The sequence below is a fragment of the Cupressus sempervirens genome, chromosome 10, assembly GCF_028749045.1.
Source record: "Cupressus sempervirens isolate cs-2001-9-10 chromosome 10, ASM2874904v1, whole genome shotgun sequence".
Classification (NCBI taxonomy): domain Eukaryota; kingdom Viridiplantae; phylum Streptophyta; class Pinopsida; order Cupressales; family Cupressaceae; genus Cupressus; species Cupressus sempervirens.
In genome coordinates, this window is record NC_143127.1 from 694,773,937 (window position 1) to 694,846,025 (window position 72,089).

General features: G+C 34.4%; 1 pseudogene; it reads left to right on the forward strand.

Moving 5' to 3' along the window:
- Window positions 1-3,493: 3,493 nt before the first annotated feature.
- On the forward strand, window positions 3,494-45,590 carry LOC149535738 (potassium channel AKT2-like; annotated as a pseudogene).
- The last annotated feature ends 26,499 nt before the right edge of the window (window positions 45,591-72,089 follow it).

The following is a 72,089-nucleotide window of genomic DNA, read 5'->3' on the forward strand; positions in this document are numbered from 1 at the left end:
TAATTTTTAGTACTTAGATTTAACTACTGAATATTTGCGGTTTACATTCTTTGTTAAGACAACAATGATGATGGTGATTTATGCTTTGAAACTTGTGATATGTGCAGGTAGGTGTGGAAGATGGGTATGATAAGTCAGTTGGAAATCTTCTCTACATGGTTCATCACATCACTCAATTTTCACAGAAATTTTTTTCTATTTCATGCCCTAATTCATTGTTATGGATAAAAGACTTGTATGCTTATTTTTGCTTCCATGGCGCAGACTGAAATGGTATCCACAAACAAAATCTACACCCTTCCTGTATGGATCGTACAGGATATTGAAGAAAAATGGCGTTGAAGGGCAAAGCAAGTTCTTTATGTGCTTATTTATGCTTATTTCTGCTTCCATGGCTCAGACTGAAAGGGTATTCACGAATAAAATCTACACCCTCCCTATATGGATCATATAGGATATTGAAGAAAAATGATGTTGAAGGGAAAAGAAAGTTCTTTATGTGCTGCTCCAGAGCATTGATGTCCTTCCTAGACAGATCTTTAGCAACCTATAGCACAAAGGGGATTGAAACAACATCATCGAATCGAGAATAAATAAAAATGCAAGGGAATGGCATAAATAACAAAGTGAATGCTCCTGTACTTTTTCATCATCTTAAGTCCTCCATTTTGGAAGTTCTATGTCTCTTACATATTTTGTTCTATGTAACTTTTAACCTTTGTGCCTTCTACATCTGCTATATAAGCTTTCATTGTCAATCTTTTATTAGATACAATGATCTTTATGTTTATTATTGTGAACTTCATTCAGTCATGTTGCACTCTTACCTTCGAGTAACCCATTGTTCTTTTCATTTCAGGAACTCTATCTAGTCATGGTTCACATTTTTTATTGCACATGGATAGCAAACTATCATTGATTTTCTATTTCATCATTATTAGGAAGACTAGGTTGTGCAGTCAATAATGATTGGGTTTTTTTTTTTTGTAGGGTGCAATTCAGTCTAATGATTCTAATGTTCAAGAGAAGCTTCTCGGATACCCATTGGATGATTCTAAAATATTGGAGCTTGTTACTCGATAAATTCATGGAGTAGGTACAAACATTTTTCTTTTTCTTTTTTGGCATTTCTTAGCTCATGCTTTTGACTACTTGTTATGTAACTTTAGTTAATGCAACACAAATCCTAATACATGCTATAACTATCAGAAGAATTATATATCTAGTGGATTATTACTATGCATCTTATATACTATTTAGTATTACATTAAAAAAATTCATATTCTTTTAGGTTGTTCAAGATTTTTTCATTTAGTTATATTTTAAAATGGAAATTTTGAGTTTTTTTAATATATTTTTTAAATATGAAATAGTCATTTCCTATATCTTGTACTAAACTTTTACCTTATCCCAAATTGTATCCCAATCTCCAAAATTGAGAGAACTTTTCATACCCAATCCCCTAGGTTCTCTACTAATTGAATGAAAGATACTTCTACCCTTCAAACAATCGAATTAAACCCTTCGATTTCTCAATAAGAGTGGCTCCCTGTTGAGGCCTATCTATTTCAAAGAGAAGTTGGGATTGCTAAGTAGCTGTAAGCTATTACTGAATGGTGTGTTGGATACCACTAAATCTTCTTTTGTCTGTACAAATTTTTTTGTGTTTCACAAGTTTTCTAACTGTTATCCATTAGGATAGTGATTAACCATAGCCACCATTCCATCATTTTAACTAAGTAAATTGATTAACTTGGCCCTAGCATATTGTTTTGTGCCTATCATCCATAGTGCAACAACAAGAAACTTGCTAAAAGATCTTATTTTGGCACAAAAGGAAACTTGGTTTGAAACTTTGATGTATACCTGTGCACTATTCCAAAGATCTTATTTTAGTACAAGAACAAGGAATGTTAGCATAAGTTGTAGAATCTATGTCTACACATTTCAGTTTCATTTTACTGAATGTTTATAGATCCCTTCAACTAATCCATTTCCTACATATCTTGTAATCATTGCATTCCATGAGAAGACATCATGTAAGTTCTTATATTGAAAATTGTAACTCTTCCCGCTATTAAGTCCATAGTGTTCAAAATACAATCTCTATTGAAAAAATAGATTCCTCTAGACTACATGGTTTTGTTAGATCTAGATACACTCATCTACTTAATCAAGTTAAATGAAATCCTCCTGGAGATAACAAGACAGTGACCGACCTTTTACTTCAGTTTCAAATAATTCCCATTGTGTATGATTTTAAGATGGCTCAGAGTTGCCAAAAGTGTTTAACTACACTACTACATTTGATCTCATTTTTCTACCAAAATTTTTGACCATCAATTAAAAAGGTTTAGGTTGGTCGGATTGTAGAAGGAAATTTTTCTCTTTTTTTAAAATCTAACCCGTGTTGGTCGAAATTTCAACCAACACTAACATGTTGGTTGAAATTTTGACCAACACGAGCTTTAACTTTAAAATAAAAAATCATTTGACTGAGCGCGCGAAGGAGCTGGAGGATGGTTAAGGGTTTAAGTTTTAATTTGTGAATGGATTCCCTAAAATTTGCCAGTTAAAGTTTTGGTGAAGAGGTAGCATTTATTCATAGCCACATTGCAGAGGGGCAGAAATTGATGCAAATGTTGCAGAGGCAAGCACAACAACAACAACAACGCATAGAAGGTTTGTTAAATGGCTCTGCTAATGGGTTGGTCGGTAATGATCTTCTCCTCCGGCAAAACCCAGGGATAGAAAATGCCATTGCAACAAAAATGTACGAGGAATGACTAAAGCTACCTCATCCGAGAGATTCCATGGATGATGGATCCCTTAAGGTGTTTGATTAGTTTATACACCCATTTGAATACTTATCAAACTAGTGCATAGTATGAACAATGGTACTAATTTAAACACATAAAATGTGTGACTTCATTTTGTAAATCATCATTAAAAGACAGTTGTATGGTTGCTGGTACATTGATTTCACAGAGATTTGGAGATAATGTTGGTCAGTTATTGTATGCAAACCAAACAACAATGCTAAAGGTAGAAAACACGCCTAGGCAGCCTTTAGGGTATATAAATTCTCAGCACAAATTCCTATGTCAAACTTACACTAATTCATGTATTTACAACTAGAAAGTGTGAATTGAATTTTAGTATTTGGTTCTAGTATAATGGTTTTTCATTTGAGCTGAAACTTTTGCTTGATGATTATACATTTGGATTAGAGTTTTCTTTCCAAATTGTATTTCTCACCATGTATATATGGCCTTAGTTCCTTGTTATTTTGCATGTTGCATGTATAGACAAGTTTTACATAGCACTGGAGGTAAAATGTCGTTGCTCTCTAGCAGGTCCAAGTGCATAATCAACAGCTGCCCGTAGCCCCATAGGTGTGTAAATGCTTTTCTTGTTCAATTCTGTTAACTTTTATATATAATTATATAATTAGGCCCTTTTGTAAGGATACTGATGTATTGGAGGATATACAATGGCACAGGACATCAAAACTGAGATGAATGCAGTACTTGGTCAGAGATCTAGTGCCTCAGAAGCTTCATTGTTTGGGGTACTAGGAGCAGGTCACTCAAAAACAAGCTTGCTAAGCCCAGGTTTGATGTCTTTCAAATTTAGATCCAAAAAAAAAGTTTAGCAATCTTTTAAAATGACTATCTAAGAAAGGTTTGGTTTGAGAGTGTTGAGGGTAGCCTCGCTTTGAGGCTGCCCCTACATATTTTCACTACTACATTTAACCTCATTTTTTGACTAAAATTTGCGACCATCAACTAAATAAATTTAGGGTGGTCAAAATGTAAAGGTAAAAATTTCTTTTTTTTACATATAAGACCCATGTTGGTCAAAATTTCAACCAACACAAGGCTTATACATCCACAAAGGAAAAAAAACATTTGTCGTTTTAGGTCTTTCTTGCACCCGGTTTCATTTCAGGTTTTCTCTAAATTTTTGCATGGTTTTTGCAGAGGGTAGGGCTGGTCTTCAAAGCGAATGTGCCCCCTGCTACGGCTACAAGAAAATGTGGGCCGATCTTGAAAGTGAATCTGCACCCTACACCCTGGTCGAGCTTCTTCTGGAAAATGTGAGCTCTCTTTCCTATCTACTCAATCCTCATCATGAAGTTTATGGAATTCAAGGAGGGTCAGTGCACTATTTGCCAGGTATTTCATTATCTTCATACCCATAGTTAGAATATAGAATAAACGGTTTCACATTCTTTCCCTTTCTATAGAATTGCATTTAATTGGAGATTTAACTGCAGTGTTTTTCTGAGATCAAGTTTTTAAGTCGATTGTATCTTAAAAATATGAGAGCTTTTTTAAATAGTTCGTAATAATTTGTTCATATTATTTCTATAATAGATCATAGAATATAATAGATCTTACACAATTGAATTCAAAAGTGTATGATTATTACAATTAGATCTCTCTAGTGAACCGTCATCAGAAAAAGGATGTGTAGGATATTTATTTTTTTAACCATGGATTAAGTAACTACATGCCCAAACGTAATCAATCTGCCTAATTGTTTTCAAAAGAATCTTGCAATTAGTTCCATCTTTTCTTGTTAAGCTAAAAAACTTGCTGCAGTAATCTCCTAAATCAGAAACAGAATTCAAGTCTATTAAGGCATTAGCTATTAATTGGAAAGGTTTTGAATAACTAAAAGTTCACCTGAAGATCACTACAAAAAACCTAGGAAAATTCTTTGCTGAGATGTAGGTTAGAGAAAGACATGCGCTTGAATTACTTCTGGACAAGATGCATAAAGCTTATTTGTGTAAGGAGTCAATACATCTTTGTGATTGATATTTGATTTCTTGATTCTGTTGCATCTTAAACAAGGATGATTATAATGGATTGTGATGGTCCAGGTGACTCTTTTTGCTATCCATTGAGGTGGGTGTTTCTATTACCTACTGGCACGGCGGTATCCTGACCCCAAAAGCTCCTGGATTGGTAATACATATCCAAACTTCAAGAAGGAAAGCCTCTGGATTGCATATGTCTCCTCCAAGTATTGGTCTATAACAACCTTAAGCATTGTTGGGTATGGAGATCTCCATGCTAAGAACATTGGAGAAATGGTTTTCACTATAGCATACATGCTCTTCAATCTTGGGTTACAAGCCTACTTGATAGGCAATATGACCAATCTTGGTGTCCATGGCACTTGAAGAACATTTAACTTTGTAAGTATATGCAGTAATAGTATTAATTAGGATGCATATTAATAACCTAGTATATTGCTTTTCTATGTAATTGCTGATGGAGTGCTATGTTAGATGGGGTATAGAGAGATGCAGCGAATGCTACCTCAGATTTCTATGATAGAAACAGACTGCCACATACACTAAAAGAAAAAATTCTTGGACATATGAGGCTCAAGTTCAAAATGAAAGCTTTGTAGCAGCAAACTATAGCAGGCCTTCCCAGGGCAATTCAGTCTGCCATAGCGCAACATTTTTTTTACTCAACAACGCAGAAAGTCTATCTCTTTCATGGAGTTTCAGATGATTTCATTACTCAGATGGTAAATTAATCACGTTTTGCTAAAAATTTGTTAGTGTGGGTTTAGAGATTTTCACAATCTATGTTTATATCATTCAATTGTTTTAGAATTTAGTTTGTGTAATTTTTTATATCAACATTTCAGATTACATTCTATGATCTATTAATCAGAATGCTAAGAGAATGAAAGAATATGTAAGATTATAAGATTGTAAGGTTTACAAATAAAAATCATTTGCTTTGCCTCATAAATGGATTAATGATTACCTCTTATACCAATTGAATTTGAACTATTCTCTATAAGGGAAGAGATCTAATAGCCATCTAGGTTAATTTTGAGCACTTAGATCTCCTAAGCTGTAAGTTGAATTGTGCTGATTTTTCCAATGTAGCTTTGTAGGTGACTCAAGAGTTTAAAGCTAAGGTTTTATGTTTGGGATCTCTTAGAAGCAATGGAGTGCGAAGTCATTGAAAAGTGTCATTTTAAAACACTCATCCATATTCCAATAGCCCCTCACCAAAAAAATAGTACTTTTGGCACAATTGGACTGATCAGCAACCAAGAAAGATAAAAAATGATCAACTATTAGTACGTGTGTGATCGACTATTAGTACATGTATTATCAGCTATTAATATATATGTTATCAATTTTTGGAACTTTTTAAAAGTGACAATTAGGAAGTATCTATCACAAAACCCTCCTCATGATAAATGACCCCGTGGTGGCTACTAGATCTCTTCCCCTATTTTGTTTCTGAGATTTGAAATGAATTTTATATCGTTACTATTCTCAATTTCTTGTATCTTTTTCGCTTGTGGGTATTTACGTACTAGTCATATTGAAGTTATGTAAAGTTGTAAGCATTTATCTCTATGTGCATTCCTTTTTACAGGTGATGGAGATGGTGGCAGAGTACATTCCTCCTAGAGAAGATGTAATTCTCCAGAATGACATCCCATCTGAGCTATATATAGTTGTTTCTAGAGCAGCTGTAAGTTACATTCTCGCAATCTTGCATTCCTTTTCCATATCTATCATGATTCCTACTTTGACACTATTTGGTATGATTCCTGCTCTAACACTATTTAGTTTATTCAATGAAAACATTTTTTTAAACCATGAAGCTGCATTCTTTAGGCATATTGAGGGAAGCAATAACAAACCCTCTCTTACAAGATGGTGAAGATAATTTTTACATTCTCTCATTTTCAACAACATCTGAAGCAGCTTAAAGGAACAAATTTAGAGCATTTGCCATCCAAAATACAGGTTGCTTATACAGAAAGTGATGCAAAGTCTCCATTCCCAATAGGCCTTAACTATACAGCTTCAAAAGGGAATGCTCAATTCATGGAAGAACTTCTGAAAAGAGGATCCAAATCTAAAGGTGTAGATTATAATGGCTTCGCTTCTCTGGTTAGTTAAATTATTTATTGCTCTTATTATCAATGGGCCAATTTTTTTGATCTTATGAACTGATATTTTGGAAAAAATCATATTAACAGGTTGAATCCCCTCGTAAAAGCTTTCTTCCTATAAAATTCTTATTAACGAAGAGAGTAGCCTTAGAGTACAAACCTAAACTAAATTCCATAAAGTATAACAATCCCCCTGATCAGTAGCCATACTAATCATTTGCATTGTAACTAATTCGTTCTAGAATAAGCATATTGAAAAACTGGATGATTTTCACCATTCATTGTTTGGCATGTTTGAATGGGAGATGAGCATGAATTCTACAATAGGGGATCTGAAAACTAACTCAATCTCCAACTCTTTTTATCGTCAATCAGTTGCAAGTCCACCCAAAAGAGTAACAATACACTTATCTCATCCAAGCACTCAAAAATCAGATATATTACGTGGAAAATTGATTGTTTTGCCTTCATCACTGGAGGAACTATTGCAAATAGCAGGTAGATTCTAGCAATTTGGCATTATATTTTGATTTCTTAGATGTGTTCATTTACAATGCTTAAACACAAGAGCCATTTGGCCATTTGGTTTCTCTGTCATTCTTCCATTCAAAACACAAGAGTTGACCCTACTATGCGCCTCATACATATTACAACATAATGCACCTTCCACCTCTACAAAATACATACTTATTGCCTGCACATTATACATACTCATCAGCACTACAACACAAATTAGAACTCCCATTGCCTTTGACATCTTTTCTTTCAAGAATATACTACAAATTGCAATTGATGATTCAATCCATTTGATTCTCTCCCTTTTATAGTTTTAGAAGCCCATGAGTTGGCACTTGATGATGTCAACATGGACAGTGGTGACTGTTACAGTGGACATTAATGATTTTATCTTCTATAAGAAAGTGACAATAAATCTTGCTAAAGGAAAACATGGAAATTGTGATTGGTATTTAAAAATTGCATAAATTGGTTAATAGAGGGCACAGACTATTTACCGTAGAATTCAGCATTAAAGAATTTTGATCCTCTTTGGAGAATAGAAATCTATTCTTAGAAAATTCAAATAGTCTTGATCCTCATTGGAGAACAGAAATCTATTCTCAGAAAATTCATTTGGCTGAATGTGTTTAATGAGTGCTTGTTATAACAACCATATAACTTAATAGAATTTGTTTTTTTTGAGAGATTATAGGATCAGAGCTTATTGTTTTTCCTCTTGGCAGGTAGACTCTAAATTCATGAATCTTTATCCATAAAACTGGTTAGTTTAGTGGCTCTCCTGATTGAAACAAATCTTAGGTTTGGAGGTAGTCCTAAACTAACTCCATTTTAATAATATTAATATGTTGTCAAAAATAGAAATTAACAATTGACGTGGGATGCACTGCTTATATGACCTCTAAAGCCACTATGGAGATAATGACCAAGATTTTGGTGAAGAAATTGAGAGGCACCAAAAATTACAGCCAACTATGTCCAGAGTCAACCAATATTCTCCTTCTAGTCGGCTTAATCATTTTTGTATAATAAAGTTTCTTGTCTGTTCATTTACTCTTTTATTTTTGATTAATAACTTACTCATTAAAAATTATGCAGATCTTTCACCTCCACATTTAGCCCTCTTGTGATCTGTGTCTTGCAAAAGTGCCTTCGAGTTGTCAAGTCAAGTTCCAAAAATCAGAAGCTTGCCCACCGAACAATGATTTCATTCTATGTAGCCAGTGTGATGAACTTTCTTTTGCAGGCTTAGGTGTGTATCTGTTCTTCCTCATATAGTTCATTCTGAGTTTGAAGTCAGATCCTTATGTTGATAAGTGGATATTTCCTATCACAGGCTAATTCAAGGTCATTATCTTTCACAATTGTGACTACTTTGCTTCCAAAAATCAATCAAGTATATCAATCTGATCATGGTTCAGAAGATTTTCTTTGTGAATGGAGTCCATTGAGAAGTTTGCTTCATTTTTCCCAAGGCATATTATCCAAAGAGCAAGTGAGATCCAATTTGGAATCAATAGATAATCACTTTTTGGGAAAAGGAAATCCTACTGTTCAACGATCTCTTTCCCAAGTGCTGTCACTTGTAGAGAATATAGATTGTGAGAGGAAATCTGGTGCAGCAACTGCATTTGCATCCTCCATAGTATCTGCAATGCCAAAGGAAATAGTGGAAACTTTCCTTCCCTTGTTATATTATGCCATAAAGTGTTTGGAAAGAACTTTTCTGTCTTGTTGGCTTTGTTGTGTGCGCACAGAGATCTTTTTGGTAGAATTGTTGAGGCCTAGGATGATTATTTCTTATTGGGTCTGAAGCTTGCCAGATATTTTTATCAGACAAGTAGAGATAATGGTAATCTCCAAGTACATCATGTTGATAAGAAAGACTCTTCTTTGTATGATGGGTTCAAATTTTATCAAATGAGACATAAAAGTACAGAGAAGCAGTCACTGTCTGTTTCCATGGGTGGTGGATGTTCTAATGATTCAGCTACTGTAGCTTTTGTTTCTTTTATCCAATCCATACCATTCTCTATTTTGTTTATGTTAAGTGCAAATTGTTATCAATCAAAGCTTTTGAGCTGCGTGTACATGAAAGCCATTCTGGAGGCAAAATTATGTCAAGTTTCTTTTTATTACATTAACATGCTACAGTTGATTTTGCATTGGATTTTACAAATAGAATCATCATCAAGCGAAGAGGCAGACTCAAAAGAGCAACTAGAAACTTGCTTTTCTCTCTTAAGGCATCTTTTGATTCATGCTATAGAGGGATTCTGGAGTGATTATTCTACGGATAGACTTGATGCTAGTTTGGATATGATGTCTATTGAAGAAATCATTCGCATAGTTCTAGGTCATCATGTAATAAACATGTTTATGCATAAACGGATGTGTTGTTCAGTTTCAAAGAATACCAAAGGCTTAGAGAATTGTGATACAGAGCATGAGGACTTGCATTGTGATCAATGGCAGACAAAAACTGATCAGCCAAATTGGAAGATATTTTTGGGTCTATGCAAGGATAAGCTTCATGTATTTGATAATGGCATACTCAATTTATTGATGACCCTAATGGAGTTTGTGTCTTCCCAGTGTAAAATCAATCAAGGTCGCACCTTAAATTAGTGGGAGCCATATTGCAAAGCCATTATAGCATCTTCCAAACCTCTCATTATGCAGTATTTAAAATCAAAATTTCTAAAAGAATGAAAGGAAATTGTTACGAAATATCTCCTTTACCTTCATTTTATGTGATTTTTGTGTTAAGTCCATTTGTATCCCCTTTCAGTTTACTTGAATTAGTGCATTGGTTATTTTTCAATGACATCTATGAGCATAAGGAAAATGCAACCTCTGTTCCACACCCAAATATCTCTTATTTGGATATTGGACTATATTTTGGGACTGTAGCTTTTGATATGTTCCATGCTTATTTGAATCAGGCTAATGGAGATGCCTGCATTCAGAAGTACTTTTGGGATTTGGAAGGTCAAAATATTGATCAAAATTTAGTTAAGGAAGTTTATGTAATTTTAATTCTATATGCCAAAATGATTTTTTTCGTTAATTGTAATTTTAATTCAATGAACCTCCTCTTCTTTTCCCTTCAAGATCTCATGTCTTACTGTCTGATGTTTCTAAATAGTGGGCATATTCTTATGTATCTTTCCTATGTTTGTGGCAGCAGTAACACTATAAACAAAAAAATTGTCATTGATTTTGGAGCTGTAGTTTTATTTTAGACTTGCAGAACCTCTTCATCTAGAAGTAGAACATCCCTGATCCAAACTTGGCAGGAAGTGTACATTTCATTTTACACATGTTCTGGAAGGTTACTTTTCAAACAATTTTATCTCAAGATGCACTTTGCTTAATGGATAGAATGCACTATGAACCTTTTAAATTGGTAGTTTCATGAATCTTGATTTTTTTTTTAAATAGGATAACAATTTAGTGGATGTCTTGTTTGAGATTAAAATGGTGGGTATATGTTTAATCTAGTTCTGTACCGTATTGCCTACCAGCTTTCTTTAGCACACTGAAAAAGTTCTTTAAATGGCATTCTCTACTTTTTATTTTCTACATGTTTTGAGTTTTTTTCTTTTGGTGAATTGCTATGAAAGGAGATTCCTCCCATTATATTGAAAGAAAGTAATTTGATTACAATGACTTCCTGTAATTTGGCTAAGATCATGATGCAAATGCCTTGAGTGATGTCTTGCAGTCTTTTGATCTGATCAGGAGAAAATAGATTTCATTGAAGTTTATAAAATAAGCATTTGTTTGCATGTTATTTGTTGCCAGTCTTTTCATCAGATTGATGCATGCATCATGTCTTCACTCTTGCTTGCTATTGAAATGCATCCTCAACTAGGCCTCCTTTTGAATCTCTTCTCAAACTAGCAAGTGTCGTCAATGCCACAAACCTATAGACTCGATTCACTGTGTTTTTGATCACTCTTCTACCATATTCAAATTTGTTGAGTGATTTGTATTTTGTTTAGTAGATGTATTCCTGTTTTAAGCTGTAGACAACAAATCAAAAATAGACTTGGTGAGCGTACTTCAATTGTCAGCTTGGTGAGCTGACTTGGGGAGCCGGCCTGGCGATCTAACATGGTGAGTGGGCTTAAAGTGGCAACTTGGTGGGGCAAGTTGGCGAGCTCACTTAGTGAGGCCACTTAGAGACGCGACATGGTGAGCTGACTTGGTGAGCAAGCTCGATGAGAAGACCTAAAGACTGACCTTGATGAGGCACTTTGGTGGGGTGACTTGATGATCGAACTCAAAGAATCAACTTGGCAAGCATACTTGAATAGTCAACTTGGTGGGGCAAGTTGGTGAGCCGACTTAGCGAGTCTACTTGGTGAGGCGAGAGGTGATTCAACTTGGTGCGGTGACTTGGTTAGCGGACTTAAAGACTGACCTTGATGAGGTGCTTTGGTGGGGTGACTTGATGAGCAAACTTAAAGAGTCAACTTTGTGAGCGTACTCGAACAATCGACTTGGTGACATGACTTGGTGGGCTGCTTTGGCAAGCCGACCTGGCGTGCGTACTTGAACAATAGACTTGGTGAGCTGACTGAAAGAGTTAACTCATTGAGGTGACTGGGTGGGAATGACTTGGTGAGCTGACTTAGAGAGTTGACCTAGGGGATGGGCTTGGTGAGAAAACTTCAAGACTTGGCTTGGTGAGCACACTTGAATTGTCAGCTTGGTGAGTAGACTTGGGGACTTGGTGGGACATGTGGGTGAGCCGACTTGGTGAGGCGACTTGGTGACATGAATTGGTGGGCTAGCTTAGCGAGCCGACCTTAAAGAGTCAACTTTGTGAGTGTACTCGAACAATCAACTTGGTGACATGACTTGGTGGGCTTGGCGAGCTGACCTGGCGTACGTACTTGAATAGTAAACTTGGTGAGCTGACTTAAAGAGTCAACTCATTAAGGTGACTCGGTGGGGGTGACTTGGTGGGCTAACCCAAAGAGTTGACCTAAGGGGCAAACTTGGTGAGCGAACTTAAAGAGTTGACTTGGTGAGTGTACTTGAATTGTCAACTTGGCGAGCTGACTATGGGAGTCGGCCTGGCAAGCTGATATGGCGAGTCGACTTAAAGTGGTAACTTGGTGGTGCAAGTTGGTGAGCTGACTTATCGAGGCCACTTGGTGAGGCAACTTCACGAAGTGACTTGGTGAGCTAACCTACTAAGTGTACTTAAAGACTAACCTTGATGAGGTGCTTTGGTTGGGTGACTTGATGAGAAAACTTAAAGTGTCAACTTGGTGTGCCGACCAAGTGAGTTTACATGGTGAGCAAGCTTAGAGAAGCAACTCTATGGGACAACTTCGTAAGCACACTGAGTGAGCCCACTTGCTGGGGCAAGGTGGTAAAACCACTAGGTGAGTTGACTTCGTGAGTTGACTTAATGAGTCAACTTGTTGAGGTGATTGGGTGGGGGTGACTTGGTGAGCTGACCTGGAGAGTTGGCCTAGGGGGCAGACTTGGTGAGCGAACTTAGAGAGTCGACTTGGTGAGCATATTTCAATTATTAGCTTGGCAAGCTGACTTGGGGAGTCAGCCTGGCGATCTAACATGGTGAGTGGGCTTAAAGTGGCAACTTGGTGGGGCAAGTTGGCGAGCCGACTTAGTGAGGCCACTTAGACACATGACATGGCGAGCTGACTTGGTGAGAAAGCTCGATGAGTGGACCTAAAGACTAACCTTGATGAGGCACTTTGGTGGGGTGACTTGATGATTGAACTCAAAGAGTCAACTTGGCGAGCATACTTGCACTAGTGCATTTGGGTTCATTTTTCGACCTTCATTGATCAAATTTTTGACCCAATTTTTGACCAAATTTGACCAACCCATTGGTCAAAATTTATCTGGTCAAAATTTTGACCAACTCACTGGTACATGATTTGTCTCAATCATATAACTAATTATATATTTTTTATATTACTTACTGTCAGTGTTTTTTAGGCATTCTATAAAATAGTTCACATGCCTTGCGTATGATATGACATTTTGCATGCATCTTGCACTCTCTCTCATCCGGCTAATGACGGATTACGTAGAGTGATCTGAAACCATGATGCTAAAAAACACACAATCAAATCCAAAATGAACTTGCACTACAAATGGATTGTGGAAATCTAATATTGGTAAAATTGCATGCATGTCTACCAGGACAATCACAACTTAAACATATATTTGTCCTAGTAGACATGCATGCAAAATTAACAATATCAGATTTCCACAATCCATTTGTAATGCAAGTTCATTTTGGATTTGATTGTGTGTGTTTTTTAGCATCATGGTTTCAGATCACTCTCCGTAATCCATCATCAGCCAGATGAGAGAGTGTAGGATGCATGCAAAATGTCATATCATATGCAAGGCATGTGACTGTTTTATAGAATGCCTGAAAAAAATTTTACACCTACCTGTTGGTAGAAATTTCTACCTTCATTGGTCAAAATTTCTACCTTCATTGGTCAAAAATTTTGACCTTCATTGGTCAAAATTTCTACCTTTATTGGTCAAAATTTTTGACCTTTATTGGTTGAAATTTCTACCTTTATTGGTCAAATTTTTTTCCTTCATTGGTCAAAATTTCTACCTTTATTGGTCAAAATTTTCTACCTTCATTGGTCGAAATTTTGACCAATTCCTGGTATAAGTTGCACCATGGCTATGGAGGTTTTTCGACCAACGTATTGGTCAAAATTTTGACCAACCAGAAGGTTGGTCAAAATTTTGACCGAAAATTTTTTTGGGTCAAATTTTTGACCAATTATGGTCGAAAAATGGTCTCAAATGTACTAGTGTGTTTGATCATACTCATTAATTATTATGCAATCCACTTGGCTTAGTACCTCTAACCATTGTTTAATTACTTCATTATCAACCTTCACCCTTAATCAATATTAATAGATACGACATTAACTGATTGTGCATAGTTGCAGTCTTAACCATTAATATTGGTCTTTAACATTGATTGATGCTCACACCTTTTTCATGGTATTTAGAATTGATTTTAAAATATATTCAGACAGCTATTTTCTGATGTGTAAGTCATGTCAAAGTCTTTTCCCATGGCCTATTTATTATTATAACCGATGTTCCTTTATTAATGACAAGTCGATGTTCATGGTAGCAATACTTAATATTCATAAATGATATATTAGTATTATATTTTTCATTATATTATTGCATAGTATATTTACTCTATATATTATTTATAATAATATTTATTTCTCATGTTTTTAAGTAATATATTATTCATATTTATATTGCAAGTATAATATTATTCTTGAATATGTTCATTTCATAATATAACCCATGTAGGTACATTATAAAATTATTATTGGTATTTGATATCATTTATAATCAAAGTATTTATTTTTTATTAATTTTATTTAACTCATTAATATTATAATTATAATATAATATTTTACATTACAATTATGCTATAATCTTATATATTGTTTTATTTTTATATTGTCAAATATATCACTATATATAATAAATTACAATATTATTATTCTTAATTATTATCATTGTATAATATGCTATTTGAATATTCATATATCCTTTTAATTTGGGCTCATGATAGAGAACATCAGTGTTGATAGAGCCAACACAGCCAATCAACCTAGGCATAGAAGAACATCCTCACATGATACATCTAGCTAAGTCACTGTCTCCAGAAGAAAAAGAGGAATTCATTGCCTTCTTCTGAGAGAAGAAGATAAACTTTGCATGGACATATTCTGAAATGCCAAGACTAGATCCTAATCCCATTATGCATCATTTTTCCATTGCACCAGGCATTATACCAGTTAAACAAAAACTTCAAAAAATGCATCCTCATGTTGCATTGTTCATCAAAGCTAAACTGGAGAAGCTTTTGAAAGTTGCTTTCATCTATGATATTGATTCCACTAAATGGATATCCAACATTGTTCTAGTCTCCAAGCACAAAAAATTTATCAAAGTTTGTACTAACTTCCGTGATCTCAACTTAGCATGTCCTAAGGATGATTTTCCACTTCCCAACATTGATGTGATAGTGGATATGATAGTAGGATATGAGATGTACTCACTCATGGATGGGTTTTTTGGTTATAATCAAATCAAAATTGCACAAGAAGATCAGGAAAAGACTACTTTTACATGTGCATGGGGAACCTTCTGTTGGAATGAAATTTCATTTGTCTTGAAAAATGTTGGTGCTACCTATCAGAGAGTAGTCACTACAATTTTCCATGATATGATGCATAAGACCATGGAGGACTACATGGATGATACCTTGGTCAAGAGCACAAAATACAGTACTCATTTGCATGATTTGGGACCTATCCTAGATCGCATGGAAAATTTTAGTCTCAAGCTCAATCCTAAGAAATGTGCATTTGGCATCACATCAGGGAAACTACTAGGATATATTGTGTCTGCGAAAGGAATCAAGGTGGATCTGAAGAAATATTAAGCAATTATGGATATGCCTCCACCCAATAATATCAGCTAGATGAGAGGTCTACAAGGAAGACTCCAATCTATTCACAAGTTCATCTCATAGTTGGTGGATAGATCACAACCTCTTACAACATGAAACTTACAGATAAGACCAACTAGACACCATCATTGAATAGAACATTCCTGACATCATGAAGACTCAACTACTCAATGGAGTGTTTGGAAACATATGCAAAGACTTTCTTCCACACACCCTTGGAAAAATGATTTAAAATATGAGCAACCAACCAACTATGAACTCCAAAATAGTCATTGAGACAAGAAGAACCAGGAAACAAACTAAGCTAGAAAACTACTAACTCTAAGACACTATGTAAGAACACTTATTGAATGAGAAACCTAACCTAACCTATCCTATCCTACACTAACCAGATTACATGAACCATTCAAACAAAACCATTCATTGGTTCTTTGAAGTATCTTCCTCTTCTCAAAGTCTTCCAATGCTTTACATGCTTATGCACAATGAGAAAGAGTTGCAGTAGCAGTTGAAACTTAATATGAAACAAAAATTTTGAAAAGACATTAATAGACTCACTTATTACTTCATGTTGATAATATATATTGCTATACTGAAGTATATAAGTAAGCTGAAATGTGTCTCCCTTAGGTGCAGCTGCATGTGTATTTTTGTCTTCAACTGCAAGTTCTTCTTTTGCTGCAACCATAGCTTTTGATAACATCTTTTCCTCCATATGAATGAGATGTCTAATAGGACACCCTCGTGAAAGAACAAATTTTGAACTCTCCTTGATGGCTTGGCATAGATGAGTTGCTTCTCCATCCTCTTCTTGACTAAGTATAAAAATCGATTTCTGTGGCTGATTTGATAAAAGTAAAGGAATTTCTGCACCATCTTCATAGGGCTCATAGTTTTTCTCTACAAAAGATGTTGGTTTAACATCTAATGTTAAGAAAAACTCCTCTAAATCATCCCAAAATTGATCTTCTTCAATATCTTCTTTACTTTTATGCATGAGAGGACTAATTTTCACTTTATTGCAACTTTCTTCTTGAAGTAGGAGTTTTGATTTGACATCACATTCATCTTTAACAACAACCTTGTGCATGGTGATTTCTTCATTTTCCAAAATAAGGTTGCATTCATTTTCCTCCTCACAAATCAACACTTTTTCATCAATATGTGAACGAAATTCCTCTATTATGCTAGAGAACATGTCTTCATTGATTTCAAAACTTTCTAAAAATGATATTGGATCTTCATTCTCATCCTCCATGGATCCAAAAACCATATTGTGTTACATGCAAACTTCTATGATCCTAAGTGCTTTGAAAAGAAACTAAGATTCTAGAAAATGACAAAGAGCTGCTAAAAACTCAGAGACTCTCACAGCTTGACTTGTCCCCGGCTACGGTGCTAAAAATGACTGGCCAATATAATACCTTTTTAGCTGCAAGATTGGACATCCTTCACTACCAAAGTACTATGTTGACTGCCTCACAATAGGTGTATCATAGTCATGCACTTGGCCTTGCTTAGGAATAATATATTCAAACTAAGGACTATTTCTCCCATTATGAGGTTCATTTAAATTATCAACCTGAGGACGTATACTGGAAACAAGTTTGCAAAGTATGCACTATGAAACTCTCTAAGTTATTCTATCATTGCAAAATAACAATGCTGGAAATAAATCTAAATACACAGTAATGGCTGCAAGAAACTGCATAGTAGTTGCTGCAGGAATTGTATATTATCTAAACTATTTACATCTCTATGTATGTATGCATCTCTCTACTTCTCTACCTCTACTTCTACCTCTAAAAATCCTCTAACTACTTAACAAGCTTCCCCCATCACCCTTTTAAATAAGGAAGAATCTTATTACAAAAGTAATGACAAAGTGCTGAATTTTAGTTCCACATTTTCAACAGTCCACTCAAATGCATGGCTCTCCTTCATTGTTGTGAATTATATCAAACTACTTTACCATGTTATTCTCCTCCTTTTCAACTTTCCAAATAATTTTGAAAATCTGAATTTCATTAAGTAATGTGGAAGTTATGGCCGTTTTGCTAAAAGTGGTTTTATGTTGCTTGAAAACATGCCACTTTTTCCTCAACCAACTTCTGATTTGAGTTGCTCATTAACTGCTTTGAACCAACTCAGGTGCTCAAAATGGTTTATGCTCCTTCTTCTTAAATTTTCAAAACTGTAAGCCATTCTTAATTTCATTAAGAATTGAGCAAGATATGCCTATTTTTCTGGAACTGGCTTTTAACTTTTTCTTTATTTCCTGCACTTGCTGAATATTGACAAGTGTCAACTTTGTTTTCCTTCTTTTCAGCTGCATGAATGACCCAAATAACTCACATACAACATGTTAAACACCTCAAGAATATTATTCAATGTTAACCATTTTTCACAATAAATCATCATTTCTAGCATCAACTAGCTATACATGCAATTGTTAATCAATACATCATTTATCATAGTTAATGCTTGATAAACCAAGTTAATATGTGGAAATGACTTAGAAATATATTAAAACCATGGGGTAAAGTGTTATAACAAATGGATATAGATATGACATTTTATAGGCTCATCAACAGCTGCAGACTACTTCATGAAGTGGGTAGAGGCAGTACCTCTCACAATTAAAAATTGTAAAATTGTAGCTCTTTTTATCACAAACTACATCATATGCAAGTATGGTGTAACGTCCTCCATCTTTACTGATAATGGAGGATAGTTTAAAAATAAAGACCTCAAGGAGCTATGCAAAAGATTCAAAATCACACAATATTGGTCTTCTATCTACTACCCTCAAGGTAATGGTCAAACAAAGGCATCCAACAAGGTGATCCTCAAGATCCTCCATCGCACAATCAACAAATCTGGGAGGGACTGACACTTCCAGATTAATCAAACTCTATGGGCATACAGAACTAGTATTAGAACTCCAATGGGTACAATTCCCTTTGCTTTGGTTTATGGGGTAGATGGTGTGCTTCCAATAGAGATTGAGATTGCTACTCTAAGAATCTCTATGAAAGGCCTCTTGAAGATTACATAATATCTCAGCTTCAAGAGCTAGTACTATTAGATGAACATCACCAAGTGGCATGCGATCATCTACAAGCCTATCAGCAACAAATGTCCAAAAGCTATAATAAGAAGGTTAAGCCACGTGACTTCCAACTGGGTGATCTCATCCAGAGAGAAAATCTTAAGAATTAGCATCAACGGGTCAAAAAAGGGAAGTTTGAACCAAACTAGCTTTTCCTTAGATAATCACTGTAGTGTATGGATCTAGTGCTTACTAGCTTTCTATAGCTGAGGGAGAAGTGCTCAAGGAGCCTATCAACACTCTCCACCTAAAGTGGTTCTATAGTTGATCTAATCTCAGAAGCTCTCTATACATATCTAAATGTCATGAAAAAAAATTTTAAAATTGCAAAAAGTCATTAAAAAAATCATTACCCTAGTGAAAACCTAGCAATAGGCACCTTAATAATACCAAAAAAAAAAATTCAAAAATTCAAAAAAGACAAAAAAAGAGAAAAAAGAGAAAATACAAAAAATTGAAAAACAAGAAAATGTCATTGATGAAATCTTGGAAACAGGCATCATGGCAGCAAAAAAATATAAGCTCTGCCAAGAAGGTGAAAACCTAGAAAACGGGCACCTCTTGTTCCTAATGCTCCATCTTGTAGTGCATCTTTTGGCTTCCTATACAATTTCTTTCTTGCTTTAGTTTCCTACTTTTACGCTCATGTATCCTCGGATTGAATCGTGTCACAACTCGGGGGCACTGCCCTTTAGTGTCATAGAATCTCTTTCATGACAGTCACTAGTTGTTCTAACTGCGTCTGCCTATTGTTGCTAGTGTCACTAATTTTTGAGATTCTCCTCATAGAATCTCTTTCATGACAGTCACCAGTTGTTCTAACTGTGTCTGCCTACTATTGCTAGTGTCACTAATTTTCAAGATTCTCCTCAGAGAATCTCTTTCACAATAGTCACTAGTTGTTCTAACTACATCTTCCTACTGTCGCTAGTGTCAGTAATTTTTGAGATTCTCCTCATAGAATCTCTTTCATGATAGTCACCAATTGTTCTAGCCATGTCTGCCTATTGTAGCTAGTGTCACCACTTTTTGAGATTCTCCTCATAGAATCTCTTTCACAACAGTCACCAATTGTTCTAACTATGTCTACCTAATATCGTTAGTGTCACTAATTTTTGAGATTCTCCTCATAGAATCTCTTTTGCAATAGTCACCAATTGTTCTAACAGTGTCTACCTACTATCACTAGTGTCACTACTTTTCAAGATTCTCCTCATAGAATCTCTTTTGCGAAAATCACCAGTTGTTCTAACTATGTCTGCCTATTGTCGCTAGTGTCACTACTTTTTGAGATTCTCCTCATAAAATCTCTTTCATGATAGTCACTAATTGTTTCAGCTACATCTGCCTACTATCACTTGTGTTACTTTTCAAACTTCCTTTTATGAAAGATCTCTCTTGCATCAAGCATTATTCATTCTAGCTATGTTTGTCTACTATCGCTCAGTTCTATTCAAATTCTTCACAATGAAGATTCCTCTTTGAATTCAATCACCAGTCATTCTGACTGTGTTTATCTATTATCATCACCCTACTAAAGAGATTCCTTTAATCCATGTTCTGGACATTGACACTTGACATCAATCCTAGAACACAAAAACTCAAAATGATATATTTGTTTGGATATGATGAGCATTTTATTTGTTTGTTTAGCTTTCGTTTCATCATGTCTCCTCAAGCAACTTGATGATGTCATTTTTTACTAGAGAAGCAATGACTAGGGGCATGATCTTTTCTTTTCTTTCTATTTGTGGTTTAGTCCCAATAATTTGAAACATCCATATCAGAGGGGTGTCCACTATAAGAGCCTCCATTTCATATTGGATGGCCACGTGTACCTTGACTCCTTTTATATGGATGCATCAATAACGTTGGTTCTTCTCCTTGCTTATTGGAGTGAACTCTTCATGCTATAGTAAATATTGATACTCGTCCTGTTAAGTGAATGTATGGATCAGTGCAAGTATATCTAGCACACTTCGAATGCAAGGGTCATTGCAGATAGAATACTTATGGAATACTTAGCATAAGATGGATCTCTTGTGTGTCTGGTGTGTCTATACGCAAGCTACATTTTGGTCATCCTAGCATTTATGCTTTGATGCTTATGTTAACCTGCTACATTAAAAGAGATAAATGTTCTGGTCATTCTGGCATCTTATACCTCGAATGCTTAAATTTCATCCTGAAAAAACTAGAACAGATGTCCTATTCATATTCTCATGATTACAATGTTAGTGGGAATTGTATGACATCTAAGGCTTTTTCTATATGCTCAGTGATGATAATTATCGAAGCTTGGTAACCAGACCTAGGGTTGCATCTAGTTTTAGGTTGCATCTAACATAGGATGGCATTGCATATTTTACTTGGTTCAACACATAATTTGATTGAAAATCTACTTTTGTCTTCCATGATGAGGGATTGCTAGTCTCTTCAAAGTATCATGATTCTTCACAGCTGCACAAGCATTTAGTTCTTTGGTTCATCCTCTTGCTCCTCGATGGAATACCTATCACTGTCAATTTAAAAAATGAAACACTACATGAGGTGTCAGTCCATTTACCTATGCATTTCATCCATAAGTTCATAATCCATTTCATCTATACTACATTTACAAATCAAATCAACTATGCATCCATACATCATATCATGTTTTGTATCTCATAATCATAGCATAAACATCTCATGTTTATCAAATTAAATGACAATGACAATGACAATGATACTCAACTCCAAATCTTTTATATATATATCAGTATCAAAAGAATACATGGGTACAAAAAATGGGTGCTACTTGAGTACTATCAATCAAAAATGGTACAAAATGGTGTTGGGACACTAATCGATACATAGCCAGATCAAAATTCAATGGAAAAATAACATCAAGTCTAGCTTTGTCTAGTACCCTCACCTTCTAGAGGAGGAGGAGGTGGCAGTAGCATGTCTGGCCTAGCTAGTGGGCATGCACCTCCTGAATTTTGAGCATATTGGGAGAATCTAGGCACCTATTGAGCCTCATCAAGCACCACTGTAGAGTAAGCTACAAAAGAATAGGCTACTTGGGCTGCCTGTAGTCAAACCTTGTCCTACAATAGCTCTACTCTCCACTCAATTTCTTGTACCTACTTTCATAGTCTAAGGATCTCACGATCTCGCTCTGCTATCTGTGTGTATCATACAACCACCTATATCTATAGCTCCCCTAGCTATCAAGAAGCCTACCAAATTTTCTCTTTGGCCCTCCTCAATGCATCCTAGGGCCTAGTAGCAAGCTAGTCCTACATCTCCTCATTTAACATCTCCACCTGGTGCTCAACCGATGCCTGCTCCATTGTGTGTGGTCTCTGTTGTTGGGCTTCCTCCGCCCCACTGCCACCAACACCTAGATCTGACCCCATTTATCAAGGGGGGTCTACACCTACCTTACATAGTGTCTCACCTAATTTTTTGGTCCCTATGGTGGCTATTGTGCTATCTTTTGTACTGGTACTTGTTGCGGTCTATGTGGCCTGAAAGCTGTCATCCCTAAGGGGTCTATAAACCATGGGAAGGGATGGCTAACAAAATATGCCTGATAGGAAGACATTATCCCAGCATCTGCTATGACTGGTAGATAGTCCCACTATGTCTTAACTAGGTTCAACACATCGATCATCGACCTCCCTGGGTCCAATCTAGCCAACCATCCCTGCTCCAGATCTCTAGCTACTTGGGCATATGAGCAATACTCTTGGCTGATGTCTTGAGGCTACCCATAGTATTGCCATACCTGAGTGATGAGCAATCTCTCTATAATATAGGTAGTTTAGCCTAGCAGTGGTTGCAATGCAAACATTTGGCTCAGCTCCTAAGGAGAATCATCCTAGTCCACGGTCTCTCTCTAGGGCTGCCATATGATGGAGACTAGGTCATCGAGACATGCTCTCTAGTTCTCAGTCTTTTCGAGACCTACTTGGGCAAGTTGGCCCCTATATCTAGAAATATACTGCTCCATGGGCTCCCGTACATCGTAAAAATGGGTTGCATCACTAGCAAGTTCTCCCATGGCCATGCTCATTCGCTCATGATATATAATCCCATGCATCTCATGAAACATGTGGGTGAGCATGCACTGTCCCCACCCAAATCTCTCCAAAGCATACACCATCCACTGCAGCATCACACCCCAACTGCACTCTAACATGTGCTACCCTCTATAAGGCACCAAAAAATAGCTGAGAAAAATTGCCAAAACTGAGGCCAACCTATGACTAGGGCCATATGTATGGATGAGTTCATCCCAGGTGATGGCTTGCCCTATAGTCAAGTCTCTCTAAAAGATGGTCTATAGTGCCTCTATACCCACTCTTGGAACTGTATCATACACAACCCTCAGCCCATGGAAGGGTATGCACAAAATCTTGTAGATGTCCTCAGGGGTGATGGTCATCTCTCCCTGTGGTAGGTGGAAGGTGGTTGTTTCCAAATGGAAACACTCCACCAATGTAGTCAATAGGTCATGATTTGCCAGCACTATTGGGATCTGGCATAGATATGCTAACCCCAATCGATCAATATGCACCATATCAACATCATCAAGACTCTGCAATAGAGCTTCGTAAGGTAGATAGTGGGACCTAAATGCAATGTCATTGAAGAAAACCTACACACATGACCAACGAAAACAGACAAATAGTCAGTCATTGCTTGAAAATCTTACAAAACAAAAAAATTTGAAGTTAATATGCTCAAAAGGACAACAGTTTCTCATCCGAGACAGTGCATTCTCATGCAATATTTCATGTCTTCATGCAAGAAAACACCTTCTTACTTGAGAAATGGTGAGACAATAGGTGAGATGCACCCAAAAATCCTATGCATCTCACACAAGAGGTGGGTATCTCCCTGGCAAGATTCCCCACCGGCATGTGCAAAGAAACATCAGGCTGGTGTATCTTCGTGCGAAGATATATCAAGTCTACATGAGGAACAAAACCCTCACACAAGAACCAATCGACCTAATTTAAAAACATGCAAAAAAAAATTCAAAAATACATCGAAATACGTGAAAAATTTAAAACAAAGAGGGATTGTCAATTACTCATCAGAGATCCATAGTCCACCAGCTAACTGTGTCGACAAAAGTACTCAAAACGATGTGTACGTATAGGAACTACCATCTTCCTCTCAAAGCTCTCTTCTTCACTAAAGACAAGAGACATAAATGATTTGAAAATGACCCTTTGGGCCCTTATATAGGTTTTGACCTAATTTTTCAAAGTGTTTTGATTTGCGCAAAAATCATCCCTTGGCTAAATTGACTACTCTAAATTCATTTTCGGGATCAAATTTTAAATCTGACACAATTAGGTAGCTAAAAAATGCATTTTAAAATTTTGAGATAGACGCGATCAAACACTTGTGCAGTCCAAATTGTTTTGATACTTGGTCACTCTTAGAACCTTTTCAACTCAAAATCCTTCAAAGTCTCAAAGTTTATTCTGGGAAAGTCAACTCAAGTCAACTATGATCAACTTTTGGTCAAACTTGGTCTTTTAGACCTCGAAATCATGCTAAATTGACTCCAAATTTTCTTCTGATCATTCTGGTATCTTCTATATTCTGTTGACTTTTGAATTTCTTCTGTATCTCTCAATATGTTGCTTCACATCATATTTCTAGTGTGTCATCTTTTGATTTCACTCCCGAGGGGGCAAGATGATTACATCATTGAATCTGAATTTCAAAATGATTTGAATCTTTATTGCTTGAGGCATCTTGTTCCCATCTTATGTCCTCATTACTAGGGGCATTTCATCACTTGGGGCATCTTCTTCCCCCCTATCTGGCATCTTTATCACCTATCCTATCTTTTGATCCATTAATCAACCTTGCAACATTTTTGGTTAGAGTTCGATGGACAAGTATTGGACAATCTAAACCCTAACTCTTGAGGATCAAGCCTCATTTTGGGGATGATTCTACAGCTCATGATTGGATTTTGTTATCTTTTCAACTGAATTATTTAGGTGTTCTATCTGGATTCCTTAGGATTAAGCTCCATTCTGGAGATAATCTTTAAAAGCTTGTCAATTTAGGTATCTAGGTGTTCTATCTAGATTCCTTAGGATTAAGCTCCATTCTAGAGATAATCTTTAAAAGCTTGTCAATCTAGGTATCTAGGTGTTCTATCTAGATTCCTTAAGATTAAGGTCTATTCTGGAGATAGTCTTTAAAAGCTTATTCAATTTAGGTATCTAGGTGCTCTATCTGGATGCCTTAAGATTAAGCTCCATTTTGGAGATAATATTTAAAAGCTTATCAATTGGTCTCTGTGTCATTAATTTTGGAACCAATCTTATCAACTCTAGGTATCTAGGTGTTTTATCTGGATTCCTTAAGATTATGCTCCATTCTGGAGATAATCTTTAAAAGCTTATTAATTGGTTTATGCATCATCAAAGTATAGAATCAATCTCATTTCTTGATTTGTGCATCATACTTTCTGATTTTCTTTGAATTGAATGTGCTACTCGCACATTCATTCAAAGAGAGGCAAAATGTAATACCACAAAATTGGCTCATTGCCATGTTAACCAATTCTGATCTATTTTGATCAACCCTAAAGTCCTATTTTAATAGGCAATTCTCATTTTGATTTTTGCTACTTGACTTAATTGTCAAATGCAGAAAACCCTAATCTGCATTAATCATGCTATTTATTTAATTCTTAAAAGCATTGACTCAAATTAGCCACATTAAACTTATTGATTAAGATTTCATTTAATTTGAAGTATTTATACTTTAATTAAATTAAATTATCTCCTAAAGCTAATGTACTAAGGAATTAAAGATATTTAATTTAATAATTATGCTTACTTTAGTTAATTAAATGTGATTATTCAATTAATTGAAATGTGCATTTAATGAGGTCATATCTAACTTTATTAAATTAAATAATCTCTTCAAAATCTTCTCTCTAGTTCCAAAATGGAAACTCTGAGTAAACCATCTCTCGAATTGGAATTAATTTAGTTAACTTGTTCTCACACTCATGAAAAGCTTAGTGAACTACTAATCGCACTCAAATCTGAAATAGTTAACTTAAACTTGCACAAGGAAATTTCCATTTCAACTAAATCTTCTCTTTGATCTTAACCATTCATCCCAATTAATCTTGACTATTGATGGATTTTGGGATTTCTATATCCAAGGCTCCTAATTCCTCATTACAGAGGTTAGAATTTGAATTGCATTGAATTTTTGTCTAACTAAGTATTCATTTGCTTTTTAGCTTTCATATTGCTTAGCATAGTAAATTATCATTTAGATTAAAATGCAATCATTTAGTTTAATTTTCTCTAAATGTTATTAGATTAATCGTATTCTCACTTAGATTAAATGCATTTTCATATACCTACATAAAATCATTCATTCTAGAAAGGTCTAGTTGCCTGCTCCTCAATCTGAGAGCATATTGGCAAAATCCTTCTAGTTAGAAGGCAACAGGTCGCATTGACAGGCCTCTTGGATAAATGACTTCATGTTTATTCTAGGATGACTCCTCATCTAATGACCATGTTGAAGTGTGTGTGAGGTTCAAAGGCCCATAATCTACACATACAATAAGAATCTTGTGAAGATTGGATTTGAAAGGACTGATGATAACAAAAATCTATACATAAAGACAGAAAATGGAAAAGGTATTTTGTTATCTAAAATATTTGTTGATGATATCATATTTGGAGGTCAAGATGCTATATGTAAAGATTTTGTAAATCAGATGAAGTTAGAAGTTGAAATGTCTATGTTTGGATAAATCAAGTTCTTTGTGGGTTTGCAAGTATATGAGATGAAATATGGTATATACATCACTCAGTCAAAATATATCAAGAAAATATTGAAAACTTTTGGATTCGAGGATTCCAACCCAGTAAGTACACCTATGGTGATAGGACTTAAGTTGTCAAAGAATGATGATTCAGCTGTGGTGAATCAAACATTGTATAGGTCTATGATTGACAAGTTGTAATATGTAGTACATAGTAGACCAGATATTGCATTATTTGTAGGGATAGTTGCAAGATTCTCTGCAAATCCTAGAGAGAATCATTTAATGGTTGTAAAGAGAATAATGAGATATCTGAAAGGAACATAAGAGTTTAGTCTCTACTACAAGAAGAATGAGAAATTTGAATTGAGAGCCTACACTGATACTAATTGGGTTGGAAACATTGATGACAAAAAAAAGCACCAATGGAGGAACATTTTTCTTAGGCAAAAGACTAGTTACATAGACTAGCAAGAAACAGAATTGTACCTTACAATCTACTACTGAAGCTGAATATGTTGCTGCTACTATAAATTGCACAAACATTGTATGGATCAAATAACTACTCAAAGGAATGAAGGAAGAGATCACAGAACCAGTGATACTTTATTATGATAATACAAGTGCTATCAATATATCAAAGAATCTAGTGATGCACACAAAGACTAAGCACATTGCAATCAAGCATCATTACTTGAGAAAATTAGTTCAAGAGAAAGAGGTGAAAATGGAATATGTTAACACAAAAGAAAAAATTGCTGATATTTTCACAAAAGCATTACCCAAGGATGCTCATGAGTATCTAAGAGGTAAACTAGGGGCGATACCCTTATCAAAGGCTAACTAAGTAATAGAAGGAGTGCCCTGCATCAAACAAGTTGATTTTCATATGCTACAAATTAATGCAGAGGATCTTACTTTAGGCACTGCCTAAAGTAATCAAAGAGTTGAAATTTCAAAATAGTCACAAGCAAGGTGATAGAGGGAGAAATTGAAGAAACTGAAAAAGCTTATATCTGAATGTTTAAGATGATGAGTTTTTGACATATGTCTTTGGCATTGTTGTCAAAGAGGGAGAAAGAGTATTAAACTGATCATCATCAGAGGGAGATATCAAGAGATTGTTGTCAAAGAGATGGAGAGTGTTAGAAGGAACTAATTGATGATATTATTGATCAGAGGAGAACATAAGTATGATGAAAGAGTTAGATCAGAATATAAGAAAGAGGGAGAAATCCTGACATCTACCTAGTAAGAGGGAGATACATCATAATCAGAGGGAATTATAAGAAAGAACTTTTGTAACCTATTCAAAAGATGGAAGCTATTGATAGAGGGAGATATTACAATACAAGGAATTCTGTTCTTTTTGGTATTATCTTACTGTTTTAAACTCGTCAGTTTGGTTAGACAAGGTGTTTACTATTTAGATGACTTAGTTGATTAGTTTAGTTTGTCATCAATGCTAAAGAGGGAGATTGTTGAAAATAGATTGAAGAAGCCAATCAAAGAGGGAGATTGTTGAGATCAGCTTGAAAAGATCATTGTGAGGGAGATTGTTAAAAGAAGGAGATTATTGAATAAAACTATGTGTTTTAATCATTGTTTTGTCATTGATGTCAAACCTACTATTTACTCGTAAGACAATTGCTTATATGATTTAAGTACTATCACTTATTTGATTGATGAAGAGGATTTGATCAAAAGATGTAACAATAGCACCTAGAGGAAAGGTTGAGTTATGATTATGTAATGAATTACAAGGATCAATTAAGACAATGATGACATGATGCATTGATAGTATACTTAAGGTTACAAAGGTTAGTTACACTAAAAAATTTAGAAGAACAAGCTACACAAACATTAGCTACCAAGCTTGACCAAGTGGATAGTAGGTACCGAGAAAAGTTAGTGCAAGTCAAGAAAAAAGTTAGTTGAAGCCAAGTAAAAGTTAATTCTAGTGTATACCAACAAGAACAGTGGATGCCAAGTAAATTTTAGTTGATGCCGAGCACCAGCAAACATTAGTTAGTGTCGAGTAATTTCACAGTGGATGTCAAGCAACATAATATGTGCCAAGTATCAGAAGGTTGATAATGTTGAGTTGCTACATAATTTAAAAGATTGTGGATTTGATGTATCTAAGTCGACAAATTTTTTTCTTGGATTATGTGAACCATGTGGAAGATAAGGATGATGAGATGGTGACACAGAATTCAAGGTAAACCATTTTTAGGCAAATTCAAAGAGGATTCTAGGAGAAGTTTCTAGAAGATAGATGGAATGTGGGATAGATACATTATATCCTACCTAATCCATTCTAACCTTAAATTGGATGATGGAAAATGAGCAAAAAAATATATTAATTTCCTATTTATAGGAATGGTTGGTCATGAAGCAAAAAGAGTCATATGCGAGAACCTAAGGAAGACAAGAGTCAAGGGCTTTGCTTCATCAAGTGACCTAAGATGAGACTGCATTGGCATGCTAAGAAAAAAGGCTTAAGGATATGAATGCTTGAAGGTTGAACAAGTTATCAGAGCTACAAAGTACAAAGGCCAAGTACAATAGAGGACTGGACATTGCTCTGTAATCTTCAAATGAAGTTGTAAGTTGTATCAGATCAAGCCTTACATTAAATATAGTTATTTTATAATTCATTAAACGTGCATGGAAAAGACAAAAAAAAGATAATAAGAGTTAAAGTCTGGTGAGTAGAGAGTTCTCTTAGGTGATCACACAATTGGTGCCCTGATTTTAGGAGAGAACTCCTTATCACCAAATGAGGGTTCATTTTCGAAGGACCACGAATTTGGAAGGGAAAAGAATTTTGGAAGAGAGAAAGTTTTGAGAGGAGAAATTTCTCTTACAATCTTTCTAGACATAGCGATTAGCATTAGAGTCTAGGTAGATTCTTGTGATTATTCTCATAGATTATTTACGCTATTTCTTTTCCTGTCTTCTTCATGACTATGGATTGTAAATCTGAATTTCTCTGTGATGAACTCATGAATATTTCAATATTGTAAATTATTGAATGCATGTTAATATCTCTATGTGTTCTTGGAGATTTAAAATATAGTAAAGGAAACCTTGTTCTATAGATTTGGAGTCTCAATTTTATTCGGCAAGGGTTTTAAATAATATGGAAATTTTATATTGAAAATTTGATTGCTTCGTTGGATTCTTCCTATCAGAGTACAAGTGGGAATTACGTTTTAAAAAAATTATTATTTATATATATATATATATATATATATATATATATATATGTTTTATAAGAAAAAGGAAATTGTTTTATATAAATTTTATATTTATAAAATAAACTTAATTGCGATGTTCTTTTAAAACAACTTTTCAATTAATAATAATAATTATATATATATATATATATATATATATATTATGGTGGGGAGGCGGGGACACCACACTCCCACCTCCCATCACCCATGGCCGGCAGTAGCTGTACCTGCTACTGCAGGTACTGCGATAGCTGTCGCAAGCCCTGTGACAATAGGGAGGGGCCGCACGACCTTCCTTTAAAGCTGATAGGCTTTTAAATGAAACACAAGATGTTATTTTTTTAATTTTTTTTTAAATTTATAAATTTCATTATTAAGTTTATTTATTAATCAGTTTTAATATTATTTTTATTATTAATTAATAATATTTATTATTAAGTGTTTTAATAATATTTGTATTATTATTTAATAATGATTATTAATAAAGTTTTAATTATTCATTGTTATTAATTTTAATTATTATTTAAATAAATTTTATGAACTATTTTAATATTGAATTATTATTTAAAATATATAATTATTTTATATATATTTATAATAAATAATTAATCTAATCTATTTTTATTTTATTTTTTTATTTAATAATGGAAGTTATTTAAATAGAAATAGAGATTTATTTAATTATTAATAATCCTGATTTTTAATAAAATTGTGAATTGTCTTATTCTAAATCAATGAAATTATTTTAATAATTTGAATAAATAAATAATTATCCTTTAATTATTTTTTAAAATTGGCTCAAAATATAACGGGGGTAATTATATTTGCTTCGAAAATGAGAATGGGTTTAATTGCAAGGGTAGGACTGTACTTCTTATCTACTTGAAAACTTATACCGAAACAAGGATTGAAACTTTACTATAAATTGGAACTATGTGTTTTCCAAAATTAAACCAAACTATGAGACTATTCTATTTTCTATGTTTTGTTTATGCTTTCGAGTTTCAGGGTTTGACCTAGCTTTGACCAGTCTTGAGATGTTACCAGAGGCTTGGGGGTTATGTGATTGGGATGTTATGATGTATAATTTCGATCTTTTAAACCCAACCATGGTAATGTGTCTGGTATGCTCTATGATGTGTGTTGATCTATTTATTGTTATTGCTTTCCACTGTTCTTGTGGAACAGTGAGGTGAATGTATGACCTACTTGACTTAACCATTTTTGAGTCTCGGTCAATTATATTTGGGTTGCTTTCTAGTCATTTTTATAGGACTGAGGTGTTTGGTATGATTTGTTCTTGGTGATGTCATGTTATGATATATTTGACTCAACCATTTTGAGTCTTCAATCAGTATTATTTTTGGGATGCTTTCCAGTTGCTCGTAGAGAACTGATGTGTTATTGTGAATTATCTTTTGATGCTTTCTAGTCACTTGTACAAGACTAAGGTGATTTTATATGATTCTTTTATTTATACTTTTATGAGCCTAGGTTAGGTTATCTATATGTAATGTTGGGAAGTGGCTTCCAATGGAGGCCGGGGCCCTAAGTAGCTGCCAGGGTAACCCATTGCAAGTTGTTTAATAAGTGAAAACACTACACTAAATAGGAATAAAATGAACCTAATAAGATTCTTTGTATGTTCTCACCCATGCCTCGAGTGCTAGTATAGACTAGGATGGGAGTAGAGAGAATGTTTGGTTGTGACTATGCATTGTTAGTATGCCTTGTTAGTACGAGAGGATACTAGTGTTGCATAGGGGTCACTAAGGGGCTAGGGTCCTAAGAGACTACCAGGGTAACTCTAGCATGATTCATGTGATGACACTTGCCCACTTACATAGTAGGTTTCCTACGTGTCTTTGTGTGCCTTTGGGTTTAGATGTCAATTTATCTTGGAACCTTTGAGTTAGATTGCTTTTAGGGTTTCCTGGACTTAGAGTGTACTTTTGATATTTGGATTGATATCCTTCTTGGGACTTGATACTATCTCCTCAGCATAGTGGGAGTGGGCCATTTAGGTTCCACGCAGTTGGGTGGTAGTGCTTTTTACTCTTACCATTGAGATCTGTCCATTGATACCATGGTTGGAGTTTCCTTGTTTGCATTTCCATTCATTCTATCTTTGTATCATTATGATAGATGGTTATATCTTATGATGGATTTTTATATTTTTATGATGGATGGTTTCATTTATTGCATTGTACTTTGTATCATGGATTTGAGTAGGAGAATGTAATTCTATTTTTATAAATGTATATTCTTTTAGCATTTCATACCCTATGACATGTACAGTGGATGATTGAGCATTCTGAATTTTATTGCCAAGTGGCAATCAAAACAAATGTATATTATTTAAATGGACATTGGACTTTCAATTATTCTTGCATAGGGATGTGGTACTTATTAGACTATTATTAATTATATTTAAATGCGATTCAATGTCTTGGGATCCTTAAGGAATGTAACATGTTATGTATGCGTATAGATGATTGTATGTTGTCGCTTCTGCTACTTTATGTTTGACGTATATGTTATTCTTTCTTCAAAAAAAAAAAGGTTTGGCAAACTTAGTTAAAACTTTAGGTCAATTCTTTTGGATCCCTTAGCGGGGTGTTACAACTATGCCCCTACTCCTTGACCCTCACCAAGCCAAACCCCAGTTAAGGGTAGGAAAAACAAAACCATGGCCTTAGAGTTGGCTGCCACTAAATAGATTATAATTGATAAGAGGGTGGAGATGGAAATTGGGAATTTGGATGATGAAATATGTGGAAACATAAGAAGGTCAAGAAGAATAGCTAAAACCCAAGGTAAATACAAAGAAAAGGCCAGTCACTCTTGTTAGAAACATTAATCTTCCCTTGGATATATTTAATTGGGATATTCCAAGGATCCCTAAATGTAGTTTGTCCTATTGTACACATGTGGAGGACATGTCATTATTTGTCCTTTATTCCACATGTGAGGACAACTCATTTTTATAATTCCTTGATTAAGGAATTTAGTTTATCCTTTTTAAGAGGATTGTGACACTTTGCACACACCTATTATGAATATGGCATTCATAAAAATGGGAGTTACACATGCAAACACATGCAACTCCTTTCTCATCTCTTTAAAAGAGATTCTCCTCTCTCTTCTTCTCTACACATCACTTTGATGTTATTGTATTGAGCTATTTTGCTCCACCACTCTCTCTCTCTCTCTTCTCTATGCATTTTCCTTCATTCATAATACTCACAAAGGGTTTTCTTTACTTTCCCCTTATAAATCCTTGTCTGCATTATTGAACTATCTTGCTCTTGGATTTTTCTTATCTCATGGTAACATTGTTTCACACTTAACTTACTTGAATTTTTTTCGTTTCTTGCTCTATCTTATCGTTTCTTACATGGTATCAAAGCTTGGTTACTAATCCTTGTTTTAAGTTTTGTGTTGAAGGTTGCCATTCATTGGAGCACACCTTATTTGGAGACGTTATTAAGAGAAGAAGTTTGTGTTGTGGTTGTTTGCTCATTCTAACATCTTTTGTGTGTAGGTTTTATTTTATCATCTTTTATCCTTTGTTACTAACCCTTTTTGGAAGGCTTGCCACCGAAGGGTTTTCCTATCAAAATTTCTTTTTTTTTTTGCTCTTGTTTTTGAAGGCATGCTGCCAAAACAAGAAGCATTTCTTATATAGCACTAATTTATTATAATTTATGCATTTTTTAATTTTATATATTTTAATTATTTATCTTCACTTATTTGAATAGCATTTAATGTGTGCAATCTTGTAGATTAATTATCATCATTTAATTTAAAAATTAACAAAAAAAATTCCCTAATATTATTATTGTAGAGAATACTTAAGATTTCTTTTTCTTTTTTATCCTTCATTCAATAGACCTATTTATATTTCAAAATTTAATACATATATTTTAATCTTCATCTCTTTTGAAATTTAAAATATATCTTTTTTTGAAATTTAAAAATTTATTTTAATCTATGAGATTTTAAATTTTTTAATATCTCATTCTTTCCAAATCTACGTTCAGATTTTTTTTAGAATCTTACTTTCCTTGGTTACTCTTTCTTTGTGCCTTTCCCACTTAGGTTTCTAAATCCCATTCATGATTTTAAATATTTCTAACATTTTACGCCTTCCATTTTACTGTATTTTCTTTAATCTTTCTCTTTGCGTGATCTTCATATGTATGTTTTCTAAGTTTTTCTGAGCGTTGCTTGAAAACATTTGATATTTTGCTGGTTTTAATCTAAGTAACATAAGCCTTTTTTTCTACCTGCGACCTTGGTGAGATTTGAACGCTATTGTTCTCGTCTAAGAAATCTAATTGCCATTTTCATTGTGGCTATCTTGTTATTTCCTACAGATTAGGGGTTCATATCTCCCAGCTTAGGGTTTTAATTTTATTCTGTATCTATTGTGCGGCTATATATATTTCACATTTCTCTGCTATTTTCTCAAGCTTTGCTTTAATTTTTTGTTTCTTTGCATCTTTGCTTCTTCTTTTTTCCCATCATACAAGGATCCCTTAGTGGTTTATTTCACTAAATTTGCTGCATGCAACTGCTATGTGCCCTCAAGTACAGAATTGAACAAACGATAGCACTAGACCAGATCGTCCTAAAGACGGCAAACATCCAACGAAGGAGATTTGTTGAGTTCTCATAAGCAATGGAAAAGGGTTTGAGTGTTTTTTTTCTTCCAATTTGCCCCTACTCGGTGCAGATTTATTTGCCACTTCTTGCCACCCTCTGCCGACACCTTGTTACTTATATCCACTCTCTATCATCTCCTTGCATGTGATTTTCTTTGGTTAGTTTTCATAATGCCTTCATTTTTTTTAACCTTTTTTTTCACTTCGATTCGAAGGGTTGCTCATACTCCTTCGCATTTATAGAATTGACCTTGGTTTTTTTTAAGTTTTGTTTAATCAAACTTTTTATGTATTATTGATTTCATTCAAACTTTTTACATATTATTGATTACTTTTAAGAATATTTTGTTTCAACATTAACTTAAATATTATAAGTATTCAACCTTTCATTCTAATTCCTTTATTAAGGAATTAATTGGTTTATCCTTTATTATTTATTATTTATTATTTTGGTCATAATAGAGAGTTATAAAATTAATTTGTAACTTCAAAATTTGACCCCTTATAAAAAAAATTCAATCATTTTACATCATTAGGAATCATAATTATAACTGTTGGATTCCTCTGTCATTCATTTTTTATTAACATAATATTCATTTAATCATTCTAAAATGCCTTTGCATTATTATTTTTGTTACAGATTAATAATCATTCTAACGTTTCCTTGCAGGGCTGCATCATTTTGTTTTGTTTTCATTATTTTTCTCTATCGTCATTCATCATAGCTTCTTCAGCAAGTTTTTTTTAATTAATTCAAGTTAACTTTTAACTCATATTTCTATTGGGGGGACATTTTTTTTCATAAAGATGTCAACCTTAATTCTAGAAATAAAACTTAATAGCTCTAATTATCACTCCTAGAAAACACATTTTTCGCTCATTTTTCGTTTCAAACACATGTTCGAGGTAGCCACTGATCTGTAACACCCCGCCAAGAGATCCAAAAGAATTAACCTAAAGTTTTACTAAGTTTGCTAAACATTTTTTTTTTTTTAAAGTAAGAATGTATAACATACACAGCAAACACATAGTAGCGGAAGCAATAATCATGCAATCATTAACAAACATACATAATAGGTTACATTCCTTAAGGATCCCAAGACGTTGAGTCACATTTAAATTTAACTAATTCTAATTCTAACAACTACCACATACATATGAAAGAATAATCAGAAATTCTAATGTCCATAATATACATTTGTTTCGAATGCCTCTTGGCAAATTAATTCGAAATGCTCAATCATCCATTGTACATGTCACGGGGTATGAAAGGCTTAAAAGAATATACATATGTAAAAATAAAGATACATCATCCTCAAATCCATGATACAAAGTACAGTAAAATAAATGAAACCATATACCATACTTGATACATCCATCCATCATAAAAGATATAAACATCCAGCATGAAATACAACTATCCATCCATCATAAAACACAATTAATCTAAGTGTGTGGTTCCTCCCAACCATCAATAACATCCCTAGTCATCCCCCACGCGTAACATCCCAAGTCACCAAAGAGATCATCGGTAGTATAGTAATAGGGACATCACTCCTAAAACATACTACATTATATGCATAAAGAAATCTAACATGCTACCACATACACATAAAGAATTCTAACATGCAAGAATAAAGCATAAGATGATCCTCCAAAGTAGAACACATCACCTAAACATTATGAACAAGCATCCCAAGAAGCTCCAGCCATGGTAGCACCAGACGGATCTCAAATGGTAAGAGTAAAAGCACTACCACCTGACAGCGTGGAACCTAAATGGTCCACTCCCACCGCGCTGAGGAGATAGTCTCAAGTCCCAAACAAGGTATCAAACACAAAACACAAGTACTCTCTAAGTCTGGGAAATCCTAAAAGTACACTAACTCAAAGGTTCCAACATAGATAGACATCTAGACCCAGAGGCACCACAAAGACACGTAGGAAACCTGCTATGCAAGCAGGAAAGTGTCATCGCAAAAGTCACGTAGAAGTTACCCAACCAATCCCTTAGGAATCCCGGGTCCCTAGTGATCCCTGCGGCCACTAGTATCCTCTCATATTGACGAGGCATACTACGGAATGCAAGGTCATAACCAAGCGTTCTCTCTACCCCATCCTAGCCTGTACTAGCACTCAAGGCATGGGAGAGAACATATAATTATCTTATTAGGTTCATTTAAGTCAGTATTTAGGTGAGATGTTTTCACTTATTAAAACAACTTACAATGGGTTACTCCAGGTAGCCTCTTAGGGCCCCAATCTCCATTGCAAGCCACTTCCCGACACTACACATAGATAACCTACCCTAGGCTCATGAAATCACAAATCAAAGAATCATAATAAAATCACCTCAGTCCTATACAAGTGACTGAAAAACATCATAAAAGATAAGCCACAATAATTACATCAGTTCTTTATGAGCAACTGATAAGCATCAAATAATAATCATATGATCACAACAGTTCTCTATCAGCAACTGAAGGCATCAATGATAAATCACAATATCCAATGGTTCTCCAACAAGCAACCAGAAAGTATCCCAATAGCAAATCACAATACTGATCGAAGACTCCAAAATGGTCAAGTCAAAACATGTCACAACATGACATCATCAAGATCTAAACAAACACTTCAGTCCTCTCAAAGCGACTAGAAGGTAATCCAAGTATAACTGATCAAGACTCAAAAATGGTTATCAAATATAACTGATCGATGACTCAAAATGGTTAAGTTAGGTATCTTATATACATACACTTCAGCTTCACACAAGGAAACTGGAAAGCAATAACAACCAGTAAATACATCACATCATAGAGCATATCACACATCACCATGGTTGGGTTTAGAAAGATCGAGACCAACTCATCATATTATCACATTCACATAACTCCCGAGCCTCTAGTAACAACGTAAATTGGTCAATGCTAAAACAACCCCAAAACTTCAAAACATATAAAGTATAAGGAAAAACAAGGTACAAGCACATGTTTTCGGTTTTAAGTTGAATGTGGGGTTTCAGTTTCCGTTTCAAATTTTACTAATAAGTGATAGAATATTTTCATCGTTTTCCTTATAGTAAAATTTAAATAATAGCTTAAGTATAAAACAAATATTTACCCCATGATCAATTTCCTAATTTTACTAAGATAAATATTATTATATTGGCTCTAAGCTGATGATGATAAAATTCTCATTGATTTTCATTAATCTAGACTTAAATTAACTGAACGCCTAATTTAAAATAATTAATTAATATTTTTAATTAATTGTACACAATATATATATTATAAACAAAATATTAATAAGTAATATTTTGTATATATATATAATAAATGTATTATTAATACTAATCTTATTAATAACAATTATTAATAAAATTAATAATTAAAAGTTATACATATTATAAAAACTATTAATAAATTTTAATAATTTAAAAATGATAAAAAAAATAAAACAAAGTTTTTTAAACATTGAAAACGTTTATAGCCCGCGCGGCTTCCTATAAACAAAGCTGTCGGCCGCAAGCCAGGCTGCGGTCGCAGCAACAGTACTACGTACTGTTGTTGCTGCCACAGTCTGTACTGTGGGCAGCGGCGGCAGTTGCCACAGGCAACAAGTGGGGACGGGGTGGGGTAAAACCCCCCCTCCCAAAGCCATTTCAATTTTATTTTTTATATAATTTTTTTTAATATATATGATACAAACTTCCTGAAAAATGACTTTTTTTTTTATAAAGAAAATGCATTTTTTAATAAAAAAACATTTTAACAATAGAATTTCGTACATAATGAATTCGATTGTAAACAAACTTATTTTTAAATGAATATGTATATATATTTACTATGTAAATATATATATGTATTCATTTACCGATAATTCAGAATTAAATCTGATAGACAAAAATCTAGATCCCCATTTCTTATTTTCTTAACAATACTTTAAGAAGATTTTCCAATAAAATTTCTACCCTTTCTGATACGTTTTCACAATTTACCCTCTATTGGAAATAAATTATATAGATCAAAAATATCCCAAATACAGAATAATTTTCCAATATCCAAAATTCACAAGCATGATATGGATTCTTTACCAGAATTATCCAGACAATTATTTAGCAAACACGAAGAAGACAGGAATTAAAAGAACGTAATTGAATTATGCAAATCTTCACAAGTGTCTACCTAGACATTGATGCTAATCTGCTACACTCCAGAAATCTGTAGAAAACAATTCCCCAGCCCCTTGAAAAATGAACCCCCAATTTGTGATAAAGGAGTTCTCTTCCTATAATTGGGGCACTAATTGTGCATTCCCCTCAGAGAACTCTTTGCTCACACCTTTTTAACTTTTTGTTAACTTTCATTTATCTTTCTTTTATCTTTTCCATGCACATACAATAATCCATTAAGATTAATTTATTTAATCTTTACTTGACCTCTTTTAAGTTGATTTATTTAATTTAATCTCATGCACATATTATGCAATCTTAAAACTTTTAATAATTTAATTTTCTCTTCCCACTTCTAAATTTATTTTAGAAACTTAATTGATAAAATATTTAATTAATTTAAATAACACTACTATTTAGCATTTATTTAAAAATGAACTCTAAATATATTATTATTAAATTAAATAAATATTATCACGTTCTAAATTTATCCTTAACTTTAATCTCCAAATTTAATTCTTTTTATTTAATTAATTTCTCAATTAATTAAATATAATCAAATATTAAAATATCATAATAATCTTCTATTAAATTAAATCATTAATTAATCTTTTTAGTTAGACTTAATTAATAGAAAATACACCAAGGACTCATAAAGAAACATACGAAAACCCATCATAGAAAAATTCATACTAAATCAAACAAAAAGGGTTATAATCACGAAATAACATCATTTGATGTATTTAGAGGGTACTTAATTCAGATACTTGCCCTAATTATCAATTAGGACAATTGGCTAAAGGGTTTAGGAATTGGACTTAAGAGTTTATCTCCCCTCTCTTACCATTGAGATAATGCGATAGGGTACGCTCATCCTAGCAATTCAGGGAAGTCAATACCTGGTACTTGCAACCTGCATAAAATCCACGCATGTACAGACACAATATTCTAAGCTAAACAGACAATGGCAGGAAGTGGTGCATCGTGGAGATCCCGACTAGCAGGTGACTACGACTCCCTTCCTTAACCACATCAGAAACACTATACATAAAGAAAACAAACACTCACACCATACACATGTAGTATGGGGTAAGTATCCATAATAAAGCACATGTGATAATAAACCATCTAACTAATCATCATCGATAATTGAAAACATTGAATAATCATCATACATGCATGAAATATAGAGTACCAAGTAATCTCATCATATAATAAATTGAGTGTAAAACAACATCTGATAATCTGAAAGTAATGCTACTAAACATCAAGTATAAAACTAGCCTAAAAGAGTTTGGAAATTAAAACAAAATGTGAACTAGGGGTAGGCACTACATGATCCTTCTATTGAACCTGGTTTAGCGACTACCCAAGATGAAAAAGATACTTGGAAACTTAAAAATGAAGAAGCTTTAGGTTTAATTGGTATTTCCATTATTCCAAATTTATATGTTTTAATTGCTCATTGTTCTAAAGCTCATGACGCCTGGTCAATTTTGCAAACCAAGTATGATAGTGTAGATGAATCCCACAAAATACAGTTGCAAGATCAACTTGAAGATCTTAGGTATACAGATTTTAAGACCATGGATGATTTTTTGTTAAAATTTGATTCTATTAAAAGTCATCTTGTTGCTTTAGGTGTTCAGTTAGATGACATTCGATTAATTCATATTATTCTTAAAAAGTGTCTTCCTAGACAGTTTCAACAGTTTATAATTAATATTCATGCACAACTTGCTATTCTTACATTAACTACTCAATTAGCTTATGTTATTTTTCAAAATTTATTAGGATGGAAAGAAGCTAAGCTAATTCAGTTTGGTACTCTTAAATCAACTGAACATGCATTTATGTCTCAAAATTCAAATAGTAATAACTTTCATTCAAATAACAATAATCATCATAATAATAAAAAAATGCTATAATAATAATTCTAATAATTCCAATAATAAATCTAATGTCAAATATAACAATAATAACAATAACCATAACAATCATCATAATAACAATCGTAATAATAATAATCAAAGGAATCATTCAAATTCCAAACCTCATTGTTCTTATTGTGGCAAAGATGGTCATATTGTCAATAACTGTTTTAAAAAGAAAAATGATAAAAACCCTATGAACAACAGTAACCATAATCAAAAATCAAATCATAAAAAAGGTAACTCTAATGGTTCTAATTCTCGTCATGCTTTTACTTGTAGCTGTAATGTTTGTAGACCTTTAGAGTGGATTGTTGATAGTGGTGCTTCACAACATGTCACTTCTCATAAGGAAATTTTTGATTTTCTACAACCTGATATTACTAACATTCCTATTTAGCTTGCTAATAATCAGACTTGTAAAGTTGAAGGCTTAGGTGATGTAACTATTTCTAATGGTAAACTGTGTGATGTACTGTATGTTCCTAATCTAAAAACTAATTTGCTTTCTATTTCAAAGTTATGTCAAGACTATAAAGTTGAATTCTATACAGATATGTGTAATGTGATAGATCCTCAAACTAAGCAAGTGATTGCTCATGCTAAAATGGATAATGACAGTTTATTTAAATTCCATGAATTTTCTAGTTCATGATATTCTTTACATACTTCCATTGATTTCAATGTATGGCATGAAAGTCTTGGCCATTTAAATTCATATTATATTACTTTAATGCAAAAAAGCAATATGGTTGATGGCTTGCCTCATATTATTCCTTCTAAGATTTCTTGTACTGGTTGTATGAGTGGTAAGATGCATAGGGAGCCCTTTCAAGTGGTAAATCATGGCGGGCAACTCATAAGTTGTACCTTGTCCATAGTGTGACCTTTTGGGCCTCATGGAGAATAACTCCATCCAAGGTTCTCGGTATGCACTTACCTTTGTTGATGATTTTTCTAGACGAACTTGGATCTATTTTTTGCATAGCAAGGATCAAGTTCTTGATATATTCATTGAATTTCAGTTATATGTTGAAAGGCATTCTGGTTTTAAACTTAAAATTCTCAGAACTGATAATGGAAAGGAATATGTGAATAATGTTTTTCATTCTTATTTGAAATCATGTGGAATTAAACATGAGCTTACTATTCCTTATACACCACAGCAAAATGGTGTGGCAGAAAGAAAGCATTGGACCATTGTAGAAATGGCTAGATGCATGTTGCATGCTAAGCATCTACATTATAAATTTTGGGCTGAAGCCATGTTTTGTGCAATTTATATTCTTAATAGGACTCCTACCAAAGCTCTCAAGGATATTACTCCAGAAGAGACTTGGTCTGGTAGGAAACCTGATTTACATCACTTACAAATTTTTGGATCTATTGCTTATATTCATAATCCTAAATAGAAATGACATAAATTAGATGCTAATTCTTCTCCTTATATTTTTGTTGGTTATTATCAAAACACTAAGGGTTATCGTGTTTATGATTCTACTACTAACAAAGTTCAAGTTGCTAGAGATGTTTGTATTGCAGAAAATGGTGTACATGACTATTCTACTACACATGATGCAAAATTTAGTGGCACTAAAATTGTGCTAGTGGAGGACTAACCTCCTTCTCTTAACCCTACTCCTCTTAACCCTACAACTCAAGCACCACCTATTATTTTTGCTTCTACTAGTAATGATATTCAAGTAGCTACTAATGATGCTTTTATTGATAATGATTCTTCCTCTAGTGATGATTCCATTACAACTAAATGTAAACCTAAATGGGCTCAAAACTTAATCAATGAAAGTGATGACTATATTTTTAGATTTGGGGGAATTAAAGATAGAAGGATTAATTATTGTAATTATGCTTTGATGACTACTATTATGAATTCTACTAATCCTAAGTCTTTTGATCAAGCTAACTCTCAACCTCATTGGCAAAAGGCCATGCAAGAGGAATATGACTCTTTAATCTCTAATCAAACTTGGGACTTAGTCAAGTTACCTCGTGGCAAGAATATAGTTACATGTAAATGGTTATACAAAACAAAATTGAATGCTAATAATGAAATTAATAAATTTAAGCCTAGATTAGTTGCTAGAGGTTTTTCACAAATTGAGGGATTAGACTATAATGAAACTTTTGCTCCTGTTGCTAAAATGCCTACTATCAAATTAGTTCTTGCTTTAGCATCTAAAATGAATTGGCCCATTCATCAAATGGATGTTAAAAGTGCCTTCTTAAATGGTGATTTACATGAACAAATCTGTATGGCTCAACCTCCTAGATTTGTTAAGAAAGGTAGTGAAAATCTGGTTTGCAAATTGAAAAAATTTATTTATTGTCTTAAACAATCACCTAGAGAATTGTATTCTAAAATTAATTCATTCTTTATTTCTCAAGGCTTTTCTAGAAGTAAGAATGATCCTAATTTGTATATTAAACATACTGAAGATGATATTATCATTGTTATTATTTATATGGATGATCTAATTCTCACTTCTAGTTCAGATGCTTTGATTTTTGATATTAAGTTTCAACTTAAACAGAAATTTCAGATGACTGATTTAGGTATTTTACATTACTTCTTAGGTATGCAAATTTGGAAAACTCCTAAGGGTATCTTTCTTTCTCAAAGCAAGTATGCTCATGACCTTTTAGAAAAATTTAAGATGAATGATTCTAACCATGTTTCAATTCTATGTGAATTAGGAACTAAATTAATGGCTGATATGAATACTCCTTTTGTTGATGAAACTTTGTATAGGCAATTGGTAGGAAGTTTAAATTATTTAAATTATTTAACTCTTACTAGACCTGATATTGCTTATAGTGTTGGTTTAGTTTCTAGATTTATGTCTAAACGTCAACAAACACATTTTAAAGTTGCTAAAAGAATCTTAAGGTACATTAAAGGAACTATTAATATGGGATTATTTTATGATGCCAATTCTGCATTTATTTTACATGGCTATACTGATTCTGATCTAGGTGGAGATCCCAATGATGGGAAATCCACTTGTGTCTATTGTTTCTTTGTTGGTTCAGGTGCAATTTCTTGGAAAAGTAAAAAAGAACACTCTATTTCCCTTTGCTCAACTGAAATTGAATACAAAGGTTGTACCAATGCAGCTAAGGAAGCCTTATGGCTTAGAAGACTTCTTGAAGATTTGGGTCTACCTCCACAAGAACCTACCCCTCTACATTGTGACAATCAAAGTGTTATTGCCTTGGCAAAGAATCCAGTTTTTCATGCAAGGACCAAACATATTTCACTTCAACATCACTTCATTCGAGAACAAGTTGAAGACAAGAAAGTTACTCTTCTTTATTGTAAAGGTGAACATCAAGTGGCTGATATTTTGACAAAACCACTTTCTAAAGAGAGATTTCAATTTCATTGTGAAAATTTGGGTTTACAACCCTTTGATGTAAACTCCCCAAGTAAAGATTAAGGGGTGGTGTTAGAAACATTAATCTTCCCTTGGATGTATTTAATTGGGATATTCCAAGGATCCCTAAATGTAGTTTTTTCTATTGTACACATGTGGAGGACATGTCATTATTTGTCCTTTATTCCACATGTGAGGACAACTCATTTTTATAATTCCTTTATTAAGGAATTTAGTTTATCCTTCTTAAGAGGATTGTGACACTTTGCACACACCTATTATGAATGTGGCATTCATAGAAATGGGAGTTACACATGCGAACACATGCAACTCCTTTCTCATCTCTTTAAAAGAGATGCTCCTCTCTCTTCTTCTCTACACATCACTTTGATGTTATTGTATTGAGCTATTTTGCTCCACCACTCTCTCTCTCTCTCTCTTCTCTCTAGGAATTTGCCTTCATTTATAATACTCACAAGGGGTTTTCTTTACTTTCCCCTTATAAATCCTTGTCTCCATTGTTGAACTATCTTGGTGTATGCTCTTGGATTTTGCTTATCTCATGGTAACATTGTTTCACACTTAACTTACTTGGATTGTTTTTCATTCCTTGCTCTATCTTATTGTTTCTTACAACTCTCAAGAGGAGGAAGAAGATACCATTTTAGAGGAGAGTGATAAGATCCTGAGGGATGGTCAGGAGAAAGGGAAGGGTGAGATTGATAAAGAAGTGGAGAAGTGGGATGACACTACCGATGGTACCTAGGATTTTGAGGTAGAGAACCCTACCAAGGATCCCTCCCGACCCCACGCATATTTCCACTACCATCACCCTCTCTTCTGCTTATAACCAAGATAACCCCAAACATGATAAAGCCTCCCCGAACACTATCTCCTCCCTTATAAGGAAAGATGGGATGGAAATTTTTAGGGTCCCCATTAACAATCTGGATTTGTAGGACAAAAGGAATTCTCTAGTGAATTGCAAGAGGGCTCTAAACCTAGGTATTTCGGAGGATGGGGTTATTACTCATAAAGACTTCCAGGAGTTGAAGGATAGGTGCAATGCGCTAGAGGAGGGCTTCACCCTCTTCTCAAAGTTCACTCTAAAGGTGACCCATTCGGCTACAACCACTCTCCAGCTTCTGGCTCACGAGTCGGAGGAGGAGGACCTTGGGAAGGAGGACTTGAAGTTGCTCTACAATTTCCTCGCCAAAGACTGGGCCAAAGTCCTCCTTGCTGGGAAAGGAAAGAAAAACGATGTTAGTTAGTGGCCTCCTAGTGCTTGGTGTTTTTTGGTACTCTGCTAGTTTTTCTCTCCATCCTCTGGTGATGGTTTTTCTTTTCTATTGAACTTGGATATTGGTTGTAGGTGGTATGATGCAATGACCACCTACATGTCTTTTGTTAACTTGTTAAACTCCGTTGCTTTTAAGAGTAGAAACTCTAGTACTTTCAACTACTGCTATGTTGTTACTTATATTTTTTATGTAAATCGTTAGAGGGTCTTTGTGGCTGTTTGTTAGTTTTCTATTGGTTGTTTCACCACTGTTGTAAAGGGACAACCCCCTAGTTTTGGTTGCTTGTATATCAAAAATAGTAATGTCACTAACATCTAAAGCATAGATCTATAATTAATGTTGTGAAAATTTAAATATTAATAGGAAAATAAAGGAATAAATTATAGAGATGTCCTAATCTATAAGAAGTGATCCACATACAACTCTCTTTAGACAAAGAAATCATAAAGGAAAGTTCTTAGTTATCTATTACTTATATTAGAATATTTCATCAATAAGAGACAATAATTTTAGAGTCCAAATTAGTGATCAAGAATTTTCTAATCACAAAATTTTAGAAGCCTTTTTTCATAACGATTCATAGTTATTTTTTAAAAAAATCTTGAAGAATTAAGAATCTAAAATAGAAAAGTGAGAAAATGTAGCATAAATAATTAAAGGTTTTGGAGTATTCCTATATAGGTCCCAAGATCAATTCTCTCTACCTTGACTAATCACGGGAACAACCTAGATCAATACTTCAAGAGGTTTTTGAAAATTCACCTTGACTCACTTATCAAAACACATTCGACAATGCAAACAAGACCACCAACATAATAATAATAATAATACTGAAAAAAAACCAAAATAAATATAATGCTAATTAATTATTTTAGCTCGATCTCCTTTGTAGAAGTGTCATTTTTGTTTTATTTTTATAAGTGAAAATATAATTAAAAACCCACCTAGCGTGTTTGAGTCATCTGAGGCACTTATAAATTTAACTTGCTTTAACAATTAATTAAATATAAAGACGTTGGCATGCGAACAAGAAAAATGCATTTGTGGCCCGACAATTGCGGTGGTACGCACGTCCCTTGTGCCTAGCGACGACAAAAGTGTGGGATGAATTCAATATTGTCATTCCTTATTTGGCGTTATCTTCCTACAATTTGCCAATCGTGGGAAAAGTCCAATAAATGTGTGGGCTTTTCTTTCTTGGGATTTTCTAATGTTTTTAATTTTTTTATTATGATTTTACTTTCTTCTTTTCGTATATAAGTTGAATCTGGTCAATTTTAAGGTTTGACTTATAAATATATTACATTTTCATAATTTTAAGGGTAAAATTTCTTTTCAAATCAAATTATAGTTGCTTATTATTTAAAAAAAAAGGGGGGAAGAGGGTAAATTTTATTTTCAAATCAAATTATAGTTGCTTATTATTAGAAAAAAAGTGAAGAGGGTAAAATTTATTTTCAAATCAAATTATAGTTGCTTACTATTGAAAAATAAGCTGAAGAGGTTAGTGGGATTTTGGTTTAAGATAAAGTAAAATGGTTTTAAATGGGCTATTAGAAATCAAATTTTGTTGAGTGTAAGGTCTTGACATCATAAAGCATGAGATTGATGACTTTGAAATACTAAACACCCTTAATCCTTGACTTGTAACCAAAGAGACGCAACATATGGCTTGTGCTCCCATAATGAATAGAGATGAATCCATTTTTTAAGAAAATTAAAAAGTATATTTAAATTGAATATTTTTTAAACACAAACATAAAATTAAATAATTTTAAAATGAATCACCAACTATTAAGGTTTGTTGAGTGCAAAGTTGTGACACCATAATGGATAAAGTTGAATAGTTTAAATGAGCCATTGAGGATCAAACTTGTTGAGTAAAAGGCTCCAACATTATATGAGATTAGGTTGAGATCACGTCTTGTTTAATTTTAGTAGAATGAATATCCTTTTTGTTTTGCTCTTAGTTAAAGAGGTTTAATATAAGACTTATGCTTCTATAACATGCACATAAATGAATTTAGATTTGATATAAGTCTTTAATAAAAAAAGAATGACAAACATGAGCATTACTTAAACCAATAAAAATTTGATGATATAATAAGATAGTTGATGATAATATTTTAAGATGTATTTATCATTTATTTGTTGATAGGTTCTCCAACATTTTAGTTTTTGTGTACGTGTTATATTATAAATTTTTAGTCTACTTGCGTATTGAAATTGTAAGACATTTACTAAAAGGGAACAAAAGTTTTTTTGTTGATGGAAAGGGTGAGCTCAAATGACCACAACTATGTAGAGTAGATACACTCTTAAGGTCTATAAATCCACGTATATTGTGACATATCTCTATGTGTAAATTAGGTTAGATTTCTCAAAGCCAAGCATCCATGCCCTTGTGTTTGATCTTATTGTGTAGAAATTCTCAATAGAATCATGGGTTTTAGCAACAAGAATCATTGTTGGTTTTAACAATGTAGTTTGGAAAAAGAGATGCAAAGCGCCAAAGTTCTCGTCATAGCATATAATGCATTTAGACGTGAGATAAAGGTGAAATTAATATATTGGTGCACCGTGAATGTTATTGTGTGGAGCCTAATCAGACTCAGAGGTTATTTTCTCCCTCTTCATTTGGTGTGGTTTCCCCCAAGACTATTCTATGGGGTTTTGGGTGTAGCTCCCCCAAGACAGAGTCAAGGGGCGGCACCCATTGCAAGGTCCTGGCGAAAAGCCCCAATCACGCTCCCTGTCACAATACAAGGTGGGTTATGTTGGTGTTTTTTCAACTATTAAGAAACATAATACTTAATATCAAGATGATAAAGAATACAATAACCTAAGGATCAGCTACTTCCCATAAACAGTTACTTGTTCTTCAAATCTGAACCCAACTTCAACAAAATCATAAGAGATTTTCTCCTCTTTAGGCTCTACAAAACCAAGGTGGGTGCACCTAAGGGATGAAAGATCTTCACATTGATATTACATACATATTTTATTCATTTCATGATATTTTACAACAACACACATCCCTTTTAGCAAATGTGGTCACACCAAATACCCTAGAGCCCTTGATGAAGAAATATTTTAATCCTAGGGCACATGCCTTATATTTTTCTCTCTGCAAAATATTTCGAATGGATGAGCAAGATTATATTCAAGGCTCTATTGTTCTCATCATAGCTCAGACTCTGTAGTTTGGGATGAGCTTAATTCTTGATTTTGCCACCTACTTAGCTGAGGAAATTCACAATGGTCTTATTGGAATAGCTCAAGGCAAGGTTAATAGGCCTTTTTGCTGGTACTCTTTGTTGATGTACATATTTTTATACAAAGGAGTTACCTTTTTCTCCAAAGAAATGAAATTGGAACTAGAGAGAGACAGAGAGAAACTCCCAATTCAATTGTAGAGTGCTGACATGACATGAGAGGTCATAGATGCCAACTTTGTTAGATTTGACAGATATTATGCATCAAGGTTTCGATTACTACTGAGAGGGGACAGCCCTAGGATACCCCAACCCTTGTTAGAATTGATAAGACCTAAGGATCATACCAAGGGGTTGTTGGTCAGTCATAATTGTGGGGGATATCATCCCATATCCTGTTTCCACTATTTTTAGAGTCTATAGCTTTTTAGGAAAACCCCATGTGCTACCCTACCAAGTGCCTTTGAAGGTAGGAATTGCATAATTGTTATGGTAGATTGGATCAATTAAGGAAAGGGATCTGCTAGGAAAAGGCAAAGGTACATTCTTCAGAGTGATCACTGTTGTACATGAATTTGTCTTTGTTAAGAAAGGATGGAGAAGTTTGGAGAATTTTTTGGATAAATATCAAATGGCTCAATCACATGCTCGCTACATTGATCTAAAGAGATTCTATGACCTCCTTAGGGAAAGAAGTAAAGCTAAAGCTCATATACAGAATGTTTACTTCCCGAATGATGCATTAGAAATATATTTTCATTACAAGAGCAAGAAATCAGAAAAGAAAAATGGGTAGTTTATAGCAAGGTTTCGGATTTCATCAATGCCTTCGAGCCCAAGTATGACCCTCTGGCAGACAAGAAATATTGGGGAGCCAAAATGGATATGTTGATGAATAATTTTCTTGGAATAATGTGAACTTTAAATGAGAAGAAGAACATCTTGGCAAGAGCACACCCAGATAGATCTTCTGAGGTGGAAAGGAGAATAAATAGAAGAATGGTTGTGCATCTAGAACAATATACACTGTAGAGGAGGGTTAGATATGTTGTAGCTCAAAATATACAGTACAGTCCCCCTTACATAAGGCCAAGATCAGAGAGCCCCTCTGACATTAGTGCTCCCAAGAAAAAATAGTTGGCACAAGGGTCATCTTCTCAAGCATGAGAATACTCACCTTCCCAGACTCCACTCAAAATAGATGATGAGGCATCTCTAAGAGAATAGCTAAGGAAAATTGGAGGGGAGGGAGACATAGTTGTTACAACAGCTGATATTGAAAGAGTGCCTGAAGAGCCTCATATGCCATCCTTCGACCTTACTATTGCTAACTATAGAAGTAGGGAGATTGACCCTATAATTTTACAAGCTTTTAAAAAATTCATTGATGATGAAAATTTTGTAAAGTTTAGAGCTTTTGCACAATTTTTATGGAGGAGAAACAATGACAATTTTGAGGCTAAATGCCAAAACAATAACAACAGAGATACCAAATAAGTTGGGATTTGAGGTTGAGGAGGAGGTAAAAGCCAAATTTTTGGAGGACTTTTCCCAATTAACCCCTAAAGCTGGAAGACAATTATTGAAAGAGTTAGGTGTTTTGATTTTACCTGAATGGGACATAGCTAATGCTATGATTTTTTATTTTGTTAGAAAGGAAAAAAGATGTACAGTATAAGATTGAAGAAGAAATTTTGCAAGCTCATAGAGGAGTTAAGTATAGCAATGACCACCAAGCATTGGTAATTTGGTCCATTGTAAAAAAAAAAACCAGGATACAAGAAATTTCCAATGCAGAGCATACTGTTACTCTTACAATGTACAAATTTGATGAAGTGGACAGTGAGGAAGTCACCAAGATGACTAAACAAGTGGTGGATTTCAGCTCAGTGGTTGTTGGAAAAGAAAAGCATAAATTCCTAGAACTCAATGCAAAATTTGAAGAAGTATTAAAAGCATATGACGAAAGAGGAAACATGATACAACTACTGGAGAATCAAATATCCTAGTTGGATAAATAGCTAGGAAAGAGAAAGGTGGGAGAATCAAGCAGGCCTCGAGTTACATACCCTCACCCCCCCTGTTGATCCATTCAAGTCTACTCCAATTGTAGAATTGCCTGATACCCCACAAAGGCTAGAATTTTATATTGGAGATGAGTTTGAAGAAGAGAAGAATAAGTTTTGGGAATTTCAGGTTGAGCTAAATAATCAATATGAGGAAAAACTTAGAAAAACAATCTTATACTTAGTAGATAAGATTGACTGGCCAGCATTCTATGACCACTTGGTGGGGATCCTTGATATGTGGAATGAAATAAGAAATGTTGAAGACACTTTGAAGCCATTGTGCAAAAATGGAGTGAGAGAGATAAAGATATTACTCTTATCTATATCTTAGTTATCTATTTATCTTGTGAACAAATAGAGAAAACTTTTGATATAACCAATAATTTGATGGAATTTGATGAGAAAAGGGTTCCTATTCAAAAGAGAATAATGATTTTTTTTTCAAAATATATAGGAGAGAAATTTGATATGTTCCCCAGTGCACTCAAAGAGATTGATAAGATAAAAGAAAAGGAAGAGTGGGGGAAGGAATTGGGTGATTTATTTTGCCGTAGAATGAATGAGGTTATTAATGAAAAGGGACATGTGCTGTGGGCAATGACTAATGAAGAATATGTCAAAGTACAGTTGTTCTACAATGATATCAAAAAAGAATTTGTTGAAATAGACAAAATAGGAGGCTTTGTAATAAAAAAGTAGCGTGAAATCCTAAATTTTGATTGGCCTGATGATATTGTTTTAAACAAATGGAGGGAAGACTTTGTGTATTCAATACATATGGAAACAAAGAGTGAGGATGTGGACCATGATGAAGATCAAACAGAGGAAACATCAGTTCATGCAGAGGAAGACAAAGAAGAACAACCAGCTCAAGAGGAAAGCACAATGGCCCCAACTGATGATGTGGTAATTGAGGATTCATAAATAACAATTGTTTTAACAATTCATAATGATGAAAGTGTAGAGCCTCGAGTTGAAGTGAAGTTGCATGAATCAAAACCAGACACATCATTGGAAAACTTGATGGCTACATACTCTGAGGAGTTAGAATAATAAAAGAGCCAATCATGGAATTTGTAGCATTTCAAAATGTAATCGAAAATAGGCCCACCAAAAGAGAATATTATGATGTAAAGTTTTTTTTTTCTATTGCACAAAAATTTGTCTAAAGCAAAACTATCAATTCTCTATGCCTGATGCTTGTTGCATCTCACACTATATAAGTGAGATTCCAAGGCTAGAGAAATGGTCTGAATTATTGCATAATTTTAGTATTTTACTAGGTTTGTTCAGCCAGTTTCTTGATGTAAACTTTATAATATCTTTCTCTGCAAATATCTAAGAATACATTATTCTTGCAGGATCTTGAGTCATTCTAAGTTTCCTTTCAATTGTATACAATTTTCAAAGGAAATTAATACAAAGTTGAACTGTCCCCATAACTGTTCTTGCTGAATATTGTCTCTACTTTTATTACCTAATCATTTTGAAGTTGTATGAGCAAAGCTTGTTCAATTCAATGTAGTTAAATCAAGTTGTATGTCAATTCACTATTTCTTTTAATTCAATGAATTAAGTAAATGCTTTAGTGAAGTTGATAGGGTTTCAATGGTAATAGGAAGGATGTCTATAAGAATGATTTTCAATGAGAATTGCTAATAGTATTGATTGTAATGCAGTCAATTAGATCTAGAAATTGAATGGACTGTGAATCCTAATGGATGAGGCACTAATCTATTGATTCAATCCATAGATGGAAAGATCATGAACAAGAATCAAGCTTAAATTCAAAATCTATTTTACTTTACTGTTTGAAGAATGTCAATGCTGGTTAGCACTTGTTTGCATTTAATTCTTGTATTGTAGTAAGTTGATATTGCATAGAATTGTTTGTAAATCTAAGAAGAATTGTGACCAAATATGCTAAAAGGGATGTGTGTTGTTGTTGAATTTCATGAAATGAATAAAATATGTATGTAATATCAGTGTGAAAATATTTCATCCCTCAGGTGCACCTTGGTTTTGCAAAGCCTAAAGAGTAGAAAATCTCTTATGATTTTGTTGAAGTTGGGTTCAAATTTGAAGAGCAAGTAATTGTTTATGGTAAGTAGCTGATCCTTAGGTTATTGTATTCTTTATTATCTTGATATTAAGTATTATGTTGCTTAATAGTTGAAAAAAACCAATAGGTTTGAGAGGCAAAACATAAAAAACATAAAAGAATTAAATAAACTTATTAATATAAACATCATATCAAACAAAACAAGACTGAAACAATACTTGTTTTTGTAACTATAGAACATGGTGTTGATCCCACAAGTCTTAGTGAATCAATGTTTGTATAATTGTGTTGTCATTGATTTGCTACCAGTCAAGGGAAGGAGATGTTACAAGGTAACATTATCATCAATAGAAGAGTAAACTGGTATGCATAGATGACAGTATTAAGTCTAAGCCACCATCCACAAATAAGCATAAAGGATAAGTGATCATTGATCAATCGAGAGGAGAGTCACCATAGATGAAACAAGGAAAGGGACTAGTTATAATAGATTTGATAGAAGCAAAGAGTGAAGAGACACAAACAAGTAATGATGAGGCTAGACATAGGCTCATAGATGGACTAGAAGGGCTACAAGCCTAGAGCTTAGAAGTAGGGGGTCATGGGTTTTTTGTGAACAACTCAGGCATGGAATTCAAAATTCAGCAAGATACTTGTCATGGGTAACTATTCCCTAATATCACCAAGTACGTAAAGGCGGTCAGATTTCATTTTGAAAAAGGAGAGAATGAAGAGAGATTTTTGTGAACATTGTTGTTAAGTGAACCAATTACTAAAAGAGTAATAACAGGGAGTTTTTTGAAGTACAATCTCACAAGGAAAGCAGTTGTAGGGAGGAGTGATATAGTGATAGGTTGTTCTAAACAACTGAGGCCAAAAGTGACACTAAGGTTCTTATAAAGTAAATGGGGATATCAAAGTATCTTCAAAGATACGCAATGGACATCTATGAGGAAAGACAATGCTATCTTTAGATCATACATTAGATTTCTTTCTAAAGCTTCATTAGCAAGCTTTTGCAAATCCTCTAACAAGGTAGCTTTTAGAGGCTTTTTTAACCCTAGCAGGTTATATACATTCTTATTAGGATGTATTTCCAAAAGAAATAGATATAGCTCTTGACCAAGAAACCCTTTACATGCATTATAATGGCGAGTGGGTATATTACTCCCTCTATGGTTTTCACGCTCTAATTGAGGGTTTCCACATATAAATATGTGTGTCACTTGATGAATTCTTTTATGTGTTATTTTTTATGGTTTTATTTCATGGCATGTATCATTACTTTAGTTATTAAGTGGTTATTGCATAGTCTTGTAAGAACGGTAGTTTAGAAAACTAGTCAGAGTGTTCATACTGATTCACCCCACTCCTAGTACTAGTTGGGACCAATAATTGGTATAAAATCACAAATCCTTTTGGTAACAAGCTTGACAGCTTAATGGTAGATCTAATGGCAACTCACAGATTGTAAAATCAGCTCGATAAAGCAATTGAAACCATTGAAGATTTGAAGGACAAATTAAGGAAGTCTCTGACTAAGAGAAAGAAATTGATGATTCAAAGGCAAATTGAAAGTAAAGATGTCATAAAAAAAATGGAAGATCATAGTGGCTTTGAAGAATTAGATGAAGTCATATATGACTTGATGATGGAGATGATAAGTTGAAAGAAATCTTTTCTCAAATAAGAAGAGAGAAAGAAGATTTTACAAGAGAGGTGAGAAAAGCTCAAAACGAATGAGACAATGCCATCTTAGCAAAAGATGGAGCTGAAATAGAAGCTAGAAGAAGCAAGGGCAGAACCAGTACAAATTTTAGAAGAGAATAGTCCCCCTCACAATGAATAGTTCTTGTAGCTAATAGAAAAAGTACTCAAGCTAATTAGAGAGTCAAAGAGTATAAATAAAAGGAAAAAAAAGTTGAGAAAGTTCAAACAGAGCTCAATGAAAATAGATGAGAAAATAAGAGCCCAAAGAAGAAACAAGAGCACAATCAGTCTTAGTTATGAAGGTGACAGCAAGGTTGAAAAAGGCAAAACCTTAGTAGGAGACAATCAGGACAATAGAAGACAAGGAAGCACATCTCCAAAAGCTAAGAAAACTACCAAACCCACTTTTTATTAATGTGACAAAGAAGGGCATACATCTAGCTTGTGTTGGTTCAAACAAATAACACATGTTAAGTAGTGTACCTTTGACAGGAACTACAATAATTTTCATCTCTATGTTCATACAACACAACAACGCATATCTCATTTTAATGGGAAGAGAATCAATGGATATTTATACTATTGAAACAAGTATGGACATAAAGTGGAGAAATGCAAAGAAAGAACACGATCTAACCAATCATATCTAAAAGCAATAAGTCCCACTAGGAGGGACAAGTTTTCTTCACCCATTTGCATGATCTATGGAAATGATGTTTATCCAACAAGATAGTGTAGGATAAGGATGAATCAAAGGAGCAACACCCGGCCATGGAAAGATATCAGAGTGATATGTTATAACTATCACAAAATTGGTCATCTTGCAAGGGATTGTAGAAGAAGTAGATGACCAAACAACAAGTCTTTGATTAGTAAAGAAAAGAGAAAAAAATTTTAAAAATTAGATAAGTACTTAACTAAGACATGGATGAAGAAGAGTGGAGTATTAGAGGCAATGAAGCCTAATGAAGTCATAAGAGTTTCGGTCATTGGTAAAACCTCATAGAAAAACTAAGATCATTAATCTTAGAGGGGTTAGAAAAGAAAAGAAAAAATCTTAAAATTGGTCCCCTAGTCTAAACTAGTAAGACACATTACGACAAGTAAAAATACCAAATGATTGTTTTATTAGGAATCAAGTTCAACCTATTGATCACAAAATGAAGGGTGAAAAGTGATTGTTGCAAGGTAGATTAAAAACACTAATGACATATGTATTGTGGTAAGTGAATATTTTGCTAACCATTATAACCCAAATTTTAAAAATATACAACATAATATATAGGTTGCATGTCATTCATCATTTTACAAGATTGAAATTACTTGTTCTTGTAAGCTTGTGAAACTCTAAGTGCTCTAAGTGAATTTGTGAAGACACTACAAGAAAGATAACAACAAATTGCAAGTAATTTATGTAATCTAGTGCATTAGCAAATCCAGAAACATGCAAGGGGATAATGGCTAAAGAAAAATATATAGTTAATCTAATAGATGAAAGATAGAGTGATCATCTTGACTATGAGGGCATAATTTTAAAAGGAAAATATGAGGAAGAAAGAGTAGGATTGCCATCTCTGCATGATTATGTTTTGCTTTTGGAATATGTAAGCTCATACATAGAGGTAGAAATACAAGATCTAGGTGATAAAGCAATATGCAAGATGTATAACTCATTCCTCTCTTAGGATTCTTGAAGGATGAACATAGTGACCTAAAGAATTCTATGCTAAGAAGAATAGTAGACATACTTGATTTATTTCACAAAGAATGGGTAAGATTTGTTTTGATCCAAATCCATGAATAGTACATATTGCTAGATAAGCCATATGAGATCATAAAGGATTTAATAAAGAGGGTAAACAGATTTAGTGCAACTTAAATTGATTTGTCCATGAATGTTGTGTTGGAAAAACAAGTGGCTACTATCACAAAAGGGAAACTGGCCCAAGATGCAATGAGATGCACAATGAATGAGATTTCAAATCCAAAGATTAGATTTGCAGCCATGGTAATGGGGAAGAAAATGTCCCACTATAGCAGGGAAAATAAAATCCCTAGAAACATAGCTTATGGATTATTTCAAACCATTCACAACAAGTCATTGATTGACCTATGAGGATACATGTCCCACAGATGATGGAAAACCTAGGTAAAACCATGAATAATCATAAAGATCATACTCTAATATTTTCTCCAATATTGGTTTTCATATTTTTCTATCTTAGAGGAGACTTGCCAAGGTCCCCACTCTGCAAGTGGAGATAAGACCAACTTATAACCATGTAGATAAGTGAGCTCTATAGGAAATTGGAAGGAAAAGGTAATTTCATGCTATGAGATTATTTCAAGAACTTTCAAAAGGAAATGTATCCCATGAGTCTAGTGTAAAATTATAAGAATGACATTTTTTTTTGTAAGAATAGATAAGTGCATCATTTGTGCAGTTCAACCAAGAACCCACTGGTTGACACCTTTTGGATATGAGGTTAAAGAATAAGAGGCTAAGCTATGTATAGAATAGCTACTAACATAGGAGGAAGCATCAATTTTTCCAAGGTTTGGCACCTGTATAGAAATAAGTAATAGACTTCTCAAAGAGAATAATATAATTGAAGAAAAACCCCCACCTGCCCCCTCCCCAGAGAGTACTAAGAAGCCATGTCTCAAAGCCATCCAACAATGTACCTCCCAAAGTGATGAGCGCAAAGGAGATGGAAGCTAAAATAGAAAGGAGTGTGGAAATATAAGAGTAACTAAGAGAGGTGGGCTGAATCAATTACTACTAAAATAAATCTTAGATCCCTTAAATGTTAGCATAAAACATAAACACTATTGAAAATGTTGTTGATTGGTAAACACATGGGAAGTCGGTTAATATTGGTATTATGCTGTAACTTGGTAACCACTACAATAAAAACTCTAACTAATGCAAAATTTAAGATTTTTTATTGATTAACTTTAGTTAAATTAGTTGCATACACATTAAAGAAATAGCATGAACACAAGTGACGCCAAGATTTAACGTGGAAATCCAATTTGGGAAAAACCACCAATTGGAACTAGTTACTAATGTTCACTCTTCTAAAGTGAGCCTAGTTAGGAGTCAACCGTGTTAAAGGTTTAAAAAAAACTATTAGGTGTGACCCTATTAAAAGATTTAATCACATTGTTAGGAGTGACCTTGTTAGAGGTCTTTAGACACTTCAATCTAGAAATGCCACCTTGTTAGAGGATTTACAAAAAGTTGTTAAGCCAACTCTACTAAGAGATTTAGATCGTTGCTATAATGGCTAGAGAGTAACAATGATATGACCTAATTTTTGATGCAATTAAAATGTTGATTATAGATCTCAATTCTGGCTTGAGTACTTGATCATTCCTGATCAAATGTATCTTTGTAGCTCCTCAAGGATATTTTTCTTTTTCTTCTAATTTGCTTCCTCTAAGCATCTTCTATTCTTCCATACGCTCACACACATTCAATCCTCAACTTGACCTTATATTTATATTATACACATTCTCAATTTAGCTTGAATATAACTTACAATAATTAATATTCATCTCCTCATTTAGCTAGAACAAACAAAAAAATCCATTGAACTCAATATGCCAAAACAAGAAAATCCTTTGCTAGTCAACCCTACTTGGTAGACATTAACTCAAAACTAATTTTCCTTTGTTAACCAAGTGAACTTGGTTAAGACTACATTTTCCCAAAGTTCCTTTATTAACCAAGTGAGCTCAGCTAACACTAGTTCCATACAACTTTTCCTTTGTTACTCGAGTGAGCTCAGTTAATAGTCAAGTTCTGTGAACTTCTCTTTGACATTGGAGTGAACTCAATAGTCACTACCTTCTAAACTTGGTAAACACTAGAATGCTCGACAGACACAAGATATTGTCTTCATTTCCTGAGTGAGCTTGGCATACACTATCTCATAAAGATATGACATTTTGTGTAACATCAAAGACAATACATATTTAACCAATTTTTTTTAACAATCTCCCTCTTTGGAATTGATGGCAACACAACATGTCATAATAAAATGAAATTTTAGGAAAAAATAAAGTCAAGAAAATATCCTTAGTTTCATTTTAATTCTCATCCATGAGAACTCCCTCTATCAATGTGAACTCTCACTACCTTTAGTTTCTCCCTCTGTCAACAAACTTTGTCTTTAACATCTTCTTCTGATAGAAAACTCTCCTTCTTTGATATCAAACCAAGTTCATTCTCCCTCTTTGATATCTTATGCCAAAGACAATATATAAAATAATATGACTACAAAATTTTCCTCTTTGACATCTTGAAGTAAAATTTATGTGATATTGACATCAAAATCTCCCTCTTTGACATCTTATGCTAAAGACAATATTCAGTGAATATCAATGTACATCATGTACTGATTCATATGCAATCTGCCTTTTTGAATACTGCATTAACTTGACTTATCTGCAACATGCACTGGTTGATGCATCAGTAAACTTTATTTAGTGAGCTTTAGATAGGGGAATGACTCGTAACTTACCTCTTAGATACAAAAATGCATCCTTAGGTAATGGCTTAGTGAATATGTCTACAATTTTTTCCTTTGTATTCACATTTTCCAATCTTACCTCTTTATCTTCACCAGTTCTCTCAAAAAATTGTATTTTATAGCAATATAATTGGTCTTGATATGCATCACAAGATTCTTTGATATATTAATTTCATTGGTATTATCACATAAGATAACCACTGGATCCTTGATTTCTATCTTCATACTTGCCAACAGTTGCTTGAACCAAACAACATTGGAATAATTAACTGCTACTGCAACATACTTTGCCTCTATTATAACAAAACAACATTGGAATAATTAACTGCTACTACAACATACTTTTCCTCTGCTATAACCATACAACAAAATACTGTTGCAACATACTTTTCCTCTGCTATAGATTGAGATATAAAATTATGCTTCTTGCTTGTCCAAGATACTAGTCTTTTACCAAGAAAGAATGCTCCACCACTGGTGCTCTTACTATCATCAATACTTCCTACCCAATTAGCACATGTAAAGGCTTTTAAATCCAAATTTCCTCCTTTTGTGTACCATAATCCATAGTCTTCAGTACATTTTAGATACCTCATGATTCTCTTGATTGCCATCATGTGATTTTTCTTGAGGATTTGCTGAGAATCTTGTCACCATACCAACTGCTAATACAATAGCAGTCCTTGTATATACTAAATATTGCAATTTTCCAATCATTGATCTGTATGTGGTCTGATCTACCTCTTTGGAATCATCATTCTTGGAAAGCTTATGTCCAGTAGACATAGGTGTTCCAACTAGTCTTGAATCTTCCATTCCAAACTTCTTATAGCATCTCCTTGATATACTTGGATTGGGTAATGTAGATACCATTTTTCTTCTACTAAATTTGTAATCTAATAAAGAATATTATCTCTCCAACCATGGACATCTCAAATTCTTTACTCGTCTCTTTTGTAAATTCTTTATACAATCCATCATTTCTAGTAAACAATGTGTCATCCACAATGATTTATGCCAACACAGTCTTCCTGTCCAATCCTTCTTTGATGTTTAGGTTGTTGTTATCATTTGTCCTTTGAAAACCAATCTTCATCAAATAGTTATGAAGTCTTTCATACCAAGCTTTGGGAGCTTTCTTGAGTCCATACAATGCTTTGTGTAGTTTACAAACCATATCCTTTTTTCTAGGATCTACTGTTGGTCTCAAAATTAGTTTTGACAATTGAGTGTCAACACACTTAAGCCTTTTACTAAGTTCATGCTGAGTTGCAATGAGTGTCGAGTCACTCATGTGCCAAATGAATAGTAAGTGCTGAACAAATAGACAGAGTAGAGAGAGATTCAAGTGCCAAGTGAACAATTAGTGCTGAGCAAGTTCAAGTGTCAAGCCAGATAGAATTATAGTATGTGTCGAGCATCAGTATCAACAGGTGTTGAGTAACACAGAATTGACCTTAAACCATTTTTGAGCCAACATAAGGATAGATCTTGAAGCTTTGAAGATAAGATCAAATGTATTTGGATTCCCTATATGATCAAAATGCAACCAATCAGAAAAATGGAAGGAATTGAATGGGAAAGTTGGATCAATCTCAACTGTAGATTCATACCTAACCCTAAGCCACCAAAGTCTTTTTAAAGGAAGACAAAGCCCCATCATTAATAGTGAATGAGAGAGAGCATTAGAGAATGCATGTGAGAAGGTGATAATAGTAGTGGAAGGGGTGAATTGATTAGGTGACTTAGAAGAAGGATAGAATTGTAGAATCAGTTTGTAGAATAGAGGATCAAGGTTATAGCAATTTCATATCAGATTAGAGAGGATTGAGATGAAGTAAATTGGGATTTGAAATCAGAAATATCAGATTGTAAGTGTATTAGATAAAACATCCTACTGTACTTTCTAACAAATATATCAACTAACAAATATATCAACAGGATGAAATCCTTTGTATTAACGTTGATTTAACAGTTATTAAAAAATCCTTTAACAGGGTGATATTCCAAGTGAATGTTCTAAAGTCCTTTAACTAGGCACACTTCTAATAGGGTGTTAAAATCCTTTAATAGGGTAGGATCTAACAATCCTTTGTAAACCTTTAACAGGGCAGACCATGGGAACGGTCAAAACATGTAACCTTAATAGGTGAACTTTATTGCTGCAGTAGTGAAGAATTGTGGGTGTCATTCCCACCCCAATTTTACTTTCTCATTAAGGGGTTTTTGGGTAATCATATATGGTGTCAAGTGCTTATGTGGATGCATTTACTTTGCATGTTATTTCAATATGTTTATGCATACTTTTTTTTAAAGATTAAAAGTTTTATTGTTTAGAGTTTAGTACTTTTGATTCACAACCCCCCCCCCCCCAGAAGTATACATTTCCCATTTGTAATTTCAACAATTGGTATCAGAGCTTAGTTCTCAATAGGAGAAGCCTTACAAGTTGGAAAAAAGATCTTGAGATGGAAGTTTACAAATTGGGAAAGACCACTGAAAATCAAGAGATTGAGATACATCTTTTACTGCAACAACTGAATGAAGCCAACGATGCCTTGAGAAGTTTGCTAAAGAGAAGGAAAGAGATTGTTATAGCTGAAAATGACATTCAATACAAGGAGATTTCCACCACAAAAGTATTTGTAGATGGTAACTCCTATGAATTTGATGTATCGAATGAAAATCTCATGGACAAGAACAGAGCACAAGTTGAGGAAATCAGAAATCTCAAGTTAGAGCAAGAATCACAAGCTATACTACTATGTGAGGTAATTGAACAAAAGAATAAAGATATAGAGGACAAGGCCATGATTGAAGAAGACAAAATAATTTTGTTGAATATATTGGAAGATAAATTAGCAAAGTTATCTAGGATCTCAAACATGTACTTGGACACCCTAAGCCAAATGATGAATGCCCATCATGAGATGAATGCCAAGGACGTTGAGATAACTACATTGAAGTTACAGAATGACAAGCAAAATGAAGCCATCAAGTACTTCGATCAATTACTGAGATCCCCTAGATCTAGTAAAGACACATCAAGATTGGGCTACACAAGCACTAAAGAAGGAGAATCATCCAAAGTTTTTGAAGAAAGAAAGAATAAAGGTAAGAATTCTAAACCTACTTGTCATCATTGTCGAAAGAAAGGACATATAGCTAATGCTTGCAGGAACAAGAATGCTAGTTAGAGTGCCAAGCCAAAGAACATGACACATTGTTACAAGTGCAACAAACAAGGTCATCAGGCACATGAATGCAGAACAAGGACAATGCATGCACCAAGATTTGAAGCACACTACAACAATTGCCAGAAGTTTGGACACAAAGACTTTCAATGCAGATCCAAGTCCACATTGTCATCAAATAAGGGAAGAAACCATGAAAATTCCTATAATTAGGATTATAATACAAGACATGGCTGTCATTATTGTCAAGAGTATGGACACATCCCTAAGAATTGCATAAGAACACATTTTAGAGGTAGCTACAATAGATGGTTAAGTCAAACTACATGTGTTAGTTGCTTGAAGACTAGTCATATCAGCAAGCACTGTCCAACAAGGACAAAAGCACCTAACTCAGAGTCAAACAAGGGAAAAGGCAAGGTAGATATTGAATACATCAGAGGAGAAATGAATAACACATAGAAGAAGAAATATGGATGTAGCACATCAAATGAAGGGATCACTTCACTTGAAGGGTTAAGTGGTTACACTTCATCAAACTAAGAAAAAGGAGGTATGTGGGATTGGTATTTAAATGCTCCATCATACATCAATTCCAAGACAAAGTTAGTACTGTAAAGGATAAACTAGCATGAATAAAGATGAGTGTGAACAAGGAAAAACAAAGTAAAATCTTTAAGTTTTCATCTTACTATCGAGTATGAAAAGTTCTCTTCAATTGCTAAGTAAATTTCAATGTGTGCCAAGTTGTCAACCAAAGCTAGTTGAAGCCAAGTTAGTAGTGGTTTTCGAGTGAAGATAATTCCTATTGATGCTAAGTAAGGGTAACTCTAGTGGATGTCAAGTGATGGAAAACCAATGGATGCCGAGTGAAGCAAAAATTGTATAAAAGCTGCGTTTATAGTTGGACATGCACCATGCATTAAATGCAATGTTTTGAAAGGGTATAAGGAAATTTTTTGCCCATTTTTTGTAATTAAAAATGCAAAGCAAGAGCGAGTAGAGCAAAGAAGTGATTGATGAGAAGAGATTGAAGCATGAATTCTAGCTAAGATCAAGCATCATTTCATCGATTTGAAAGGTATTCTTTATGTGCTGAGTTATGCAGTTTAATATATTTTGAAACCCTAGCTTGCAAAATGGCCTCTAGCTCTAGAAATCCTAAGGATAAGGAACATTTTGAAGTTTAGTTGGTTAGAAATGTGGTTAAGCAACTAGATTTTAGGCCTTTTCCTAAAGTTGCATATAAGAATGACCCGGAAGGGGCCTTGTCAATCATTCCACCCAAGGTTGTAATGGTTCAGGACATAAGGAAATTCTATAACCACAAGGTTGGAGGGATAGAAGACATGGAAATTCAACAAGCATATGAAAAATTGTGTGAGAGTGGAGTGTGTGAGAGTGGAGTGTTGAAGGAAGAATTCCAAATCATTGACAGAAAGGGCTTAACCCATGCCCTTGATTTCCCTACCATCTTTAAGACTGAATGGATAAGAATTGCTTTAAGTAGAATCCATGATGGGTGTTTATGGCTAGAAGGAGGGCCTATCAAACTATCAAAGAGGATTATATATAGGGTTATAGGATTTCCAACCCTAGAACAACCCAAAACCCTGAGGAGTGATTCTAAAGAAGCCATTGAAAATAATACAGGGGCAAAGTGGAATAAGAGGGGAATGACTATTGATACCATCAAGGATCCATTTCTAGAATTTTTCTTCAAGGTCATATCTCACAAATTCTATCAGTCAAGCTGACTAAATAGTGTACCATGCATTACAGTTGATGTAGGGTACAAAATTGTGAAGAAAGATCACACTTATGATCTAGCCAAGCTACAATTGCAACAAATCATGGAGAATTTAGGAGCAATAAGAAGATCAAAAGGAGCTCAGTGAAAATTTGGATCAATTTTGATATGTATATTCTTTTATGTTCAGAATGAGTTTCCTTATTTTGCTAAGGTAAGTTGGAAGACCAATAGGTCTGTGGCAATACAAATTAATGAGTACATAAGCAAATGGGAGATAATTTTGAGTCTATAATGACTAGTTATTTTGAAGATTTCAAGAAAACCATGAAACAAAGACTAAGAATCCTAGTTTCCCTAGTGGAGAAGTATTACAATGACATATGCTTCTTAGTAGATATTGATTATAGATTTATCTAGGCTATAGTACCCAAAGTGAGATGGATAAGGCCTTTGGGGTATGAGATCAATATAGATGAAGCATCAGCAACCATCACTGCATTACATGCAAAATAAATTGATAAGTCAGCAAAGATATTTGGAAACAATGATGTTGTGATATCCAAGTAGAAATGGAGTTGAAAACTGCTTCAACTCTAAAGAAGAAAGATAAATTGGTGAAGAAGTTGAAAGCAAAATTTGGTGAGGGAGCTGAAGGTGATAATGAAGAAGATAAAGAAGAACAAGAACAAGAATAAGAATAGGGACAAGAACCTCTTGCCTTAACACAAGGAATGGGTGAAGATGAAGAAGAAGGTGCTAAGGAGGAACAAGCCAAGGAAACACCAACAGTACAAGAGCCAAAGAAAAGAAAGGCTCATAAATAGCTTGCAACTAAGCCTAAAGGAAAGAAAATTGCTAAGCCAAGCCCTACTAAGCCTACTTCTCTAGCCACAAGAGAAACTACAAGAGCCACAACTTAGAAGGCTAAGGAGAAAATAAAAGAAAAGAAGAAGGCTACATAGCAACCAGGTCCAGTGCAAAATAAAATTAAGTATGAAATATGTTGCATAACTAGAATCTAATGAAGAAAGGACTGAGTCAAATGACAACAACCAGTTTAGAGTGGTAAGTCATGCACCCAAGTCTAATCTTGAAAATATTTGTGATAATATTAGGGATAATGTAGACTTGACTAGTTTGAAAACCATTGAATTCAATAAATTAAATAGAGAGGATCAGACTAAGATTGAAGAATCAGTTTATGCCATGATGGCAAAATTCAAGAATACTCCACTTGAATTTGACACTACTATGCCTAAGGATTTATATTCCATAGTTGAAAATGAATGGCATTATTTCCTAAACATGCAGAAGGAAATAAGGGAGTCTACATTGGCACAAGTAATGCCAGACTTGTCAAAATGCAAAATAACAAAATCAAACAAGAAACATGGCAGAAAGTTTGCACCAAAGTATAGAGCATTCAACATTCTTCAAAATAAGATTGAAGATGTTGTCAAGAAGTCCACTAAAATGTGGAAATTGATATATGGGCTAACCATTGTTAATGAAGGAGAAGAATATCCCTTTGAGGGAAGAAACAATGAAGAAGAGGAAGAGAATAATAAAGAAGGAGAAGTTGAGAAAGAAAAGACAGTTAACATAGTGGAGAAGGGAACATAGAAAAATGATGAAGTCACAACTACTGAGGAGTAGCAAATAGATCAAAGTGTTTTAGACACACAATTACCACCACTAAGCCCTCCACATGACACTAATACACATGCAGAGACAGTCATAGTAAAGGATGTTCCTGACTTCTCGGTTCAGAACATAAATCCACTAACTACAAAGGATCTAAAGAAGATCCTTGACCAATCAACATTACAAACAAAGTTGTGTAATAATCCAATATTGGTTAGTGTAGATGAGTTACAAAAGGTAGTAGCTAACCTAACTAGGGACAAGGTGAATACACAAGAACCACCTTCTATCATCCCTATAGCTACCAGTGGACAACATCAAGAGAAAGAATCAAAAGATACATCAGCCAATGTTGATACCATAGTTAAAGATGTTATGACTAAAAAAAAAACTCAAACTACTGAGGAGACAACAAAGGAACAAACAGGACAAACAAAGGTATCTATTCCTATTGCACAAACTCAAGGTACACCACAAATAATCGTGATTGATCAAGGAGGATCACAAGAAGAGAAGGATATTCCAAAGGAGCGGGAGTAGGAAACAATTCAAGCATTGGTTGATCTACCAACTACTAGAACTCCTACAAAATTTCTTCAAAAGTTGAGTAGTGATCCAATGCCACTCCGAATTTCAACACCATGCTCAAGCTCTACAAAGGTTGCAAGGGTACTTCACTATGGAGACCCAACATTAGAGGAAGAAATTGTCATACCAAAGTATGATTATGTAACCATGAACCTTGAACAGATCAATGAGATGTAGGAGGCATTGAAAAGAAAGAAGAACCAAGAAATACTTAGGAAAGAGTATAAGCAAAGGCAAGCATTACATGAAATCAAAGGCATCTTTCTAGATGCATTCAACTTTTAGACACTTGATGAAACCAAGCCAATATTGGAACAACTGTTAGATATTGTTGATCGGTGATAAATGAAGACCAAGAAACCAATGCAAAACTTATGGAATGGTCTGAAAAGAAGTTTCAAGGAAAGGTAAATGAGAAAATATCTAGTGGAATAGCACTATTACAAGTGGAATTGGCTACAAAAATAGAAAAGGTGAAGAAGGTACTTGAGAATATATTCTCACTATACACTAAATTGTGTGACCTCGCACTCTTCACACAAGAAATGAGCCAAAGGATTATCAGTTAGGAGAGAAACCTAAAAATATCTGGTATGCAATTACCACAAAACCCAGCTCAAAATGAGAAGCATTTTCATTCCACGTTTCACGCACAAAAGGAGCTAGCTATATTGACAGTAGAAGAGGCTAATACTAGAGCCAAATTAGTTCAAATTCAAGCCTCCCTAACCCCACACATGGAGATTATACAAAATGAACTAGCCTATGTTGAGACAATACTCAAGAAAGATCCCAATCTTTCAACATTAGATGGCTTAGTTCACATTGCAACAGAGATAGCTATCCAAATCAAGTCACTAGATGTTGCAATAGACAATTGGGATGCTACTCCCAAAATTGTAATGGAACTAAATAAGAACATCCTAGATAAATATACACTTAGTGTATAAACCCTTTGACATCAGTGTCAAAAAAAGGGAGAAATATTTATAGGGGAGAAATAGCTATGCAAGGTGAGACATGTGAAAAGGGGAGTTACAGAATAAATAGAGAGAAGAAAGGGGGAGCAAATAGTAGAAACAGGGAATCATATCAGAACACATCAAATAAAGAGTATTAGAATGTAGAATGATTGAAGACAAAGAGTAACAATAGAGGCAAATCAAATCTACTTAGAAAGTTTTTGGATATAGCAAAGACACATTGACTTAGGGGGGGTTACAAAATTTTGAGGTATATATCTATTACATGTTAGGATAAACCATGGACAGAAATAAAAACTACATGCAAATATAACCAATAACAGAAAATAATAGAACACATAGAAATGAACACAAGGCACCAAGATTTAATGTGGTTCACCCAATCCCTGGGCTACGTCCACCAAACAGCAAGTTCGATCTTATTACAATCCAGTGAGTACAACCTGATTACAATCTGTAATCCCTTACAGCTCAATACTGCCGCAAGAACCAATTTTGTATCACAACATTATGAAAAAATACCCAACCCCAAGCCCTTTTATACAAGTATTAAACCGCTTTAGGGTTATAACATGTCGGCCATAATATGTGGGCTACCACCAAAAAAAAAAAATTTCAGGGCGATGCCCCGAACCCCACTATTTATGAAGTATGTACAGTACTTTCCTGATCAGTCACCACAATCTAACAATCTCCCACTTGGGGACTGATCATGCTCCACACTAAACAACAATCTCCCACTTGGAGACTAATCCTGTAGCAATACCACTACCACATGGGGCTCTTACTGGATCAAACCATCCTGGACTCTACTGTTCTTTTATTCATGTTCAGTTTAAAAGACCAACCGAAGCTGAAGAGGAGTTCAGCTTCTCCCTTGTTACAACCTTTTTCAACATATCTACTAGATTTTCATTGGTATGTATCTTCTCCAGCTTTAATTGTCCATCCTCCAAAACTAACTGAATGAAATGGTACCGCAACTGTATGTGTTTGGTCTTAGAATGCAGAGCTGAATTCTTAGCAAGATGAATGGCACTCTGACTATCTGTGAACAAAAAATTATCCTTCTGAGGATATCCCAATTATTCCAAGAAGAACTGAAGCCATATCATCTCCTTGGCTGCCTCTGTAGCAGCAACATACTCTGCCTCTGTAGTGGAGAGAGCATTAATCTTCTGTAACCTAGAAACCCAGCTCACGGCTGCCCCACCAACAGTAAAGACATAACCTGTAGTACTCCACTTGGTATCAATATCCCCAGCCAAATCTGAGTCAACATAGCCCTGTAAATCAGTAGTAGAGCCCCCAAAGTGTAAACACTTATTGGATGTTCCTCTCAAATATCTGAGAACCACTTGACAACATTCCAATGCTCAAATCCTGGATGACTCATATACCTGCTAACGACTCCCACTGCATGTGCAATATATGGCCTAGTGCATACCATAGCATACATCAAGCATCCTACAGCTGAAGCATAGGGTACCTTGGACATCTTATCCTCCTCTTCTTGTGTCTTGGGACACATTTCCTTAGTCAATTTCAAATGACTAGGTAAAGGTGTGCTGACAGCTTTAGCATTCTCCATAGAGAAATTTTGCAACACCTTCTCAACATAATCAGCTTGAGATAGCGTCAATGTTCTGTTCTTCCTATCTGTGCAAATCTTCATACTAAGGATTTCTTTTGTTACCCCCAAATCCTTCATAGAAAATGCATGTGCTAATTGGCGTTTCAGCCCCTTAATATGATCCATGTTAGACCTAGCTACAAGCATATCATCAACATATAAACATAAAGTAATGTAGCTATCATCATCCAACCTCTTAAAATAAACACAGTAATCTAAATGACACCTATTATATCCATGCTCATGCATAAAATGGTCGAATTTCAGATACCATTGCCGAGGTGCTTGCTTCAAGCCATATAAACTTTTCTTCAATTTGCACACTAAGTTCTCCTTACCTTTGACCTCAAAACCCTGTGGCTGAGCCATATATATTTCTTCATCCAAATCACCATGAAGAAAGGCTATTTTAACATCCATCTGCTCTAAATGCAAATCTTTAGTAGCCACAAGACTTAAAACAATACGAATAGAAGTCATTTTAACAACAGGAGAAAATATCTCATCAAAATCAATTCCCTTTTTCTGTGCAAATCCTTTTACAACTAACCTGGCCTTAAATCTTTTCTTACCTCCTTCCTCTTCTTTCAACCTGTAAACCCATTTATTCTATAAAGCCTTTTTACCTATAGGAAACTTGCACAAAACCCATGTCTTATTTTTCAGCAAAGAGTCCATTTCATCTTTCATTGCAGACTCCCACTGAATCTTAGTATCCACCTGCACAGCTTCATCATAACTTTCAGGTTCACCAGCCTCAGTAAGTAAAATAGAATACAAAGAGGGAGAAAACCTTTGTGGAGGTCTGATTTGCCTTGTTGACCGTCTAACATTTACTGGTGTGTGTGGTATTTGTTGTTATAGTTGTTGCACATCATGAGGAATGGCTGGAACATCAACTTGTGGAGTATCATCTAGCACTACATAATCATCTTCTTTCTTCTCATGTTGCTGCAACAGATCTTGTACAACACTTTCTCATTGAATATGACATCCCAACTTCTAATAATTTTAAGATTTTCAAAATCCCAAAGCCTATAACCAAATTCATTAATGCCATATCCAACAAAGACACATTTCTTTGATTTAGCTTCTAGCTTGGTTCTATTTTCAGAGTTTATATGAGAAATATCTTCACAACCGAAGGTCTTGAGAAAAGAATAACTCACCTTCTTACCAGTCCATGCTTCCTTTGGAATACCACAGCCCAAAGGAGTAGAGGGACCTCTATTAATCAAATATATTGCAGTATTGATAGCCTCTGCCCACATGTGTAAGGGCAACCCAGCATGCAACCTCATGCTCCTTGCGTGCTCCATTATAGTCCTGTTCATGCGTTCAGCCACTCCATTTTCCTGTGGAGTCCTTGGAATAGTTTTTTGTCTATGAATACCATTGGTGGAGCAATAATCTTCAAATTCATGACTGCAATACTCACCACCATTATCAGATCTAAGACATTTTAATTTCTTACCAGTCTCATTTTCAACCAAGCATTTCCATTTCTTAAAAGTTTGAAATACATCAGATTTCTATCTAAGGAAATAAACCCATACTTTTCTAATTGCGTCATCAATAAATGTAACATAATAATGAGAGCCACCAAGGGAAGATACCTGGGCTAGTCCCCATACATCTGTATGCACAAGCTCTAATTTCTCCTTTTTGTTTTCCTTCCCTGTCTTTACAAAACTCACTCTCTTTTGTTTTCCATACACACAACTTTCACAAAAATCCATATTCACACATTTTAGGCCTGGTAAAACTTTCCTTGAATGAAGTACTTTCATACCTTTCTCACTCATGTGCCCAAGTCTATTGTGCCACAGCGCTATATCAGAATCTACAGCAGCTATTTGTTCTCCCTGCTCAACTACAGTAATTGTTCCTAAATATTCATTTTTCTCTAAAACAATCAAAGTAGAAAGAACAATATGACCTGTACAAAGATATAAGGTGCCTACTTTCACACCTTTTGCTACTACAAGGGAACCTTTTGAAACCTTCCAATTTTTATCATTAAAAGTAACTACACAACCCTCATCACCGAGTTGCCCTGCTGAAATTAAATTTCTACTTAGTTTTGGAACATGTCTTACCTCATGTAGTAGCCAATGATTCCCATTCTGCAACATAATCTTAATTTTTCCCTTTCCAACAATCTGACAGGGTTCATTATCCCCCAAATAAACTAGCCCAAAATCCCCGTGGACATAATCAATGAAATAACCTCTATGAGGTGTAGCATGAAATGAAGCACTAGAATCTAAAACCCATGAATCATCAGCACTCTCTAAAGACAGAAGCAAAGCATCCTCTTCGGATTTGTTACTTACCACATTTGCCTCCTTGTCTCCATCTGATTTATCTCCTTCATTTTTCTTTCGATTCTAGCAATCTTTCTTTTTGTGCCCTGGTTTCCCACAGTACCAGCAATCATTTGGTCCTCTCGATTGAGACCTCCTCCCCTTTGACTTTCCTCTTGATTTCCCATGATTTCCAGAGTTACTTCCTCTTTCAGTCGTTCTGCCCCTGCTTTGTGCATTTAAAGAACTTCCTGATGTAGATCCACCTGAGGATTTTCTACGAGTTTCCTCACTTAAAATAACACCGATCACATCATCATATTTTAGGGTACTAGATCCAAGAATAGAATTACTCACCACCATTACCAAGCCATTCCAGCTTTCAGGCAAAGAACACAAAATCAAGAGAGCCCTAATTTCTTCATCAAAATTGATACCCACAGAAGATAATTGACTAGTAATAGTATTAAACTCATTTAAATGATCTGCAATAGATCCACCTTCTGCCATTTTCATATTAAATAAACGCTTCATGAGAAATACCTTATTTGAAGCGGAGGGCTTTTCATATAGTGTTGCTAGGGTTTTCATCAAATCTTCTGTCGTCTTTGCTTTTGTAATATTAAATGCCACCGATGGTGCCAAGCATAACCGAATGCTTCCGAGTGCCTTTCTGTCCAAAAGATCCCATTCAGCCTCTAACATAGTTCCCTAATTCTTGGCTTTTCCTTCCAACGGCTTCCATAAATCCTTCTGATATAAATAGTCTTCCAT